A 72,089-nucleotide genomic window follows, 5' to 3' on the forward strand; every position below is an offset into this window, starting at 1 on the left:
ACGCGGGAAATACCTAATAATTTTATTTTTTGCCGTCCCTGAAGGGACTTTGCAGACACTTTCATTTTTTGCTCCAAACACTCTGAAATATAGAGTATAAATTATTAATTTGTATAAAATATCAATATTTTGTTCCTTATTCCAGGTTCTATATTAAATAAAGTTGAATTAAGTTGTTTAATTTACTAGACAGATTAAATTAGAGAGTGCAAATTTTGGACAAAATAAACATTTATTAAACTCACACAGAAGTTAAAGCTTTAAAATACAGACAATATTATTTTTTGCCTTGTATATTGATTTATCTTATTTTTAATTATATCAGTTTCATCACATCTTTAATTGGAGTTTGATCTCTTAGTTTTTTAATCATTACAGTGTGGACCCATGCTATCAGAGCTGGAGAAATAAATCTGGGTTTTAGATGTTATACATACACTTAAAATGTCAGAGAAATACTGAGTTATACAAAAGTAAAGTACCTCAGAATTTAATGATAATAGTTAATGCTTACAATCTGAGCTTTACTTTTTATAGGAATTTTAAGTGAAGCTTTTTTAGAAATAAAAACATTAGACTGTTGTTTTATATTAAGAAATCATTACAGAGATTTTTTATATTATATTTTTATACATTTACCACAATTATGTTATTTAAGAGGTGAAATATAATGTACATATTTGTTTAAGTTTTCTTCTAAAGTTGAGAACATATTATTTTTAGAGAAATATTAAAGCAAACTGACAATTTGGCTGTTTTTTTAATCTGTAGGTTTTTTAAAATAATTAAAACCATGATTAATAACATAATTCTATTGCTTACCATTATATAGATTAGTATCAAGAGATAACATTGATAGTGAGAATATTGTTAAATTTTAAGAATTTATACAATGCTCAAACATACAAAAATTTTAATTTATTTAAATTTAACTAGTAACAAAATAGAACATTCTTTTTAACCATTGAAATATGTCTCATACTTCTTATGCAATAGGTTAAGTTACTTTAGTAACTTAGCACCTTATTTATATAAGGTGAAAGAACAAATTATTTGTAACAGATTTTTCCTCACAGTGAGGAGAATTGTTTTATGAAATAAAGAATGATGTCAGCATAAACATTAATAAGGATATTATTCTGATGTAAAATATTTTAGACTCAGTATTTGGATGAGTAAGAAAAATTGGTTTTTAAAATACTTTATATTAAGAGCATACTAACAATCCATATTAATTGAACACAGAGAAAACTTCAGTTTTGTTAGAATACTCAGCTTAACATAAAAGTTTTTCTTTTTCTGAAATATATGATAAATAGACTCATTAAATTTTGGTTAGAACTGATTATGACAGACAGAATTCACATTCATAAACGCCTTCGTTATAACTCTTTTCAATTGTTCTATGACAAAGTTCATTTTGATTGACTTTTTCTTTATAACTTTTTACAATAATTTAGAAGTTATAATTAAATATGACTATGACAAATAAAATTTATCTCCTCCAATTCTCTATTACTTTCTTTATCTATTCAGGGTTTGTTTTCCACAATGACTATAACAAACAAAATCCAATTTTTAAAATTCTTTATCACCTTCTGTATTCATTTCACCAATAGTTTTTATTTATTTAAATTGCATAGATTAGGAATAAATTTGATAATAAATTTACAAAGCTTTTGAACATGCATATTTTTCTTAATAACAAGATTCATGGAAGGAAGAAGAGATGTAGATATTATAAAATAATAGAAGAATGAAAGAAATTGATGCTTCAGTTTAGATGACCAGCATTTATATACTTTATATTCAGAACACATAAATGATTATTTTATAATATATTTAAAATCTCTCAATTTAACTTAGCAAAAACTTAAATTTTTCTTAACATTACTTTCAGCTGCTAAATAATGCCAAGAATGTGTTAATTTATGGAAGCAAGTTATGTTTTTTTAAAAACTAGTTCAGAGTTTTCTTTCCTTAAATGTTCCTTTATGTAAACGTTTTACACATGTTATTTTTATGAGGACTTCATATGCTATTTTTTGTTTCTTTGGTTTTTAAATTTTGTTAGCATTTTATTTCTTTGTGACCACTGATCTATATAAAGCCTTGATAGGGTATATTTTGACTAGAGTATAAATCCTTAGAAGCTAAGATTTATGTCTTTTTATTTATGACAGACTGGCATTAATAAAGTTATTATAACTTCAAATTCGTATGCATATTGAGATAACAAATGGCAAAGTAAGAAAAGATGGACTTTTTAAAATTCAGGTATTTAAAGTATTAAAAAATCCATTTATATTTTTATTAAACTTAATTGATTTTTAAATAGAATATTTGAAGTATTAGCATATTTTTTAGTTTATTATATTTTATGTGTTATTATTATTAGGTATATTGTTCAGTTTATGCAACCTATTAGCCTACTTTAAGAGGAAATTTGAGAATATATTTATAATATTAGTTTATTTATTAGTAAGTTTATTCAAATTTAAGGAGAGCATTCTTAAACAGAATAAATTTGCATTTGCTCAATTCAAGAATTCATCATTCAATTTATTTTATTGTTTTTACAGTATTTTAAAATTACGAAGAACTTTAAAAGTACATTGACTATTAAGTTCTAGGAAATATACTGAGCTCAATGAATTTGTCGCAAGTTTCAATTTAGGAAAACTTCTTAATTGGTTGCACAAACAGAACGTTATTAAGCTTTTGGGATTTGAAATTTTAAGGTAAGGGTCATGGAATTTTCAGAGTTTTTATGTTTTTCCCTCAACTATTTTTAACTATTAGATTCATTTTATTAAATTTTTTCGGAGGGGCAAGTAAGGGATTGATCCCTTTTCTTGCAGAACATTTTTTTTTTTTTTTTAAAGGAAAGACAGAGAGAAGGAAGGAAGGATAGAAGGAAGGAAGGAAGGAAGAAAGGGAAACATTTTTAAACATTTTCTTGTTTTATTGTATTTTGTTTTTCCGTTTTTTGTTACATGGGCTGGGGCCGGGAATCGAACCGAGGTCCTCCGGCATAGCAGGCAAGCACTTTGCCCGCTGAGCCACCGCGGCCCGCCCTCTTGCAGAACATTTTTAACTGTAATATTTTTAACTTTATAATAGTAGTATCTTTATTTTAAATTATAGTAAGGCCATATTATGTTACAGAAATAAAACCTTTTTATAGGCTCATAACCAAAATTTTTTTTTAATTTTTAATACAGCCTAAAGATTCCTTTTTTAAAGGATTTCTGTAATTAGTTACCAGTTATGCACATTTGATTAATATGAATGTAGTAACATACCAATTAATAATTAGATTGAATACATTAGCTAACAAGCAGACATTAAATATTTAATATGTCAAATATATTAATTAACAACTAAACATATATGACACACTTATGACACCACTTTAGAAGTGATTAGATGGGTAGAAGGCTTAGAAGGTTTTTTATGAAGGAAGCAAAGCAATAGAAAAATAAAGTTAAGTTTGGGAGCAAATTTTAGACCATTTATTAATCGAGTGTGCCCTCTTGTGACCAATGTTTTTGTTTCTTTAAAGGGTACTGGGAAGGAGGTTTACTCATGGGAAGCTTAGGAGTTATTGCCCCCTTGGGGGGTTTTGGAGTTACCCAAGATGTAGTTTTAAGTGAGACTAACTTCCCAGATTTATGGCCCAGTCATAACAACAAAGAAGCCATCGCTGGTTTGTTTTTGGAATAAGAAGAATGCATGAAGTCTTTCACTCAGTGTGTCCCCTATTACTTTTGACTGCCAATGGGGAAAAATGCTCTTGGAGCTGGAGAGTTTTGACTAAGTGCTTAGATTTTTCAGGCTGATAGAAATCACTCAGAGAGCTGGCTGGGACACGGTGTTAATGTGGGCCCAAACACCATGGGACAGCCATTCATAGGACACAAAACTCTCAAGGGGAGGTTCTGGGTAGAAAGACTTCACCTACCTAAGGTCAAATTAGTTGTAGGTGTTTGAGTGCCATGAATGTGAGCTGGTGTGATGTTAAAATGGTCTGAGCTGGGAAACTCAAGCTTTTCAATCACATGGAAACCATGGTGACCATGCCAGTTCAGGAAGCAGAGTAGCTGGAAGGCTGCTCTCATAGACCCAAAGGGCCAGAAATCAAGCCTTTAGTCAGATCTCCATCCTGGGTTTTCAGCACCATTTATGTTAGGCACGGGGTTGTTAAGGATTCCATAGGAGACAGCAATTTAAAGCGTAATAGGTTTATTGCTAGAGATAAAAAAGCAATGAGAGCAAGGGGAGAACAGCAGGTGGGGCCGGCAAAAGGAAAGGAAAAATGGCTCCAACTCTCTTTCTGACAGCCTGTGGCTTTAAAGGAAAAAACACACCAAGTGTGGTGGTTGGTGATGTGTGGTTGCAGGCATCACTGGGAGATATCAGACTTGTACAGATCATGACTTCATGCTCATGGTTACTGGTATGGCCTCTGGTGGGTGGAGCATTGGCACATTCTTGCTCACCGATCTTGCTGGTATATAAGATCCTATTAGAGAAACTAGTGAGGGAGAGAAACTGAAGGAGCCCCCACGCTACAGAATCTATTTTGTATGTTGTTTTATTATCTGAGACCTGATATTTTCATCTATGATTCATCAGGGCTGAGGCTAACTCTATTGGTCCTCTCTAAGGACAGATAAACACACAAATGAAGGACTTAACAGACCTTCATCTATGATTGGTAAAAGACAAATGAATAATTATGATATTAAGGTGTAGAAAACTCACTTTTTAATTGACTGGCTTCTGAGATTAGATTGTAACTCCTAAGTAACCAGCCAATGGCAAACTGGGGGACAGACTCCTTTGCATTAGGGATAAGATAAAAGGAGTCTGCATGCTCCAATGCTTTGCACTCACTTGCTGTTTGTTCCTGTGAGTTCCCTATCTCACAAAAGAGCTCTGCCATACTTTGTGAGCATCTGAAGAACTAACTTGAGCTAGCAACACTGTGCTTGCAACAACACTGAGCTAGTAACAGTGAGCTGGTAATGCTGCTCCATACACCAAGAATCACTGACTTTTTACTTAGGTTGATGTGTATGATGTATGACCTAAAGCTGTTCAAAAATGAACAGAGATATACAAGTGCTGTAGTAAATATGGAGAAAGAAATGCACATATTCACTATAGGTAGGGAAGTATAGAAGTACAGCACCTCTGAAAGGCAGTATCATGGCTCCACAGGAGTCTAGGCATGGGGTTGCCATATGATCCTGCAATCTCATAGTTAGGTGTATACCTGGAGGAAATAAAAGCAAGGACATGAAAAGACCTGATATTCTCAAAATCAATGGGGACTGATTGCTAACTGAATGGGCCAGGCCCTTGATCATGGGGTTTGCCCTTATGAAACTTATTCCTGCAAAGGAGAAGCTAAGCCTACTTATAAATATGCCTGAGTTACCACAGAGAACCTCTTTTTTCCTCTGATGTGGTCTCTCACTCTCCAAGCCAACTCTGCAGGTGAGATCCTTGCCCACCCTTCTACATGGGACATGACTCCCAGGGTTGTATATCTACCTGACAAGGTGGGACCTGACTCCAGGCAATGAGATTGGTCTCGGCATCATGGGAATCAAAAATCCTTATTGACCAACAGGGGGAAGAAAACTGAAGCAAAAAAGCTCCAGTGGCTGATGCTGAGCATGGAGTTGTTAAAGGATTCCACATGAGATAGCAAGTTATGGCTTAAGGTGTTTATTGCTAGAGAGATATGAAATAACAGCAAATGAAGAGCAGGCAGGTGGGAGGCAGTGAACCCTGCTAGCAAAAGAGAAAGGAAAAATGGTTCCAACTCTTTTTTTGGCAGCTTGTGCTTTTAAAGGAAAAACTGCACCAAAAAGGGTGAGGGTGATGTGTGGCTGCATATCATCACTGGTAGATATCAGTCTGGTACAGATCATGACTTCATGCTTGTGGTTAGCTGGTCTGAACTCTGGAGGGTGGGATGTTGGCATGTTTGTGCTCAACATCTTGCTGTCACATCAGGTCTTGTTAGAAAAGCTGCTGAGGGAGAGAAACTGAAGGGGTCCCCATGCCACAGAATCCATTTTGAATGTTAAGTTTTATTTTCTGATACCTGACATTCCTGCCTTTTTATTTTAATAAAATTGACTGAAATTGAGATTAGATTAGGGAGATGCCTTAGCTTATCTCAAAGCAATTTTTGGAGGGAGTAGGGATGTCGTGTTCTCTTTTTGGCTACTTCTTGCTGTCTTTTTATGGTTTATAAGACCTCTAAAAAATCTAAAAAAGTCTAATACATTATTAAATTTGTTTTTCAGAAACTTAAAACCTCCAAATTGTTCCAATGCCAAAGAAGCACTGAAACCCATACATGCTAAACTCTCCAAAAACAACAACTAATTTCATCAACTCTTATCTTTGCCCCTTAAATCTTATTAATAACTCACTCCTCTTTAATTATCCTCTCATTGATTTTCCCCCTAAACCCCTACCTCCTACAATGTCTGTCTTTTAGTTTATTCACAGGTTTAGTTTGACAAACCAGTAAAATTCTAAGAACATACTCCTGCTACAGCAATATTTTGAAAATCTACTCCTGTTGCAACAAAAAGCTTGCTACCAACCAGTACCAATAAAAGAAGCCCTAAACCCAGTTAATAATTCCCCAGTGCAACTTGAAGCATTTTTTCCCCAACTTCACTTGAACACAGCAAGAAGTAGCCAAAAAGAGAACATGACATCCCTACTTCCTCCAAAAATTGCTTCGACCTAAGCTAAGGCATCCCCCCAATCTAATCCCAATTCCAGTCAATTTTATTAAAATAAAAAGGCAGGAATGTCAGGTATCGGAAAATAAAACAGCATTCAAAATGGACTCTGTGGCATGAGGGCCCCTTCAGTTTCTCTCCTTCATCAGCTTTTTTAACAAGACCTGATGTGACAGCAAGATGGTGAGCACAAACATGCCAACATCCCAACCTCCAGAGGTTTTATGAAGACCCAGAAACTTGATGTCAGCAGAAAACTGAAAGAACACAATAAAGGTAAGGTAATTGTCTTTAACAGGAAGGCCAAGGAACCCCAGATATTACTAGCAGCCCAAACCAAAATGGTATAGTCTTTGAGGAGAAAGCAAGTTTTGCAGGTATCTTCATTTTTGGACATCTGGTATTAGAACTGCAAGTGAATAAATGTTTGTAGTTTCAGTAAACCACCATGTGTATTTGTGATAACAACTCAAGCAAGCTAGGACAGAAATTAACAACAACAACAAGAAAGCTTTTCAAAAATTGAGACACTTAAAAAAGCAAAACCATTTCTTTCTCACAGGTGAGCTTTGTCTGATAAAGAAGAAACATGCCATTGCATGTCTTACTGAGAACTTGAGAAACTTCATTCTTTCTTCAACGTATTTATCAATAACCTGTTTTATATGTGTGTGGTGTGTGTGCTTGTGCATATATTAAACCTTGTGTTAACTTGTTTCCTCACTTCACTGATGTCCTTTATTAGTTATGTAGCACAGTCAGCCACAATAATCCCTCTCTCAGGCACACATTCAGCAAGTCCCCCTTTCTTGATTTAATTTAATTCACTCATAAAAGCCAGCACTAGCTGAAGCCAACGTCAAAGACAGAAATTAAAGAAAACAGAAAAGAACTACATTTGTCTTTAATGCTGCCAAGTAATCATTCTACATTTCACTCATCTATTCACTCTTATGTTCTCATCAGTGAAAATTTCCATTGTTTTCTCTTTTCAAACTTCCTTTTTCAAACTATATCTTCATCAAAAGACTATTATATCAAAAATATTGAAATCCTTTGATAGGAATAGTAAACATTTCTGTAAATTCACCCGCCTATCACCATTTGTCCCATTGTGTCCTGTTTCCTGTTTTCCTCTGATTAAACTGCTTGTGACAGGTCTAAAACAAATCCCTCCAGTTGGAGACTTGTTGCTGCACTTCCTGTGTGCTGGAAGATATTGCAGGTATCACATTCTCCTCTCATTCTTCCATATTAGGAATGCCTCCCTCTACTTGATCAATTCCTCAACATGTACATATGTTAATTTTATCTTCCTGTTAAAAAAGATTTAAAAAACTATGAAATATCTTTGTTCTATTCTGCTGTCCAAATACTATCTGCATTTGTCTGTTCACTTTTACATACTCTTTCTATTCTTTAAAGATATTGCCTCCTCCAGGTGGCCTATTACTATTTCCTTCCTTACTAATCTACTGCAATCAGGGTTTATTCTTGCCATATACCAAAAGTGTTTTGCCTTGTTCACATTTTGTCTCCATATATTAATCAGGTATCCATCCTTATTTTCATTGCTATCTTAAACTTAACATGTCCTAAGCTGCTTAATTGGATCTTCCCCATCTTATTAATGGCCACTTCATCATCTCGCTTGTAAGCCCAGAAACCTTGAAATTAACTCTTGTTTTTCTCAAATCCCTCATGCCATCCTCCATGAAAACCTGCTATTTCTAATTTGAAAGTATATCCAGAATCCAGTTGGTGTTTGCCACACTAGCTCTGTTCCACCCTTGGAAAAGTACCATTATCTCTCATCTGGATCATTGCAATGTCTCCTTTCAGGCTTCCACCTGCCCTTCTTTACTAAATAATCAATAAAGCAACAACAGAAAAGCATTTTTTAACAAAAGTAAAACTTTTGAAACACAAAACAGAGCACTATTCCTCTGCTTGAATCACTTAGCAACTCCTTGCCTACCCAGAGAAAGCCAAAGCCTTGACAGTTTATAAGCCCCTATTTGTTCTCTCCTCCAATTGCTTTTCCAAACTTTTCATCTTATGTTCCTCCTTGCCCAGACAGCTCCTTGTCCTGCAGCTTCCTTAGTATTTTTGATACTATACAGAACTTTCCCACCTTTCTACCTAACACTTCCAATTATCTGTAAACATCTAAAAATTTCCAGGTGGCAAAATTCTCATGTCCTACCATTCTTTGCACAAATATCATCTTTCCTTGAATACTCTTCCTAGAATTTACCTTAATTAAAATTAAAACTGGTTTTATGTGTCTTTGAAGGCAGAATATTCTGAAAGTGTTGGATTCTGGCTTGAAACCATTGGAATAAATACTTAAGAGGTGTTGGAACATTTATTTAATGCACATAGATTGATTTTTCAGAAAGAGGGAAATATGATGGTGGATTTCTTGACTCACAGCAAGGTTCAAAATTCTCTGTAAAATGACAATACCATCAAGGAAAATGTTTTTTTATGGCCTTGGCTTTCACTCTTTTTTGTAAGAATAGTACTGTGGTACTCAATTTTTAAACAAACAGTGGATAATACAAACTAATTTAACATGGGGGAAAATGGGGGTCTCTTTTCAGAGAAAACATGGAAAGTAAAAATGCATTGTATTGGCGCCCAGAGCTCGTGGAGTACTTGGGCCACGTACATATTGCACTAGTGGGATCTCCTGCAAGATGATTCAAGTGAGGCCTCAAGCACAAGCAATTGAACCCAGGTCTCCAGCATGGCAGTTGACAAAAGAATATTAAAATATTATTGTTGGCTTTCGGAGAAGATGGTGGCTTAGTAAGACGCGCGGATCTTAGTTTCTCCTGCAGGAAAGCTACTAAGGGAGTAGAAACGATACAGAACAGCTCCCAAAGCCAAGACAGAGATAAAAAAAAGACAGCGTACCCCATCCTGGAATGGCTGGCTGGCTGGGAAAACCCTGCTCTGGTGAGAGTGCCGAGGGGCGCGGGCTTCACCGAGCGAGGCGGCAAGCGGCCGGAGTCACTCCCTTCCCCCTTCCCGGGCCGGCTGGGAGAATTGGACAGGCGGTCCCCTCAAACCATGGTGGCTGGCACCCACACCACACGCGGCCCCCCGGACCAACTGAGAGAATTGGATCAGAAATCCCCAGGCCGTGGAGAACGGTGATGGGGGGCCCCTTCCAAACCCGTGACTCCCCGGGAACGTGCACTCTCCTGGGTGGGCCGCGGCGGCTGGTGCCCTTCCACCATGCTTGGCACCCCGGGCCGACTAGGAAATTCGGACGGGCGCTTTCCCGGGCTGCAGCGGCCAGGGACCCTCCCCGCGTTCGGACCCTGGGCCGGCTGGCACTCTTTCAAGCCGCTTCGGCTAGTGAACCTCCCGGACAGTGAGAGTTTTCCAAAGTTAAAGGACCCACAGCACCTTTTACTGGTGGGAACCGCAGACAAACGTGTGCCACGAGCGCCAACTACTGGGTAGGATAAGAAAAACAGAACCCAGAGATTTCACAGAAAATTCTTACAACCTTGTTGGATCCGACACCCAGGGAAATCTGACTAAATGCCCAGATGCCAACAGCAGAAGATAACTGTCCACGCTCAGAAGATTGAGAATATGGCCCAGTCAAAGGAACAAACCAATAGTTCAAATGAGATACAAGAGCTGAGACAACTAATGCTGAATATACGAACAGAAATGGAAAACCTCTTCAAAAATGAAATCAATAAATTGAGGGAGGAAATGAAGAGGACATGGGCAGAACATAAAGAAGAAATAGAAAAACTGAAAAAACAAATCGCAGAACTTATGGAAGTGAAGGATAAAGTAGAAAAGATGGAAAAAACAATGGATACCTACAATGATAGATTTAAAGAGACAGAAGATAGAATTAGTGATTTGGAGGATGGAACATCTGTATTCCAAAAAGAAACAGAAACTATCGGGAAAAGAATGGAACAATTTGAACAGGGTATCAGGGAACTCAAGAACAATATGAACCGCAAAAATATACGTGTTGTGGGTGTCCCAGAAGGAGAAGAGAAGGGAAAAGGAGGAGAAAAACTAATGGAAGAAATTATCACTGAAAATTTCCCAACTCTTATGAAAGACCTAAAATTACAGATCCAAGAAGTGCAGCACACCCCAAAGAGATTAGACCCAAATAGGCGTTCTCCAAGACACTTACTAGTTAGAATGTCAGAGGTCAAAGAGAAAGAGAGGATCTTGAAAGCAGCAAGAGAAAAACAATCCATCACATATAAGGGAAACCCAATAAGACTATGTGTAGATTTCTCAGCAGAAACCATGGAAGCTAGAAGACAGTGGGATGATATATTTAAATTACTAAAAGAGAAAAACTGCCAACCAAGACTCCTATATCCAGCAAAATTATCTTTCAAAAATGAGGGAGAAATTAAAACATTCTCAGACAAAAAGTCACTGAGAGAATTTGTGACCAAGAGACCAGCTCTGCAAGAAATACTAAAGGGAGCACTAGAGTCAGATACAAAAAGACAGAAGAGAGAGGTATGGAGAACAGTGTAGAAAGAAGGAAAATCAGATATGATATATATAACACAAAAGGCAAAATGTTAGAGGAAAATATTAGCCAAACAGTAATAACATGAAATGTCAATGGACTGAATTCCCCAATCAAAAGACATAGATTGGCAGAATGGATTAAAAAACAGGATCCTTCTATATGCTGTCTACAGGAAACACATCTTAGACCCAAAGATAAACATAGGTTGAAAGTGAAAGGTTGGGAAAAGATATTTCATGCAAATAACAACCAGAAAAGAGCAGGAGTGGCTAACTAATATCCAACAAATTAGACTTCAAATGTAAAGCAGTTAAAAGAGACAAAGGAGGACACTATATACTAATAAAAGGAACAATTAAACAAGAATACATAACAATCATAAATATTTACGCACCGAACCAGAATGCACCAAAATACGTGAGGAATACATTGCAAACACTGAAAAGGGAAATAGACTCATATACCATAATAGTTGGAGACTTCAATTCACCACTCTCATCAATGGACAGAACATCTAGACAGAGGATCAATAAAGAAATAGAGAATCTGAATATTACTATAAATGAGCTAGACGTAACAGACATTTATAGGACATTACATCCCACAACAGCAGTATACACCTTTTTCTCAAGTGCTCATGGATCATTCTCAAAGATAGACCATATGCTGGGTCACAAAGCAAGTCTTAACAAATTTAAAAAGATTGAAATCATACACAACACTTTCTGGGATCATAAAGGAATGAAGTTGGAAATCAATAATAGGCAGAGTGCCAGAAAATTCACAAATACGTGGAGGCTCAACAACACACTCCTAAACAACGAGTGGATCAAAGAAGAAATTGCTAGAGAAATTAGCAAATACCTCGAGGTGAATGAAAATGAAAACACAACATATCAAAACTTATGGGATGCAGCAAAGGCAGTGCTAAGAGGGAAATTTATTGCCCTAAATGTCTATATCAGAAAAGAAGAAAAGGCAAAAATTCAGGAATTAACTATCCATTTGGAAGAACTGGAGAAAGAACAGCAAACTAATCCCAAAGCAAGAAAAAGGAAAGAAATAACAAAGATTAGAGCAGAAATAAATGAAATTGAAAACATGAAAGTAACAGAGAAAATCAATAAGACCAGAAGTTGGTTCTATGAGAAAATCAATAAGATTGATGGGCCTTTAGCAAGATTGACAAAAAGAAGAAGAGAGAGAATGCAAATAAATAAGATCAGAAATGGAAAAGGAGACATAACTACTGACCTCACAGAAATAAAGGAGTTAATAACAGGATATTATGAACAACTTTACGCTAATAAATACAACAATTTAGAGGAAATGGACGGGTTCCTGGAAAGACATGAACAACCAACTTTGACTCAAGAAGACATAGATGACCTCAACAAACCAATCACAAGTAAAGAAAATGAATCAGTCATTCAAAAGCTTCCTAAAAAGAAAAGTCCAGAACCAGACGGCTTCACATGTGAATTCTATCAAACATTCCAGAAAGAATTAGTACCAACTCTCCTCAAAATATTCAAAAAAATCGAAGCAGAGGGAAAACTGCCTAATTCATTCTATGAAGCCAACATCACCCTCATACCAAAACCAGGCAAAGATATTACAAAAAAAAAGAAAACTACAGGCCAATCTCTCTAATGAATATAGATGCAAAAATCCTCAATAAAATTCTAGCAAATCGTATCCAACAACACATTAAAAGAATTATACATCATGACCAAGTAGGATTCATCCCAGGTATGCAAGGATGGTTCAACATAAGAAAATCAATTAATGTAATACACCATATCAACAAATCAAAGCAGAAAAATCACATGATCATCTCAATTGATGCAGAGAAATCATTTGACAAGATTCAACATCCTTTCCTGTTGAAAACACTTCAAAGGATAGGAATACAAGGGAACTTCCTTAAAATGATAGAGGGAATATATGAAAAACCCACAGCTAATATCATCCTCAATGGGAAAAAATTGAAAACTTTCCCCCTAAGATCAGGAACAAGACAAGGATGTCCACTATCACCACTATTATTCAACATTGTGTTGGATGTTCTAGCCAGAGCAATTAGACAAGAAAAAGAAATACAAGGCATCAAAATAGGAAAGCAAGAAGTAAAACTATCACTGTTTGCAGACGATATGATACTATACATCGAAAACCCGGAAAAATCCACAACAAAACTACTAGAGCTAATAAATGAGTACAGCAAAGTAGCAGGTTACAAGATCAACATTCAAAAATCGGTATCATTTCTATACACTAGCAATGAACAAGCAGAGGAGGAAATCAAGAAATGAATCCCATTTACAATTGCAACTAAAAGAATAAAATACCTAGGAATAAATTCAACTAAAGAGACAAAAACCTATATAAAGAAAACTACAAAAAACTGCTAAAAGAAATCACAGAAGACCTAAATAGATGGAAGGGCATACCGTGTTCATGGATTGGAAGACTAAATATAGTTAAGATGTCAATCCTACCTAAATTGATTTACAGATTCAATGCAATACCAATCAAAATCCCAACAACTTATTTTTCAGAAATAGAAAAACCAATAAGCAAATTTATCTGGAAGGGCAGGGTGCCCCGAATTGCTAAAAACATCTTGAGGAAAAAAAACGAAGCTGGAGGTCCAGCACTGCCTGACTTTAAGGCATCTTATGAAGCCACAGTGGTCAAAACAGCATGGTATTGGCATAAAGATGGATATATTGACCAATGGAATCGAATAGAGTGCTCAGATATAGACCCTCTCATCTATGGACATTTGATCTTTGATAAGGCAGTCAAGCCAACTCACCTGGGACAGAACAGTCTCTTCAATAAATGGTGCCTAGAGAACTGGATATCCATATGCAAAAGAATGAAAGAAGACCCATATCTCACACCCTACACAAAAGTTAACTCAAAATGGATCAAAGATCTAAACATTAGGTCTAAGACCATAAAACAGTTAGAGGAAAATGTAGGGAGATATCTTATGAATCTTACAATTGGAGGCAGTTTTATGGACCTTAAACCTAAAGCAAGAGCACTGAAGAAGGAAATAAATTAATGGGAACTCCTCAAAATTAAATACTTTTGTGCATCAAAGAACTTCATCAAGAAAGTAGAAAGACAGCCTACACAATGAGAATCAATATTTGGAAACAACATATCAGATAAAGGTCTAGTATCCAGGATTTATAATGAGATTGTTCAACTCAACAATAAAAAGACAGCCAACCCAATTACAAAATGGGAAAAAGACTTGAATAGACAACTCTCAGAGGAGGAAATACAAATGGTCAAAAGGCACATGAAGAGATGCTCAATGTTCCTGGCCATTAGAGAAATGCAAATCAAAACCACAATGAAATATCATCTCACACCCACCAGAATGGCCATTATCAACAAAACAGAAAATGACAAGTGCTGGAGAGGATGTGGTGAAAGAGGCACACTCATCCACTGTTGGTGGGAATGTCAAATGGTGCAACCACTGTGGAAGGCAGTTTGGCGGTTCCTCAAAAAGCTGAATATAGAATTGCCATACGACCCAGCAATACCATTGCTGGGAATCTACTCAAAGGACTTAAGGGCAAAAACTCAAACGGACATTTGCACACCAATGTTTATAGCAGCGTTATTTACAATTGCAAAGAGATGGAAACAGCCAAAATGTCCATCAACAGACGAGTGGCTAAACAAACTGTGGTATATACATACGATGGAATATTATGCAGCTTTAAGACAGGATAAACTTATGAAGCATGTAATAACATGGATGGACCTAGAGAACATTATGCTGAGTGAGTCTAGCCAAAAACTAAAAGACAAATACTGTATGGTCTCAATGATGTGAATCGATACTCGAGAATAAACTTGGAATATGTCATTGGTAACAGAGTTCAACAGGAGTTAGAAACAGGGTAAGATAATGGGTAATTTGAGCTGATGGGATACAGACTGTGCAATAGGACTAGATACAAAAACTCAAAAATGGACAGCACAATAATACCTAATTGTAAAGTAATCATGTTAAAACACTGAATGAAGCTGCATCCGAGCTGTAGGTTTTTGTTTTGTTTTGTTTTGTTTTGTTCTTACTATTATTACTTTTATTTTTTTCTCTATATTAACATTCTATATCTTTTTCGGTTATATTGCTAGTTCTTCTAAACCGATGCAAATGTGCTAAGAAACGATGATCATGCATCTATGTGATGATGTTAAGAATTACTGATTGCATATGTAGAATGGTATGATTTCTAAAAAAAAAAAATGGACAGCACAATACTACTTAATTGTAATGTAATTATATTAAAACACTGAATGAAGCTGCATCTGAGCTATAGTTTTTTTATATATATTTTTGTATTTTTTATTTTTATTTTTATTTTTTCTCTATGTTATCTTTTTATTTCTTTTTCTGTTGTCTTGCTATTTCTGTTTCTAAATCGATGCATATGTACTAAGAAATGATGATCATACATCTATGTGATGATATTAAGAATTACTGATTGCATATGTAGAATGGAATGATTTCTAAATGTTGTGTTAGTTAATTTTTTTTAATTAATAAAAAATAAAATAAAATAAATGCATTGTATTACAATATAGCAAGCTCCAAGGGCATTTCACTGAATTCCTTTGTCATCCAAAGTCTCTCCAACAAAACATGTTCAAAGGAACAAGTAAATTGAAAGTTTTGATCACCATTCTTTGCTTAAATACTTTCAGTGATGAGGAAATCACCTATTTGAAATACTGATTACTTAAATACTAATTAGGTCCAAGTGGTAGAGTTATTTTAATTGCAATGAGCTAAAACACTTCCAAAATGCTATCTACTTCAGTTACCACTATCTTGCAGCTGATATAATTTCATATCTAATATTGCCACTTTCTTTGATATTATGTGAAAATAAATATAGTGAAGTATGTTATTCTTATTAAATGCAATTTGTCCAGTGGCAACTTAATAAAACTTTGGTTTCTGAAGATCTATTTCTTATTTACTTACAAGTTATTACAGTTATCAATTTTGACAAGATAATTTACCTTGTGCCAAAATAGAGGGGACATATACAAAAGCTAAACTTGCCTTGATAATGAAGAACAATTTCTTGAAGTCAATTTCATTTTAGGATTCAAAAACTACCCACTGCAATCACCAAATGGATGGGACTTATATGACATTTGACAGGGACACACACACGTTGACTTCCTGCTTAAAAAATACTTGCTTATCTGCATTTTTCTCACCTACCTGTTCTCTTTGGCTCAGTCAGCACAGGTGGTAGGCAATGATTTCCCAGAGCCTTAAGGTCACAGCAGGCAGTGCAGGGTCTGCATTGCTCTCCTCTGAGCCAAATAAGATGGCTCATTCTTTGGATGATATGAAATTTGACATCTTCTGCTGATATGAGATAGTAGGTTAAACAGTCATCTCTCAATTATCCCATGTTTCTTGGGGATGTTATCCTTCTGAGAATCCAACTCTCAGATATTCTTCTGTAATTTGCCATTCATGTTACTAAACAAGGAAACCAGTCTTATGAGATTCAACTTGGCACACTGAGGCTGAGTTGTTGATAAAACACTCAGAGGATGGATGTAATTTTGCAATTACCAATTACCAATCTTTTTTCAAGTTAACTCTAAGTGTGTCTGTCAATTTACCAAATAAAAAACAACATCTGAATTAGTTTGAGAAAACAGTCTTAGTGTAAGTTTTGGAATATTAACCAGAAAAGAAAAGGTTCACATCTCATCTGTAAAAAAGCAATATTGGAGAAAAACTCTACATGTATTGAAATTCTCCATAATATAGAAGAATTTATTAATATTTCTGGTTAAATTAAAATGATGTCTTTTGAAGATATTAAACAATTGAATAAATAAATGAATAAAAATAAAACAAGATTTTCACTTAATGTTTGTTTTTAATCATTCATTTATTCAAATTTGTACCAGGTGCTCTAAGATGCTTTCAGATACACCAGTGAATCATGTAAACTTTGGGATATATTAATCACACACACACATGTTGTTTGGATTACATCACTGAATCACACAAAGCCTATAGTCTCATGGGATAGGCTGTTATCATTTATTGCTACTGATGTTTGATATAACTAATATATATTTTTAAATAATATGATTCCTGTGTATGTTTTTTAAGAAACTTGGGGAAGGAAAGAAACTACAGGCACATAGAGTACAATTCAATTATTTCTGTACATAATCTGTACACAGCTACCTTGAGGTAATTGCTCTCAAGTATTTTGTTGCATCAACAAATTTTGAAAAAAAAATTACAGCACCATTTAAAGACTACATAATAGCCTGGTATTAGGAATGGGCTCTTCAGCTGTGATCACAAATCTGTACCTTGTGACTTCTTCCTCCTTACTGAAAAATAGATAAAAGAATGACAGCTCTTGCAAAGCAGATTATGGTGTCACTTTTTCTGCCAGCTGCAGAGGAGAAATAACAATCTTGTATACATCAGCCACACCTGGATAGAAGGAAATGAGAGGGTGTCCAGGTCTCCAAGGGGCATTCCAGCCTACACATGCAGGGGAACAAACCAGAGAGAAAGTGGAGGATAGGCAATATACATAGCCATAACCCAGAGCATGTCATGCTTCACAAGTCAGCAAAGCAGCCAGAATAAGGTGAGCTATGGAAGTGGGAGGATTTTAGGAAGCTCCCTTCCAATTTTCAACCATGTCATGAGAGGAGGGTGAGTCTCTTTTCTACGGCAAGAGGATAATAGAAGACAGATGGATAAATATACCCTGTAAGAATGATGTTCATGGTGATGATTAAAAATATACATGATTAAATGTATAAATTATTATTGAAAGCATACATTATAGGTTTCAAATTGTAATATACATTAGAGGTTCTATTCATAACATAAGCAATCATGCATCCATGATATATATAAGAACTTAATTTCTGAAGGCCTTATTCTGTTTCTTTCAAAATGAAAAAGACTAGGTGATCTTTTCCACATTCCAAAAATCTATATATAACTCTAGTTTTCTTTCTAATAGCCCTTTATTTTTCAAAAGTGTCACATCATCTGGTAATACATTGCATGATACATGTTGAGGGGTGTTCAGCTATGGTCATTTGCTATATATTTTATTTCATAAAGGAATGAGAATCCAGTCACTGGTTTCTTATCCTGAACATGAAATCATTTTTGATCATATTTTCTTAGATGTCAATTATCACATATTGCTGAGTTAAAAATAACCACCCATTTATGTGTACACACTATAACCACAAATCTAGTCACTCTTTTCACTACACAAATTTTCATCCAGAACTTCTATTTTAAAACTCTTTTAGGGTAGACCATGGTGGCTCACTGGCAGAGTTCTCACCTGTCATGCTGGAAACCTGGTGCCTGCCCATGTAAAAGAAAAAAAATATTTTATATTTATCAGAAATTTTTTGTTTTCTTTATAAGTCTATGTTTAATTCCTTTATAAGTTTATAGGAAATTTAAAATTATGCAATTATTTATCGCAGTCATATATTGCATTATGTGAAAATTCTAGATATTTAGAGGTAATTTGAAAGCTAATCAAAATATCACTACATGTCATTCCAATTTAAGAGAGTATTCTGTTTGACCACTTCAGTAATGAGTTTAGAATGTTTTCCTTTTTATTGAAATAAAGCATATATTCTAAGGGTCTCCATCTATTAGAGTATTTCTACTTTAATGATCAAACAAATATTTGTAAAAATCATATATGTTTATCTTCTCTCTGTTTTCTCTAAATCAGATTAAGAATTTCCACTTTCTTTCAAGCTTTTCTCTTGGGACAATTGAAAGGCCTCATTAGATTCTCAAATGGATGCATGCTATCTTATATAGGAGTCTCTTAAAGCACAGCCCTCAGAGAAGGCAGCATGTCTCAGGAAGGCTGCAGATAAAGTAGTTTTGTACTCATGATTACTCTTTTAAAGACAGTCACATCTTGAAGTTAATGGATAATTTATTATTTTAATAAGTCTTCTGGCATAATTAGGTTGAAAGACATTACTCCTGAAGATTTCCATGTCAGCACATAATGGAGATAAGGAAACTTCAGATAATTAACCTACATAGACAATTGAACACAACATATCCCCAAAGGTTAGTCTTTCCATTACTCTCTCCCTGGTGTATTATATGAGAGGGGAGAAAGGGATTTGGACTAACATTCATTGAGTATATATTAGGTGCCAGACACTTTAATATCACACATAAGCCCAATGAGAGGACCCATTTCTCCCATGAAGATGTAGATATAGAAGCTTATGTAGCTCACCAGGGACACACAAGTACTACATCAGAGTAGTGGTGTTTGAATTTAGGCTTTTTTTAAGCTTCAAACCTATTGTCTTTCACAATCACACACTTCTTTAAACCAACTCATAGGAAATGTAGGTGCCATATTAGTGGAATCAAGTTCAAAGACCACCAAAGGGAATGAGGAAGTGCTAATTATTTGTATGACACAAGATTTATGAGTTTGCTAGTGACTTCAGGAGCTAACAAGAAATAAATGACCAAGAGACCTAACACTTGCGTTGAAGAGAACTCATACCAAAAAAGTGATGCAGTAGGATTCAAGAAATGGAGTTGGTTAGGAAAGATTTCCTGGGAGTGTGAATGAGAGCTTTCAGGATATAGCATCTTGGAGGTCTTAAGGGGAACTGAGGGTCACTGATTCCACACCATTCCCTTTTTTTTCATCATTCCCTTTTGTAGTAATACCTTTCTCCACTAAATTTATCAATGAATACATGGTTTCAGAGCAATTTATTATTTTTTGGAAACTCCAACTGTGGCTCTATTACCTTCTTTACCTATAAACCTTGAAAATTTGTCCATTTTTTTTAAAAAGAAAGATTCCTTCCTGATTTGCTCCCCACCCAACTCTACCATCAATAAATACAATAAATATCCCCTTTGTCTTCCTTGAAATCATATAGAAAGAAGAAAAAACTTGTGTTATGTCATTAATTTTTTCTTCATGTAATATATTCCTGTGTTTTTAAAAATCTCTTGAACTCACAGATATTTTTAGCATGGGTATATTATGTAAGTACTAAGAGCAAATACACTATTTTTTTTAAAAAAACTGATATAAATAATAGCACAATATCAAACACTGAATCTCATAGTAGACCATTAGTTGTGATTCTTTGAAACTGGATATACCTGATAAATCCTATGCATTTTAAATAGACTAGAGATAGAATAGGGGGTTCAGATATCTCTGAAAAGTAATCACAGAAATTTTTGAGGCCTTATTTGAAGGAGTAGCCTGAGAAGCCTAGTGAATCTGTTTTTATACTTATCATATGGAATCATGTGAAGTTTTATTTTGACTGGCTATAAAAATTGACAGAAAAGCCTACCCTGCAGTCCCATTTCCTGCCAGTCACTTAGAAAGTCTGCAATGATAGACAAAGCCTCTAATTCACAATAATACATGGGACTTCAATGCCAACAATAATTTGAAAACAGAATAGGGCCTGAATATTATATCCCAGGAAAATAATTGTTGAAAATCATTGCTGGTACCCATTGCCTATGAAAAATATCTTCTCCTTTTTGCATGCTATGCAAAATACACTAATCTAGTGTATTTCATTCACCAGCTAAGCTACAGCCTCATCAAAATACTGGAACTCTAAAACATATCATCTCTTGTCTGCTCCTGAGCTTTGCACAGATATTTATTCTGACTGGGTTCCATTAGAACTGCAGAGGCAGGGCTGGCAATTCCAGGCCATACATGTACACTATTTTCAAATAACATTTCCACTGTGAACTTTCTCAGACCCTTCCTTCCCCATATTCACATGCATTGTTCCTTCTGGAAGTTCCTGATGTACTTGTTTGTGTTTCTAGTAAAGTTTATCCTATTTTTTTATAGGCAGGCCCTGAGAATCAAACCCAGGTCTCCAGCATGTCAGATAGGAACTCTGTCTGCTAAGCTATTATGTCCTGCCCTGTCCCCCCTTTTTATGATTTTGTCCATATGCCAATTCTTCCCCATAGCTGTACTGTGAGATCTAGGCTTTTCCATTTATTTAGCTCTGTATCTTGATCCATTCAAATGATGCCTGGATTTTAAAATGGTCTATTTTATGATGGAATAGACACAAGTGTCAGTGAACACCAGATCTGGCACTATAATAACTGACTTTTTGCTAGCACATTTGGTTGAGTCTCAAGCTTCTCATGTTTGCAATACATATAGGGTTTACACCAACCTTTTTAGAAAGTGATTGTTAATCTCAAATGAGATATTGCATTTATTGCTTTATTCCAGAAACTATAATGAGTTTTTACTCTAAATACCCAAGATGAAGGGAATGTGTGATTAAAACCATTAACAGAATCCATTCTTGTCCTTGAGTAGGATAAGTTATGAAACAAAATATCTTGATATAAATCAATTTTAAATACAAAATTATTATATAAAACACCTTCTTAACATACACAGATACTGATTAGAGTTCATATGCATGGGCTGCAGGCCAAGGGCCAGCATTATTTCTGACAGACTTCTTAGAGCCTTGTGGTTCTCCTGCACAATTACTAGAAACTGTCTCAGCTTTAATATTTCTCTCTGAAAGTCTTCCATTTAAGCACACTCCATTATAAATATAGATATGTGGTCAGATGCAGAAGCTCTTTACCCAGATACAGAAAGAGGAGGCTGAGCCCACAGGGACAATTAAATAACCTCAGTCCAAAGAATCTATCAACATAGTCTCTTGAAAAAAGGGAAAAGGATAAAAATGCATGTTGCTTAAATGAAAATAGAGGCCCTAAGAACCAGAAGCAGGGAGGGAAAATGCTGAGTCAGTGGCTGTTGAATTTCAGGTTTGTTCTGAATACTTTTCCTTCTTTTTTATGGGGTAGGGGGCTATTTTGGCATGGAAGGCTAAGTCATGGGCTAAGAAGGTTGTGAATCCCTGACACTGAGGGAAGAGGTGTGACCACACAGGGCTCGGGTCTTCTGTGAGAAAAGTTCAGGGAAGAAAAGAAAGATTTTCTGTCATGAAGAATTGGTTTCAGGAACTCAAAGGTGCAATGCTCAAGAAGAGAACAAGAGCAAGGAGGAATGGACAGATGTTGGAGAATTCTGGAATTCAGGGAATAGATATTAGGTCAGAGAAGGAAATGTACAAACAAAAGGAATATTAGAGCAGTGGGTACAGTTAGCTAAATGATTAGGAAATATATAACCTATTAGAGGAGTTAAAGGATGGCATTAAGGTAAAGATTAAAATACTGGGTGCATCAAAATGTGGTTATATGAGGACAAAAAGATGTTTTATTTATCCCAGAAGAAAGACCATGAGAAAATGCAAATTTAAGTTGGACCATCCTTATGAAACCAAAAAGTGCATGGAGATTAATTCACTTATTCATTTATAAGTACAATGAAATATATTTTTACACAAGCCCATTATTATCTGCATGGATGTGCTATAGGAAAGTTTGTTTTACAAATTGCAATGGTATAAATCTCTGGCCTACCCTACCAATGCCAGAGACAATAAAAGGGCTTTCACCTCATCAATGCCAGAACCAACAAGAAAAAATGTGCCATTTGATGTCAGCACTCCCACATCAATGTCCCCTTCACCATAAGCCAGTGTGACCTTACCTTAGCTTACTGGGCACTAGGAAATCATGAATCAAGTTATCTGTGTTAGCAAGTCATTCATAAATTTGAACAAATATATTGCCCTATTGTGTCTTGTGCTGGTTTGAAACTGTTATGTACCCCCAAACAGTCATGGTTTTTAATCTTAACCCAATACTGTGGGGGCAGGTTTATTATTAGGGAAGGATCTTTTGATTAGGTTGTTTACATGGTGATGTGACACACCCAGTTGTGGTTGTGACCTTTTGATTAGATTGAGATATGACGTCAATTCAAGGCAGCTCTTAATTAGTTTATTGTAGTACTTACAAGAGTCCACACAAAGAGAGTTCAGATGTTTGGAGAGTTGACAAAGACACAGACATTTGGAGATGCAGAAGATGCCAGTAGCTCCAGAAGAGGCCAGAAGCTGAGTCGTTTGAAACCAGAAGTTGGAAGGGAAGGACAACACATGTCACCATGTGCTTTCCCATATGAAAAGGAAACCCAGGACAGAGAAAATTGGTGTTTCTTCTAAGAAGATATCCTCTTTTTTGGTACCTTAATTTGAACATTTTCACAGGCTTAAAATTGTAGCTTGTAACTTAATGAATCCCTTTTATACAAGCAAATCCAATTCTGGCATATTGCATTCTGGCAGCATTAGAAAACTGACATATTTCTTAAGTTAAATAATTATAAAATAGGAAAAAATTATTCCAGAATCAGCCAGAATCATAGAGAGATAAAGCAAGATCATGTTTTAAACAAGAAAATTCAGATCCTATTATTGAATTGAATTGAATATGGTCTTCTTTAAAATTCTGTCCTCTGTCATCCTCATATGCTAAATTGTACTGATTCCACTCTTCATTTATTACTTCACTTATTCAGCTATTATTTATTGATTGTCTGTATGTGCCAGGTAATATTTAAGGTACTGAAGACACACATTGAATAAAATAGTCAAAATACCCTGTTCTAACACAGCTTACATTCTGTCTCACTATTGTTCTCAGTTTTACTATTTCTTCCATTTTCTTTAATCTATTTACTCACTACAGGCCACGACTTCTCTTAGTTGTGCAACATCTGCTAACTTATTGAATCCTCTCAACATCCCTATAGATGTGGCAGAAACAGTGTTCTTATTGTGTGTCAGAAGAAGTGAGGCACAGAAGGATGAAATTGTCTAAATCTTCTCAGTCGGCAAGTACTGTAACATTCAGCTTGGAACCAAGTTCTGCTTTCCTGTTGTTTAGCCCACTGCCTTTTGCTCTTTTCATGGTTTTAATGCTTTGTTACTACCTGTCTATGTGTGCTCTTAAACAATCTATCAGTTTTAATTTTTTGTCTAACCTTTAGACCTTGCTCTCTGTCAAAACCTTATGCCAAGTCTTTCTCCTTAGAATAAGGATCCCCAAACCTTACATAAGATTCCTGATATAAGTCATGCAGCCCCACTCCTTTCAGAAATTTTATCTGCTCACAATTGTCCAGCACTTCAGCCAGCCTACCTGGCCTTCTCCCAGTATCTGGGTGCACCCTACTCCCTTTTGCCTCATTCCACTCTGCATTCAGTGTCCTCTGGCTGTGCAACCCTGCCAAAGATTCACTTCCTGCTTGCCAGCTCTACTTATCCTTCAGATATTGGTTTAAAGACTTCCAAGACCCTGTCCCTAACCCTGAAGACCAGTGTGAGGTCCCCTTGTATAGTCCCACAATATTGCCATATTTCATTTTTCCCAGTAATTAGTTTGTAATTATGCATTTGTCTCATGAGATGTTGACCTCTCCCTATTAATGCTAAGGCTCCATGAGAAGCACAGCCACATCCATTTTGATCACCATTGTGCCCTCTGTACTTGGTACCACAAAATTTGTGTTGATTGAAGAAGTTAAGGATTGAATGAATTGCTGCAGGTTTGTCCAACCATCAATTTTGAACACATTACTATTGAAATTACATTTTACTCAGATGAAACCTTCGTACTTGTCTGCTTTCTTGATGGCCATCCTGATTCAGTCTGCCATGCAGCAAAGGCATCCTCTCTGCCAAACCATATTCTTCCTTCTATGTCTCTCTCAGCCTCCCCAAATCTATAGGTATAGCAAGGAAATGCCTCTATGTGAATTATTCCTTCTAAAGGGTGCCTTGGCCTAAATATACTTTGCAACAATCACAACACATGTGTATTTGTTTTAGTATCTTTGCCACCTGGACCAAATACTAATTTACATGTACTGAATTATTCCTGGGGCAAATTCTTATCATTATACACATGCATTCTGTCATCCCCCCTTTATGCATTGTCTCATTTCTTTATGATGAAGTAAAGAATTGAATATGGAAAGTGGATATTTTAGAAAAATATTTCAGAAAATGATTTTTATCTGGGATGATGATATCATAACCCATGACAAACCCTGGCATCTGCTCTTAATTACTTGTTAAAGAGTGCTTTGAAAATTATTATACTTTTCTCTCTTTGTTTTGTGTATATGTTTTATTACACAATAAAAAGTTAAAAAGAAAAATTAATTTTGAGTATGAAGAAGGGACATTCCAGGGATGCTTGAGTAAATAATGGAAAAAAAGAGATAAAAATGTTCTCCAAAGTTATTGACAATTGGAAATAGGTGATTATAATTTCCATCAAGGTCCAATAAGAGGAATTCCAATTAGCAATATTCACTTTCTTCTATATTGACAGTTATTAGAATGTTTGCTTTATATTTATGGTTGAGCATATCTAAAATATAATGTTTCACTAGGATGGGCTTATTTGGACTTGAATCTGAGCTGGTGTAAAAAAAAACCATCCTGTGCTTGCATCTCCTGAAACTGTGGATTCCTCCCCTTGTGTGTCAGACTACAGGAGGAGATATTGAAGTAGACAAGGAAAGGCAATGTTGCTCTCAGTGGGGCCAGGTGAGGCTGGGCAAGCCTGGCCTCCAGGCTGCCAAGGGACTGACTGCAGGAAGAGGTCTTCTGCCTGGATTTTCTGCAGGACCCCATCACTACTGACTGCAGCAACAGTTTCTGCCTCAGGTACATCTCTGAGTTCTGAAAGAAGGCAGACAGTGCTCAGAAGTGCAACTATGCCTGTCTGCAGGGCCTTGGCTGCTTCTGCAGGAAGAGTTTTTGACCCAAAATACAGCTGTCCAGCATGGAGGACAGTTTGCTGCAACTGGTGCTGAGTGCTGTGGCCTCTAGAGACAAATTTCTGTGAACTTCATTGGAAGATCTTACCTGCTTCTACAAGGAGGAGCAGGTGGCCAAGGAGGAGCAGGTGGCCACTGTATTGGATCTGTGACACCAGCCCTTAGCACCTGAACCACCACACTGTGCCCCTGAGGGAGGCCACCAGAATCTATCATTTGAGAGCCACTGTGCCCTACACTCCCAGCACGTGGAGAGGACTCATTTGGGATCTGGACATGCTGCTTTGACAGAGGAACAGACTGAGACAGAAATGTTAAGTAACTGCCCCAGAGAAACAGAGGTAAAGAATAGCACACAGTACTCCTGAATGATTCCTACCTCTTGCTCAATTCCTACTTCCCTGTCTGCTGAGAACTCAAACTCAGGTTAGGAACCTCTTGATTTTAGTTATGGTGTTTCCCCTTTGGGATCTCTGCTCAGGCTCTGAATATCGACAACTCTTGGAGTTGCCTAACTCTCCCATGATGCCTTGCCTGGCCATTTTCTTTCATACTGGTCTTGTCCTGTATGTTGAAATGCTTCCACAGCTTGAACACTGCTATTAGGATTTCTTTCTCTAAAAGGTTCTCATTTATGGCACATCATTATTACAAACTCTCTACAATAATGTTCATTCCTGTAAGACCTTGCTATTTACATAATGTTTATAGTTTCACTAATGTTAATTAACATTTTTGACATTGCTTAAACATTGCTTAAATAAACAATAGCACGTGGTTGAGCACACAAGTCTGACCACCTTCAAAACCTAAACATGCATGCATTCCTGAAGCAGGAATGGAGTTGTTAAGCACATAGTCCATTCTTTATAAAACTAGTATTTGTAGGGTTTATTATTTGAAAGCATTCAATAAGGAGCATGGTTGATTATCATCTTTGCATTTATTGCACATAGATGAGCATTTGGTCCCCAAGGGTGGCATCAATGACAGTCTGTGTAGAATTATTCCTAGTGGTGCCCTTCATCAGTCCTTGGGCACATTCTGAATGCATTTAAATTTTCAACATCCAGAATGCTATCAGCATAAAGGAGGTCAAACTCATTCTCAACCCACTGGCATGATGAACCGTATTACTACCTTATTGTAATAAATTGCAAATATTTGTGTTTTATTACTATTAGTTTTAAGTCAAGGTTTGGTGTATTCTCTCCTCAACGTCTCTCTAGATACACCTGGAAATATCTCTCATTAAACTTGTTTTTAATTTCTTTGTCACCTACTTATTTCAGGTTTTGGCTCCTTTCTAGCAAGACTTTTGTGGCAGGTTCCTGCCTTAGTTTTATCCAGAAGTTTCATTTAGAATGTGTGGATAATGTAATCTTTCAAAGAACTTCAATTTATTTTCTGTATTCATTCAATACAACATAAAATGTGTCTACACTATTGAGTCTGTTCATCAAGACTTTCTAGGACCCTGAGTTATATTTCACAACTCTCCAATTAACCCACTGTTAATTTCAACAAAATTAACCCAGTCACTATTGTACCAAAATATTAGAAGTGTTTTTCTCTTGCTTGCTTTGGCTAACATTTTGATTTTGTCTTTCTGAGGGTACTTTACACTACCTACAAGTGTCAATGTGTTTATTTCTTCCTAACAACAAAGCAAATGCTATGTTCTCCACCTTGCAAATGCTTCCATGAATTCTGTTATTTTATGTGCAACATTATCTACAACATTACTTCCATTCTCCTATTAAAAACAATTTGCATATAAGGCTTTTGTATGACTTTGGAAATAAAGTTGTTTTCTATTAAACATGGGTGATGTGTGAATACTTGTGGGTGTCTTATATAAATAAAATAAATATGTTAACCTCTAGCAGGTATTCTAGAGTTGAAAGGAGATTTAATTTTTAGTGTATTCTTTCCTTTTTAAAAATATTTTTATTGAGAAATCATCACACACATACAGTGTGTATACAAGTGTATAAGAGTGTATACGAGTGACTTACAATATCATCACACAGTTGTGTATTCATCACTGTGATCATTTTTAGAACATTTTAAACACTCCAGAAAAAGAAATAAAAGGATAAAAGAAAAGCTCATGCATCCAATACTCCTTACCCCTCCCTCTCACTGACCACTAGTATTTCAATCTCCCCAATTTATTTTATCCTTTGTCTACCCTATTATTTATTTATTATCATTTTTTACTCACTTTTCCATGCCCTGGGTAAAACAAGCATCAGACACAAGGATTTCACAATCACAAAATCACATTGTAAAAGCAATATTGTTATACAATCATCTTCAAGAATCAAGGTTAGTGTAGCACAGGTCAACAGTTTCAGATACTTCCTTATAACCACCCCAGTACACCATAAAACTGAAAAGGGATAGCTATATAATGCATAAAAATAACCTGTGGGATAACCTCTCACCCCTGTTTGAAATGTCTTAGCCAGTGAAACTTTATTTTGTCTCATTTCTCTCTACTCCCTTAGGTCAAGAAGGTTTTCTCAATCTCAGGATGCTGGGTCTCAGATAATCCAGGAGCTCTGTCCCACTTTGCCAGAGAGATTTACACCCCTGGGATTCATCTCTTATGTTGGGGGAAGGCAGTAAGCTCATCTTCCAAGCTTGCCTGGAGATAGAGGCCACATCTGAGCAACAAAAGATGTTCTTTGGGGAATGATTCAGGCTTAATTTTACATAGGCTTAGCTTCTCCTTTGCAGGAATACGTTTTATAGGGTTGAAAACCAAGATCAAGGGCTAAGACCATTGGATGGTGTCATGGGCAGATTCATGTGTCAACTTGGCTAAGTGATGGTGCTTAGTCATCTGATTGGGCAAGTGCTGGCTTGTCTTTTGCTATGAGGACATTTGATGGACTTAAATCATGTTTACGTCGACTATATCCACAACTGATTGCATTTATAATCAGCTAAGGGGAGTGTTTTCTGCAATGAGTGATGCTTAATCTAATCACAGGAAGTTTTCTAAGGATGGTTCAGAAAAGACGGTCACTCTGTTTCAGCTGGTGAGCCTCTCCTGTGGAGTCCATCCAGACCCTTCACTGGAGTCACCAGCTTCACAGACTGCCCTACAGATTTGGATTCTTCCATACCCACAGTTGTCAAGACAGCCTCTCATGAGAGTCCATTAAGGAACTTCATCAGAGTTACCAGCTTCTGTCCTGCTGTACAGACCTTGGACTTTTACATTCCCATAGTATTTCCCATCCAGCCTCTCATATGAGTTCATTGAAGACCTTCATTGGTTACCAATTTGTGGCCTGCCCTAGGGAACTTGGATTATATGTTCCCACAGTTATGTGAGACATTTTTATAAATTTTGTATCTAGGGATATCTCCTGCTGATTCTGTTTTTCTAGAAAACTCTAGCTAAGCTTGGTACCAGGAGTGGGCTGCTGCTGTGGTTTGCAAATACCAAACATATTTGAACAGATTTTTAAAAGAATAAGAGGAAGAATCTGGAGGGGTGTGAGAAACTTTATAGAGAAGATCTAAAATGCTTTTAAGAGACTGTTGGTAGAAATGTGAGCTCTAAAAATATCTCTGATCAGGCTTTAGACAGAAATGAGGTGTGTATTACTGCAGACTGGTAGGAAGGTAATCCTTATTTTAAAATGGCATATAATCTGGCAAAATTGACTAGTGGCTTTGGCTGAAAGGCATATTTTAAAAGCTGTGAACTTGGATATTTAACAAAAGAGATTTCCAAATTAAATATGGAAAGTACAGCCTGGTTTCTGCTCACATATTAGAGTGAAATGTGACAGGAGAGAGAAAAGCTGAAAACCAAACTGTTGGATACAAAGAAACCAGAAAATGATGTTTTGTAAAATTCTGGGCTTCCAGGAATGGAGACCCCAGAGAATGGTGCCCTGTGTGAGGAGTTGGCCAAATGTGGAAACAGTCAGCCATTTTAGAGAAAGCCAGGATTGTATGTAGAGTTATTCAGGAAGGATTTGTAGAAACTCCTTATGTCTGATGGACACTATCTAAGGCTACTGCATAGAAAGCCAATGAGTGTGTTGCAGGATCTGTATAAAGAAAACCATGGTCAGTTGAGTCTGAGAGGGACAGAGAAGGGACACATTGGAGGAAAAATAACTTCAGAGGTAAATCATGGAGACCAGGGTCTGAAGTCAAGAAATCTCAGACCAGGAGGGCAGATCCACTCAAGCATATGGAGAGGGTGACTTTGCCCTGAAGGCAAAGGACAAGCCTTCCACCACATTGCAGTGGAAGAGTCATGCCACCTCAGGCCTTGGAGAGGGTGGAGCACATCCCTTGGGGTTGGGGAGTGCTTGGATGCCACCACATGGAGGGGTTGAGCATGTGCCCCAGAGATGGCATAGAGCCCAGGTACAGCCACAGTTCTTGGAGAGGGTGGAACCAAGAAAACATTGATCTCCCTAATGTCTCCCATGTTGCATTCAGAGAGAGGTAAGCTGCTGTCTAGACCCTTGGATAGGGTGGGATTGCTGCTTTCTAAAGCCCAAAAGATAAATGACTCTCACAGTTTGAAATCTAATGGACTTTGTCCTACAGGTTTGCAAAGCTGCTTGGGTCCTGTAATTCCATGTTCTTTCCAATTTTGCCATATGGAAATGAGTATATGTATCTTATGACTGTTCCTCCTTACATGTTGGCAGCAAAAAACCTGACTTGAATTTTTACAGGTCCAGATCCAGAGGAAAATTTTGCCTTAGGACTTTCCATTCCGATAACTAATCTTGATAAGGCTTTGTAATGATTTCGACCTTGCATTGCACTTGATTGTTATTGAATGTTTTAAAGTTTTCTGACATTGCAATGGAATGAATGGATTTTGTATATGGGGAAAACTTGTCTTGTTTAGGGTCCAGAGGGTAGAATATGCTGGCTCAAAAGGATTTATGCACCCTAATAAAGTCACATTTTAATCCTAATCCCATTTAGTAAAGGCAGTCATTTCTTCTCCTCCCTATTCAATACTATATACTAGAAACTTTAATTAGATTATCTTCATGAAGATGTAACTCAATCAATTTCAGGCATTAAACTTGATTAGATGGAGACATGTCTCCACCCATTCTATGTGGGTCTTGGTTAGTTTACTGGAATCCTATATGAAGAAGTATTTTAGCAAAAGCTTCAGAATGCCACAGAACCATGAATCCTGAGCCCACCAGCCAGTGACTTTTGGAGATGAAGAAAGAAAACACCTCCCAGGGAACTTAATGAAACAAGAGCTTGGAGAGAAAGCTAGCAGATGCTGCCATGCTTGCCATGTGGCCTTCCAGCTGAGAGAGAAACACTGAACATAATCTGCCCTATTGAACCAAACTATCTTTTCCTGGATGCTTTAGATTGGACATTTCTATAGACTTGTTTTAATTGGGATGTTTTCTTGGCCTGATAACTGCAAACTGCAACTTCTTAAATTCCCCTTTTTAAAAGCCATTCCATTTCTGATGTATTGCATTCTGGCATTTAGCAAGCTATAACAGATGGGTTGTCCACACTGCTTGTGAGAATATCAGGAATTCCTCAAATGGGAAAGTTGAATATTTCCTTTTTCTGCAGTCCACAAAGCAGACACTATTCTCTGCCCAAACCACTCTGGGATATATCAGGACATCACACCAACCTGTACAAACACACAAGGTCTCATGCCTTATTCAACATTCCATGCACTTATGTTGTTCAAATAGACTGATCATACAAGTTAAATTAGATAATGTCCTACCAAAAATATAAACTTTGCACCAAATAAACATCTTTCCCTTTGGTCTCACACAGAAGGTGAAGTTTCACAATCGCATTATTTCTTTCCCTTTGAAAGTTTTAACCATGTCCTGTGTTTATTTTTCATTTATGCTGATTTACAAAATTTATTGTAGCCCACTGTTCTAGTTTGCTAGCTGCTAGATTGTGATATACCAGAAATGGAATGGTTTTTTAAAGGTTTTTAATCGTTTTTAATAAATGGTTTATTAAGTTGCAACTTTACAGTTCTAAGGTCAAGAAGCTCCCCTCTTCATCTCCAAAGGTTGATGGCTGGTGTGCTTTGTGTGGTTCTCATGGGTCTCCCCAAAATGCTTCCTATTTTAAAGGGCTCCAATAAACTAATCAAGACCCACCTGTAAGGGATGGAGTCACATCTCCCTCTAATTAAAAGTTAATACCCACAATTGGGTGAGTTACCACTCCATGGAGATAACCTAATCTAAAGATTTCACCCTACGTTACTGAATAGGGATTAAAATAAACTGTTGCTCTCACAAGATTGGATTAAGATCAGGCTATTAATTTTTTAGCAGACATAGATCCTTTCAAACCAGTACACCCACAATAATGACAATTATTTTATATGTGCTTAACTATAATTTAATGTAACTGAGAATTCAAGATTTAATGATGATTATAATTACTGAATCATAATATAGATATTCCCTTTTATTGCTCTGATATATCAGAATAGACAGAGGGATATACTTGATATTTCTGATCTGTAAACCAGCTGCTTTGATCTCCAGTAATGATTGTATAGCCTTTATCTTGTGCTCTTGTGATAGTAAAACCCTTGTGAATGACCCTTATTTGTACTCATTTTATTTGGTTTTTCAACTTTGGAGTTTTGTGATCACTAAAGATGGCCCCTACTGTTTACTAATGAAGGGCCTTGAGCAGTCCACAAGTGACCCATGTCAATTCCAAAGTTATCTTGATAACCAACATGTACTGTAGCTTAAATTTTAATTTAGAAGTGGCCTATACCTCATTATAGTACTGAAACTCATGCCCATCATGATATTAAAGCTGCCACTTTCTTATATATGTTCTGTGACTAAGCAAGCAATCAATTTGTACATACTTAATAATGAGATCACCTCTAATTACATCATCTTGAGCCATTTTTATCATTATTCTAAAACATGCCAATCTCTTGATACTATAAAACTGTCAGGATTACTGCAGATTGGGGAGATAGGTTTCTGGGGATAGGCCATCTGATCTCCTTCTTTGCACCTAGCAGTAAACATTCTCATTTTGAAACCCTGGTGTCTCAGGAATTGGTCATTGAGTGTATCAGGCAGAGAAATTACTGCCTTTGTCTGATAACAATAATGCTAATAAATAATCTTTCTTATTATGAATACATATTTTGATAAATTGAAACATAAAGAGAGATGTAAGATCATCATTCTTCAATTTAGCACTGAGACATTTCATCAATTGTATTCATTCAGCAATTGTTACCTGAATTTTCTATATTCATTACAATTCCTTTTTTCCCAAAACTGGTGTCAAATAACACATAAATTTTAATAACACAATATAACTATTTTAATAGCACAGTATTTCATGCCATAAAATATACTCAAACACCAATCTATTTCTATTTTTTCATTAATTGCCCTTTTAATATTTTGAATAATTCCTCAGTACCATACATTTGATTAATTTGTTGGTTATATGCTTGTATTATCCATTTAAACTATATTTATGTTAGTGGTAAAACACAAAAGCTATACTATTTCAGTACCATTTTAGTTGGTTTTGCATTTCCTGAAATATATAGGTAATATTAGGTCACTGAATGTGGGCATCTGTAAAGATTTCAGCATATCTTCTCAAAAAGGTAAAGCTCCAAATTGCCCTGAGGCTTCTGAGGAAAGAAATTGAGGAAGTTTTGACTCATGAATCCAATGTGGGAAATAAGTCCATCCTTTGGAAGGTAAGGAGATATTGAACCTTCAAGAAGCTCACTCATCCCATTAACTTGCCACATTCCCCACTTTTCCAAGACTCTTGATCTCCACCTGCTGAAGAACAAAATATCTTGGTACCGTCCTGGATCAAACCCATTTTCTCAAGTTATATTGTGCATATGATTCTTCTTTTTATCTTTCTTGTCATGAACACAATCCAATGATTAATAAATAGCTTTACTGGTCTTGATCTTACTTTAAAATTCACTGCTGTATAATTAGCACACAGAACAGAGCCTCATGCTATTTGTTTAAAAACAATATTTTTGAATGAATAAATGATGAATATTTCACAACACTATGAAAGACAATATATAGCTAACTTGACCACCTACATAAAGAAAGATAATCTGAATTTTTAGCTTCTTTTCATGACAATATGTCCTTAGATATATATATCTTCTTTTCTACACCTTCAATTGATTTCCCCCTTACCCACCATTTTCATTTAAGTATGTTTAGTTACAATCAGGGATACACAGTTCTCAATCACATAGATTTTTTGCCTGTATTCAAAAACTTTTATTAGAGAAAATTGATTTCCCAATCTGAATTCTTTTCACTCAAGCATTTATAGACCTAAATATAACATAGTGAATAAGACAAAGATTCTTCCTATTGTAGCTTAGAGCTTGATAAGGAAAACAAATTGTTACACTAGCAATCATTTAAATGTATTTCTAATAGCACTTAAAATGTAAAGTACAAGCTGCATGAGACTATGGAACAAGGCATTCATCTCTGCATGTGCAGAGTCAGGGAAGCTTGGACTTGTTTACTGAAGACCACTTTGGCTGTGGTAGGTAGAATGGTGGGGGGCTAGAGTCAAGTAAGAAGGTCTTGATGAAGCTCTTGGCTAAGCTCTTGACCAAGCAACCAATAATAATGAATTAGACCATGTGGGGGTAGCAGGAAAGGAGAGATAGAAGGATAAAAGTATATTTTCAATGTAAAACTTAGATCTAGTAATTAACTCAATGTGAGGAGAGAAATTTGGGAGAATATAGAGACTAAGTTCTCCATTTCTGGCATGAGCCAGACAGGGATGCTGTGTATATTTATTGAGTTGGGGATTGCTGCAAGTGAAAACAGTTTAGGAAGGATGGTCATGAATTCAGTTTTTAACATGCTAAATTTCCAATGACTGCGAGATATCTGAGTGGGTATGCCAAACAGGCTGTTAGATATGTGGGTCTCCAGCTCAGAAGAAATGTTGCAGGTATAAATCTGAGAATCAATATCCTAGAATATCACAAGCCCACATCTTTATGAGATCATGGAAATATAATGTGAACTGAGGAGGAAATGAACATAAAATCCTCCACATTTAAAAGCTGAATAGGTAAAGAAAGATAAAGCAATTGAAGAGAGTAAGAACAAACTACTAAAACAGTAACAGAGAACCAATAATGCTGCTAAAGATAAAAAAACAATGCCATGATTTTGAGTTTCTCATTGAATAGGAATTCCTGTATATTAGAGATTTAAATTGCAGATTAACAGACCTGGTATTTCCTGTGCCATTTTTACAATATGAAAAAAATATTAATTTCCCTATCATTTGACAATACAATTAAGAAAATATTAAATAATATCTATGTTGCTAAAACTTAAAAAGTTATGTGTAACATATATTTGTATTCAGACTCATAACCATGTGTATTCTTGGATGATACTTACAGAGCTACTCTCAATGTAAAATGTAGCTCCATTTATGGCATTTTAGTATATAATGACTTTTTTTTACTGCTTGTAAATATTGTTAGCATTTATATATGACAGTTTGGTGAAACTTGGTTCCAATTATGGGATTTTACTGGGAGTGAATATGTGGCCTTAGTCCTGGTTTGAAACTAACAGTTTTTTTTTTTTTTTTGCTGTAATCATTGACAAGGAGAAACCAGTCTAAGAAGGCCAATTCATTGTTATTAATATATTGCACAAAGTTTAGAAGAGCAAAAATCACCTAAAAATGTTTCTTTAATCAATAAAGTAGGTATTATTTCTTTCTCTTGCAAATTTTATTTTTCCAAGCAAATTAAGTGCATGATTATAACATTAATTATAAAGCTCCACTAATGAAATCTTAATTCAAGATTTAAAACATTGAATCAAGCTAAGGGACCTCTTTATATTCAAAAGTGCCAAGGAGTTCATATATTCTCTCTAGTGGCTTTATTATAAATGTTCCAGAGGAAAGTTATTGAAGCTTTTTTCAACTGCTAATGTTTTTTTTCTATTTCTGCATGTCAGAAAGTCCAAAACAGATTTATCCCAGCCCTTGACCCTGTTATTTTTTTTAATATTGAAGTTGTGGGGTTACAGAAAGATCATCATAAAATACAGGATTCCCATATACCACACCAGCATCAAGAACTTGCACTGATGTGGAACAATTGTTAGAATTGATAATAGCACATTTTCATAGTTTTACTATTAATTTAAATCCTTGGTTTAATTTAGGGTTCTCAGTTTGTATAGTGTATTCATGGATTTATTTTTTTTCTATTACCATATATAAAATCTGACATTTCCTGTTTTAATCATATTCAGATACATATTTCTGTGCTGTTAATTTCTTTCATCACCATGATCCATTACCAAAGCACTTCCATTCAAAAGGAATCATTTACATTTTAATCCATAACTTTCCATTCCCTATCACTTCCCCCACCACAGGTTTTAGTCCCACAGATACATTTTGAGATGTCTGGAGATGTTTTTGGTTGTAACTGATGTCTAATGCTAAACATCCCATAATGCCTAGGACAACCCCACAAAATAATTATATAACTAAAATATCAGCAATGCTGAGTTTGAGAAGGCATATATTTCTAGAAACTATGGTTCTCTAAGTTTGCAGAATGTGTTATTGAATGTGTAATATATGTTGAGTATGTTATATGGAATATCCCTTTTCTTCTCCAATAACCATTCTTCTCTGCCAATTTTCTAGTTTTTTCTATTTTTCTCTCCTCTCTTTGAAAGTTGTTTCATACTTGGAAATATTCATGAAAATATTTCCAGAAGAATCATTTCTGTTACATTTTTTTGAGAATAAGTTTAACTATGTCTCATTATTATGTGCATTATATAGAAAGTTAAATATTTCTCAATCATTTTTGTTCTTATAATCTAAGCCAAGTGTTTCCAATCTTGACCTCATCACAGGATTATAAAATAAGACTCTAAACATCCTTTTTCATAGAAAATAATTTATTTAATTATTTCAAATTGGTAAGAAAATTAAATGACAGTTTATCTTTGATTTTAATAAAAAAGAGGTTACTGTTTTCCATAATTTTGTTTTAATAATTAATTTCCATAATTTGTATGGGGATTTTTTATGTTGATTTCCCCCAGTGTCATGCTAAGGTCTAACTGACACAAGCTTGTGTTTTCCATTCTCTTTCAGGGTGTGAGAGGAGGCTTGAGCAAGTATGTTTAATTTTAGATTCAGGGAGAAGGTTGAAAGAGGCCAAGGCAGTCAACAGATAACTGAGATGTGTTGATTCTGTGCTCTCTTCAGAATTAATGATGTCACAGGATTGGAACTTGAGACCATCCTCATGGAGCTGAGGACAAGATATCATGTCCCTAGGATGAGGAAAATGTTAAAGAGTTTTCAAGGTAAACATGGAAACTGTCACACCTGGGACATTCCTGTTATTGCAGATTTTTTAGTCTATCAGTCAGGCTGCAGTAAAAAACAGGCTTAGTGACTAAAGTCCACAAAGGTTCATTTTGAGACATTGTTATCTCTTTATTATTGGATTTTGGGAGTCTTCTATTTTATGTCATCTCACTCTGGGGCCCTCACACTGCAGAAATGGATGACTAAGTCTTCACTACTGTGGACTCAGTCACTGTCTCTTAGCAGCAACCATGCTGAAGTGGTGCAAATATCTTCCCTAAAGATTCCAGTTTCCAAACTCAATCATATAACCATGAGAATCTATTAACTGAAATGGCAGCACATGTTCAGAAAGATAAGCAAAAGGATATTTTTGAGCAGTCCTAAAGAATATCATAGACATTGTAATCCACATAAGCTATATTTAGTTAGATCAATTGACTTGAAAGTGTAAAAGTGTAGTTAATCTCTTATCAACCATGATAGGAAAAATAGTAACAAAAATCTATATTTTATCATTTATAAATATGGAAAAATATGGTTGCTTGGAAGATTAAATAGCCCATACTGAAAACATATATAAAAAATGTCATAAATATGCATGACAAAATATCAATTTACATGTGTTTTTGGGTTATTTTGATCATCATTTTGATGACCTGCTTGAATTAGCCAGTTACTAAAGCCAAGAATATTCCATTATTTTAATTTGTATATAGTTTTAGTTTCAAAGACTAGTTGGTTCACTTTGTTTATACTGTTCTTTAAAACATTAAAGATTCCGTATTTTTAATTCAATTCCTTATTCCCATTCAAGCCAATAAATGAAAATAGATTTTTGACTAATAGTGTGGCTATACTCATTACAGGTAGACTGCCTCATTTCAGGGAAATAATTTTATCCTATAATGAGAAGATCCATCTTAGAATTGCTGTTCAATGAAACAACCCATTTCCTGATGGGCATATGAATATATACTAACTAAATGACTTGATGCAAGCAATTAAAACATTTGAATTCAGTGTCTTCATATTTTACATTGTTTTTTACCATGTTATGCAAATAATTTCATATTTTATATTTCATTTTAGCATCTTATACAAATAATTAATTGATTCAACAAATAATTGGTTATTTATTTTTTACAATCCACTCTTCTAAGCCTTGGAATATATCACTGAACCAAAAAATAAATGCACTAATCTACAACTTCATGCTATGTTACACAAAATGTTAGATGATGATACAAAATACAGAAGGGAGAGGACAGGAAAAGTGTTAGGCAAGCTGTGCTGGCTTGGAATATCTGCCCCAGAAAAGCCAGGTTTTAATCTTGATCCAATCATGCGGGATCAGCTGGGTTTTTTTAATCCTGATTCAATGAAGTAGATGGAAAACATTTAATTAGATTATCTCCATTGAGATGTTCATACCTAATTGTAAGAACTAACTTTAATAAGATGGAGATATGACTCCACCCGTTCCAGGTGGGTCTAGATTAGATTTCTGTAGTTCTTTAAAAGAGGAAATATTTTGAAGAGAATTGAAAACAATAGAAATGACAGAGACTAAAGAAACAACAGAAGACTCAGGGCCATCAGAAACTTCACAACAGAGCTGACACAGATGAAGATATATGGAGAACAAGATACAGATGTTTGGAGATGCTTAGAGCCCAGCAGATGCTGCCATTAGATGTTAAGCAAGCCTGAACCTGTAGAGAGCCAAGGGAAACCAAGAGATGAAAGCAAACCCCAGAAAAGCAAAGTAAGAAACCTCCACATGGACAGAGCAGTGAAGTCCAGGAGAAAGGAGCCAACAGATGCCAGACACATGACTTCCCAGCTCAGAGGTGTTCCAAACCAATCAGTCATCCTTAAATGAAGGTAAAATCTTGCTGGTGCCTTAATTTTGACACTTTCACTTCCTTAGAACTGTAAACACATAACTTATTAAATTGTCCTTTTGCAAAAGCCATTCCAGTTCTGCTATATCACATTATGGCATCTAGCAGACTAACACAGGTTTGGTTCCAGATACGTGGGGTGTTGCTATGATTTTCAAATACCAAACATATTGGAACAGTTTTTATGTGGATAAGGGGAAGAGTCTGGAAGAATTGTGGGGGGGTTGATGGAGATGGCCTAGGCTTCTTTGAAGAGACTCTTGGTAGAAATATGGACTTTAAAGTTACCTCTGATGAAGCTTTAGACAGAAATGATGCACATGTTATTCCAAACTGGATGGAGGACATTGTTTGTGGATGGAAGACAGAATTTGAGAGTGGTAGCTTGGATATTTAGCTGAAGAAATTTGTAAAATAAATGTGGAAAATGCAGTATGGCTTCTCCTTGCAGCTTATAGTAAAATTCAGGGGTAAAGAGATAAGTTGAGAATTGAACTCTTGGGTACAAAAAAACCCAAAAATTTATTATCAGGAATTTTCCTGGCTCCCAGAAAGTGAGGCCCCAATGAATAAAGCCCCACATGAGAATATATGCAGACACAGAAGCAATCAGCCCTTTCAGGAAAAGCCAGGATTAGAGATTGAGTTGTCTAGAAAGTATTTAAGGCCTGGATCTGGGAAGCATCATGCCAGGAGAGTGGACTGACCCATACACATGGAGAGGGTGTTTGCACCAGAAGAAAAGGGAGGGCTTTCTGCTTCCTTGTTTAAGAAGGGTTGCATCACCTCAGGATTTGGAGAGGGTGGAGCACATAAGCCAGTATTGGTGCTCCCCATTGCATTGGAGGGATTGAGAGTATGCCTCATAGTTGACAGAGAGCCCAGGTGCAACACCAAGCCTTGAAGAGGGTGGACCCAAAAGAAAGGTAATATCCTCAATGTCCCCCAAGTTTGCAAACTCCACTTCAGCATTTTAGAATGAGCAAGGCCACAGCATAGGCCCTTGGAAATGGTGAGATTGGCACTTTTTAAAGCACTGAAGATAAATGACTCTCAGACTTTGAAATCTAATGGCATATGCCTTGCAGGTTTTTAAAACTGGTATTGGGCTAGTGACCCCTGAGTGCCTTCCAATTTCTCCCTATGGAAACAGGACTGTGCACCTATAACTGTCGCTTCTTTGTATATTGGCAGCAGATAACTTGTACTAAGCTTTACAGGTCCAGATCCAAAAGAGAATTTTTATCTAAGAAGGGAAGATGCCTGTAACAGGTTTTGATGAGATTTTGTACTATTTTAGCTTTGTATTGTAATTGTATTTTTACTGAAATTGTTAAAGACATTTGTGATATCGTTATGGAGTGAATGTATTTTGTATATGGAAAAATGTTATTTGTAGTGTCAAGAGGGTGGAATGTGCCAGTTTGAAAGTATGTATCCCAGAAAACCCATGTTTTAATCTTGATATAATCTTGTGGGTGTAACCATTCTTTAATCCTGATTCAATAATGTAGACAGGAAACTTTTAATTAGATTATCTCTATGGAGATCTGACACACCCAATTTTGTGTATTAACTTTAGATGAAGATGTGACTCCATCCATTCTAGGTGGAATTTGATTATATTACTGGAATCATTTAAAACAGGAAATATTTTAGAGAGAGTCAGAAACCAAATAAATGACATAGCATACAGAAACAACAGAAGACTCAGTGCCAACAGAAACTTCACAGCAGAACTGACACCGTTGCAGTCACATGGAGAATAGAGACATAGATGTTTGGAGATGCTTGGAACTCAACAGGCATTAGATATTAAGCCAGAACCTGGAGAGAGCCAAGGAAGCCAGAAGATGAAAGCAACCTCCAGAAAAATAAAGTGAGGAACCCCCACATGGGCAGACACTGAAAGCAATGGAGCACAGAAGTAAGGAGTGAGCAAATTCCAGTCATCTGACTTGCCAGCTGACAGAGGTTTTTCAGACAAATCAGCATTCCTTGAGTAACCTCTTGTTGGTATCTTAATTTGGACACATTCACTTTCATAGAACAGTAAACTTGTAACTTATTAAATTCTCCTCTATAAAAACCATTCCAGTTCTGGTATATCACATTCTGGCAGCTTGCAAACTAACAACATATAAGCCTTACCAGAAATTCTTGGGTGGGGTATCTAATTTTAAGTTCAATGATGTGGGAAAACCTTATACAGTCAGAAAATATGTTAATTTATCTGGAGGAGAACATTATATTTGGTGGAAAGCAGTGCTAAAATCTGATATGGAAACATGCTGGTTGTGTTTCTGTAATTGTGAGAAGAAGCCACTGCAAGCATTATGCTTTATTTCTGACTAAAATAGGAAATCACTGAAATATTGTAAATGGAGGAAAAGAAGATTGGATTCACATTTTAAGTGGATTGCTCTGTAAGCATGGAAGATAACAAATGACAGATGTCTAAGGAATGAAGTAGGAAAAGCAGTTGTGAGCCTTTGTGATAATTCAGTGAGATATGATTGTGTATTAGACCAGATCAATAAAAATATAAAAAAAATATTTAGATCATTCTATAGTAGGATGTATTGTGATACAGTATGACTCATGTATTAAAAAGAGGGGAGAGTTTGGTGTGATGGTGGCTCTGTGACAGTGACACTGGCAGTACTGGAGCATGTGAGAAATTGATAGAGTCTCAGTATATTTTGAAAGAAGAGCTGGCATGATTTGCTATTGTATTAGATATGAAATGTGTCATGGGTTGAATTGGGCACCCAAAATATTTATTCATCAGTGTTTTCCAGGGAAACAGAACCAAGGGGCTATGTGTATATGCACATCACCCACATATATATTTACATGACATTCACTACCTCAGTTGTCACTTGGTGTTCTCCCTTCTCTCTGTGTCCAAATTTCCCCTTCTTATAAAAAGACCAGGGGTAATGGAATAAGGGCCCATGCTTTGGCTTTATCTCTGTTAATAACATCTTCAAAGATCCTATTTCCAAATATTGTCTTACTCCTGGGAACAATAGTTTGGATTTGATGGGTCTTATTCATAGAAATGAGAGTTAGGTCTTGAACATATCATTACAGATTAAATTGAAACCCCCTGTTCTAGTTTGCTAGCTGCTGGAAAGCAACACACCAGAGATGGATTGGCTTTTAATAAAAGAGGATTTATTTCATTAGTTCTTCAGAGGAAAGGCAGCTAACTTTCATATGAAGTTCTTTCTTACATGGGAAGGCTCAGGGTGATCTCTGCTGTCCTTCTCTCCAGGCATCTAGGTTCCAACAACTTTCCCTGGGGTGTTTTCTTTCTGCATCTCCAAAAGCCTGGGCTGAGCTCTGAGTGCTGAGATGAAGTATGCTGAGCTGCTTGGGCTCTGCTATGTTGACCTCTCTCATTTAAGCACCAGCCAATTGAATCAAACATGATTCATTGCAACAGGCATGCCTCCTAGCTGACTGCAGATGTAATGAGCAACAGATGAGGTTCACATATTGTTGGCTGATGTTCACAGCAACATAAATAGGCATCTTCACCTGGCCAAGTTGACAACTAAATCAAACTACCACACACCCCAAAAGATATTGAAGTCTTCATCCCCAATACCACAGAATATGATCTTATTTGAAAAAAGGGATATTAGAGATGAAATTAAGCAAGTAAAATTAGGTCATTCTTCAGAGTTAGAACTCTGAAGTTATAAAAGGCAGCAGTAACCCATATAGGAACTGTTTAAAATATTGTAAAAATGATCAAACTTTGAGTAGGGGTATGAATGAAACTGATCTTGATAGGACTAAGGTAAATCAGATTGCAGGATAAAAGATGATATCATACATATATTAAATTTTCAACTTCTGTGTGAGACCAAAGGGGGAGATGTTTATTTGATGAAAAATTTATATTTTGGATAGTGTATTTCCTAATTTAACTTGTATGGTCAGTTAAGCTGAAGTACATGGAATCTTGATTAGAGCATGATCTTTTGTTTGCCCAGGCTAGTGTGATGCCCCAATATATCACAGAGTAATTTGGGCAGTGAATAAAGAAGTATTTGCAAAGTTCCCTTGGGGGACTGAGGAGAAAGGAGGAAATAGTCAACTTCCCCATTTGGAGAATTTATGATATTCTTACAAGCAATGGGGACAACCAAATCAATAGGCTGAACCCTTGATCCAAGTTTTCACCACTATGAAATTTACTCCTGAAAAGGACAGGCTAAGCCCATCTAAAATTATGTGAAGTTACCCCCAGAAATCCTCTTTGGTTACTCAGACATGACCTCTCTCTAAACCAACTCAGCAAGTTAACTAACTGTCCTCCACCCAAATGAAACAAATTGAAATGATACAAAATGAAGTTACAATGGCTGCAATATTTCAAACAGAGTCAAGAGGTTATCCCTGTAGGCTATTCATATGCACTGTATAGACATCCATTTTTAGTTTATGGCATATTGGGGAATATTGCTGGAGTTAAGTACCTGAAACTTTTGAGCTGTGTTCCAGTAGCCTTGATTCTTGAAGAGTGTATAAAGACAAAACCTTAAAATGTGACTGTGTGATTGTGAAAAATTTGTACCTGAGGATCCTTTTATCCAGGGTATGGACAGATGAGTAAAAAATATGGATTAAAAAATAAATAAATAATAGGGTGAACAAAGGATAAAATACATTGGGTAGATTGAAATACTAGTGGTCAATGAGAGGAAGGGGTAAGTGATATGGGATGTATAAGTTTTTCTTTTGTCTTTTTGTTTCTTTTTCTAGAATGATGCAGATGTTCCAAAAATTATCATGGTGATGAATACACAACCATGTGATGATATTGTGAGCCATTGGTTGTATACCATGTATGGAACGTATGCATGTGAAGATTTATCAATAAAAATATAAAAAATATTTAGGTCATTCTATAGTAGGATGGATTGTGATACAGTATAACTCATGTATTAAAAGGAGGGGAGAGTTTGGTGTGATGGTGGCTGTGTGACAGAATTCTTGCCCACCATGCTGGAGATCTGGGTTCAATTCCCAGTGTCTGCCCATGTAAAGAAAAAAAAGTGGGGGAGAATTTTTCACAGGTGGAGATAATGGAGAATAACATATGATGATTGATGCAGAGAATGTCATGGGTTTCTGGCAAGGCACCATCAAAATCCAGGAGAGAGGAATGGAATTGATTCTTCCTATAGACTTCAAATGAAGTGTATCCTTGATGATATCTTGATTTTCAACTTCAAGCCTCCAGATCTGTGATATGATAAATGTATGCGTTTTAATTCATCCATTTTGTGGTAGTTTGATACAGAAGCCTTAGGAAACTAAAACAGAGAATCACAGAAAGAGAAAAATCAAGAGTGACTCCAAGATTATGGATTCAATGGACTGGCAAAATGAAGTTTCATTAACATTGCTGGGGAAAGCTGAAGGTGAGGCAGAAGAAGGGAAGCTGAGTTTTGGACATGTTGTTGCTTGTGATGAAGGTTAAATAGCCAATTGTTGATGTCAAGTGAGCAGAAGGATTTATGAACACAGAATTTCAGGAACATTGTGTGCATAATTAAGCATTTTGGAATTAAGAATCACATGGATAGAATTTAATTAAACCTATGAGCCACAGAAACAATTAGATAGTGAAAGAAGAGTTCCATTTCCTGAGATCATTAGTTTCTCCAATATTAATAATAGAGGAGAAAACAGCAAAGACCAAGGGGTAAAGAGTAAAGTGGGAGAGTAAGCATTCATGACTGTTTTCCTGGGAAGAAAGAAGGAAGGTGTGCAAATTTGAATCTGTTTTGTATCCCAGAAAAGCCAAGTTTTTTAATCCTCATTCAGAATTTCTGGGTGGGATCATTTTTATTATTTCCATGAAGAAATGATCCACCCAATTGTTCATGGCAAATTTGATTAGCTGGTTTCTATAAGAGTGTGTCCCCAACCATTCAAGGTGAGATTGTTTACTGGAGCCCTTTAGGAGGGAACTATTTTGAAAAGAGCCATAAGAGCCCACATAGCCAGAGACCTTTGGAGATGAAGAAACAAAATGCACCTGGGGAGCTTTAGGAAACAAGAAGCCTGGAGAGAAGGCTAGCAGACATCCATCTTATTTGCAATGTGCCTTTCCAGTTGAAAGAGAAACCCTGAACATAATCAGCCTTCTTGAACTAAGGTATCTTTTCCTGTTGCCTCAGATTGGCCATTTTTATGGGCTTGCTTTAATTTGGACATTTTCATGGCTGTAGAACTGTAAACTTGCCATTCAAGAAATCCCCCCTTTTAAAAGCTCTTCCATATCTTGTACATTACATTCTGGCAGGTAGCAAAACAGAACAGATTTCAGTACTGAAAGTACTACTGTGGTTTGGAAATACCAAACATGCTGGAATATCTCTCTAAATGGATAAGGGGAAGATGTGGGAGGAGTTGCAATGAACTTCATAAAGTAGGCATAGAATTCTTTGAAGGGACTGTTTGTAGAAATCTGGATGCTAGAGACACCTCTGATGAGGCTCTAGATAGAAATTAGGTGCATGTTATTGCAAACTGGAAGGAAGGTGTCATGATCAGGCTCATGTGCCAACTTGGCCAAACTGTGGTACCTGTTTGTCTGGTTGGGCAAGTGCTGGCCTATCTGTTGTGATGAGGACATTTCATAGAATTAGATAATGATCACATCAGCTGCATCCACAGCTGATTCCATTCATAATCAGCCAAAGGAGACTGTCTTCTGCAATGAGTGATGATTAATCTAATCACCAGAAGCCTTTTAAGGAGAATTCAGAAGAGACAGGTTCTATTCCTGCTTCAGCTGGTGAGCTTCTCCTGTGGAGTTCATGCAGACCCTCCATTGGAGTCATCAGCTTCACAGCCTGCCCTGTGGATTTTGGACTCTGCATCCCCACAGTCACATGAGACACTTTTATTAATTTTATATTTGTGAGTGTTCCCTGTTGATTCTGTTTCTCTAGAGAACCCTAAGTAATACAGAAGATGATCCATATTTAAAAATGGCAGATACTATTGCAAAATTGACTAGCAGCTTTGTCTGGAAGGCATATTTTGAAAGTCATGAACTTCCATATTTAGAGAACAGATTCCAAAATTAGATATGGAGAATGCAGCCTGGTTTCTCCTTGGCGCTTATAGTGAAATGTGACAGGAAAGAGATAAGCTGAGAACTGAAATCCTGGGGTCAAAGAAGCCAGAAATTAATTTACTTAAAAAATTCTGGGCTTCCAGGAAGGGAGACTCCAGAAAATAGTGTCCCACATGTGGATTTAAAAAAATATGGAAATGGTCAGCTATTTCAGAAAAAGCCGGGATTGGAGATGGTGTTATCTAGGAGAGATTTGTGGAAACTTCTGCCTGAATGGCATGATCCAAGCCTACTGCATGGAAAGCCAACAAGAGTGCTGTAGGATCTGAATAAATGCAACTTTTGCCAGTATGGTATAAAAGCCTCAGTAAAGGGGACAAATTAAAGATAAAATAACTTCAGAGGCAGAACTGTGGAATTTAATATCTGAAATCAAGAAACCATGGGCCAAGAGAGCAGACCCATCCAAGCACTTGGAGAGGGTGAGTTTGCCCCAAAGGCAGAAGATGGGTCCTTCACCTTCTCATAGTGGGAGAGATGTGTTGTCTCAGGCCTTGGAGTGGAGTACATTCCTTGGAGATTGAAGAAACCCTGGATGCCATCACACGGAGAGTGTATTAGTTAGGGTTCTCTAGAGAAACAGAATAAACAGGGAACACTCACAAATATAAAATGTATAAAAGTGTCTCACATGACTGTGGGAATGCAGAGCCCAAATCTGCAGGGCAGGCTGTGAAGCTGATGATTCCAATAGAGAGTCTGGAAGAATTCCACAGGAGAGTCTCACCAGCTGAAGCAGGAAAAGAGCCTGTTTCTTTTGAATCTCCCTTAAAAGCCTTCTGGTGATCAGATTAAATATCACTCATTGCAGAAGACACTTCCTTTTGGCTGATTATGAATGGAATTAGCTGTGGATACAGCTTACATGATCATGATTTAATTCTATGAAATGTCCTCATCACAACAGACAGGCAAGCACTTGCACAAACAGACAAACAGGTACCACCGCTTGGCCAAGTTGACACATGAACCTGACCATGATAGAGGGGTTGAGCATGTCCCTGCAGATGGCAGAGAGCCCAGGTGCAACCCTGATGGAGAGGGTGGAGGTAAGTAAAAGGTGACCTCCCCAATGCCCCTTAAGTTTGCATTTTGAGAGAGGTGGGCCACCAAATAGGCCTTTGGTAAAGGTGGAACTGCCAATTTCTAAAGCCCTGAAGATAAATCACTTTCAGACTCTGAAGTCTAGTGGAGTTTGCCCTGAAGACTTTAAAAGCTCCTTGAGTCTTTTGAGCCCTGTGTTCCTTCCAATTTCTCCTTATGGAAATAGGGGCATTTATCCTGACTGTCCCTCCTTTGTACATTGGTAGCAAACAACTTGTTCTCAGTTTTACAGGTCCAGAGCCAGAGAAGAATTTTTCCTTAAGATAGACCATGCCTGTAACTGACTTTGATGAGATGTTTCTAGCATTGCATTGCATTTGTATTGTTACTGAAGTAGTTAAAGCCTTTCTGATATTATGATGGAATTAATGTAGTTTGCATTTGGAAAGTACATGCCTTTTCAGAGTCCAAAGGGTGGAATGTGTCTGTTTGAATCTATTGTGAACTGCAGAAAAGTCAAATTCTTTAATGCTCATTCAGTATTGCTAGGTAGGAGCTTTTTTTATTATTACCATGAAGATGTGACCCACCCAATTGTGGGTGGTAACTTCAGATTAGATGGTTTCTATGAAAGTGTGTACCCATCCAATCAAAATGAAATTGCTTACTTAAGCCACTTAAGAGGGAACATTTTTAAAAATCCACAAGAGCCCTCACAGCCAGAGACCTTTGGAGATGAAAAAGCAAAATACTTCTGAGGGAGCTTCATGAAACAAAAGTCTGAAGAGAAAGGTAGCATACGTCTACCATGTTTGCCATGTGCCTTTCCAGTTGAGAGAGAAACCCTGAACATAATCAGACTTCTTGAAACAAGGTAATTTCACTGATGCTTTAGATTTTATATTTTTGTAGTCTTACTTTAATTTGGACATTTTCTTGGCCTTAGAAATGTAAACCACCAACTTAATAAATTACCCCCTTTAAAAGCTGTTCTATTTCTAGTATATCACATTCTAGCAGCTACTACACTAGAGCAGGAGATTTTCCAGGACAACAGGATTTGCAAATGAATCAAGTGTTGCAGAAAATCTATTTCAGATGAACTCTGATAAAGTTTTCATCATTGTGGAAAGCATGGTAACAAGGACACAAGCAGTTTTGGTTAGGGGTATGATTCTATTAAAAGCAATTGAGTTTAAAAGGGAAGGAGAGTTAAGAGACAGACATTATCAAAAGCCATTTCAAGTATGTTAGTTGTAAAGGTGGTAGAGAAATGTGCTGGAGTAGTAATGATATGTAAAGACAGGTATGTTAAATAGGCCTAACACAATTCCATAGAGACCTATGTTTTGTATCTCTGCTATTTAATACTTCAATAAATTGGGAAAATCATATAAACTCTTTGACTCTGAGACACTTCATGTATAATGCAGGGTTAAAAATGTGCCTCTGGTAGATGGTTTAAGTATTAAAATAGGTTACGTACATGCAACAAGTTGTGTAGCCAACTCATGTTTGTCTATCAATAAAAGATTAATAATTTTGGTTTACAGACACATAAGAATAGTTGTAATAGTAGTAGCACTAGTAAGTAGTAAGAATAATTATGATAGTAGTAGTTTTCATGGTAGCATTTGTGATTATGATATTAAAAACAAACTTTATTAATGGAATTTATATCATTTTTGAATGCTTATAACCAGCAGAAAATATTCTGAATATTTTGCATCTTTTCTTATTAAGGGAGGAAATTTCATATGTAAATGTTTTTATTTATTATGACATGCAAGTAGCAAATCATGTCAATCTTGCTGAAATTTGCACTATGTGTATTAGTTTTATACTGCTCTATAACAAAGAAACATAAATTTAGATGCTTAAAACCACACCTAGGAAAGACTGCTGGGAAGATGGTGTAATAGGATAAATCAAGTTCACCCCTGCTCCAAAGAACAGCTAGAGAAAGGACAGAATAAAATCTTGGAAAGTGGTTCCAGCATGCAGGTGACTTTGGAGGGTATTCTACATGACATACAGAGGCCCTGGTTCAAAATGCAGAAGAACTGAGACTCAGACAACCAGAGACTAGCCATCTAGGACCAATAGCTTTGTGTGTCCATTTCCAGACAGAGGCTTGGAATGGTCAGTAGTGGATGGAGACCTGTGCATATACATGCATCATAACCCATCACCATACTGTTGTGGCCCTCCCCATACACCATGTTCTGCTCCACATCTGTCTCACAAATACAAAGCTTTAGACTACTGAAGGAAATCAACACCCAAAGCAAGACTATCAAGATATTTACATGACATGAAGAAAACATAAGGTCACTAACAGTATGAAGATGCAGATAGATACAGCAAATTTTATGAGCAAATAAAAACACTGGAGGAGACACAGACTTTGGAACAATTTATCAAAGATATACATATAACTTTACCAAATAAAATCAAAATGGTTAATGCCATAAAGGAGATCAAGAAGACACTAGAAGAGCATGAAGAAGAATTTGAAAGAATAAATAGAAAAATAGCAGATATAACAAAGATTAGAAATGCTGTAGACCTAGTCAAAAATATACCAGAAATACACTGCAGGAGATTTAAAGAGGTAGAAGAGAGAATAAGTGAGCTAGAGGGCAGAACAACTGATTTTAACGATATAAAGGAGAAATGACAAAAATGTAGGAAAATTTTGATTTGGACATCAAGGAAATGATGGAAAAAAACAGATTGCAAATATATAAGAATCATCAGTGTCCCAGAAAGAGAAGGGAAGAGTGAAGAGCTAAAAAGACTAGTGGACGATATAATGGGTGAAAACATCCCAACCTTTATAAAAAACATAAATATGCAAATTGAAGAAGCCCAGTGAACTCCAAATAGAATAAATCCAAACAGGCCTACCCTAAGATGCATACTAATCACTCTGTCAAATGTTAAAGTGAAGCAGAAAATCCTGAAAGCAGCAAGGACAGAACAATCTACTACACACAAGGAAAACCACATAAGACAGTTCAGACAACCCAACTGGTATCATTCAGGAGAGAAGACAGGGGTATGATATATTTAAGATCATGAAGACAGAGATATCCAACCAAGAATTCTGTATCCAGCCAAATCATCCTTCAAAAGTGGAGAGACAAGTAGAGAAGTCTTGATATTCTCACAAGCAGTAGGGACAACTAAAGGAATAGGCTGAGCCCCCAATCTTGGGGGTTGTTCATAAGAAACTTAACCCTGAAAAGGATAGGCTAAGTCTACTTAAAATTAGGCCTAAGAGTAACCACCAAGAGAACCTCTTCTGTTGCTCAGGTGTGGCCTCTCTCCAGTGAATACAAGAAGCAAACTCACTGCCCTCCCCCTGTCTATGTGGGACATGACTCCCAGGGGTGTGGACATTCCTGGCAACATGGGACAGAAATCCTAGAATGATCTGGGACTCAGCATCCAGGGACTGAGAAAATCTTCTCCACCAAAAGGTAAAAGAGTGAAATGAAACAAAATAAAGTGTCAACGGCTGAGAGATTCCAAACGGAATTGAGAGGTTATCCTGGAGGTTATTCTTATGCATTGAATAGATATTACCTGTTTAGTTAAGGTGTCATGGAGAGGCTGGAGGGAACTTCCTGAAAATGTAGAGCTGTGTTCCAATAGCCATGCTTCCTGAAGATGATTGTATAATGATATAGCTTTTGCAATGTGACTGTGTGGTTGTGAAAACCTTGTGTCTGATGCTCCTTTTATCTACCTTACCAACAGATGAGTAAGACATATGGATTAAAAATGAATAAATAATAGAGGGAATAAATGTTAAAATAAATTTAGTAGATTGAAATGCTAGTGATCAATGAAAGGGAGGGGTAAAGGATACGGTATGTATGAATTTTTTTGTGTGTTTTCAGTCTATTTATTTTTCCAAATTAATGCAAATGTTCTAAGAGATGATCATGATGATGAATATACAACTATGTGATGGTATTGTGAATTATTGATTATATAACAAGAATCAAATGATCATATGGTAAGAATGTTCATATGGTAAGAATGTTTATGTTTGTATGTGATTATGTTTCATAAATAAATAAATAAAAAGTGAGGGAGGGGGCAGTGCACTGGTGGCTCAGTGGCAGAATTCTCACCTGCTGTGCTAGAGACCCAGGTTTGATTCCCAGAGCCTGCCCATGCCAAAAAAAAATGATGGAGAGATTAAAAGTTTCACAGACAAAAAAAGCTGAGAGATATGTCAACAAGAAACATGTCTACAAGAAATAATAAAGGGGGTTTGGCTGGATGAAAAAAATAACAAGAGAGGGAGGTCTGGAGGAGGGTACAAATTTAAGGAAAACCTGAAGGATTAAAATGAGAGAGAAGGGAAAGAACATATAGATCTGACAAATAAAATCCAAAGAATAAGAAGGTGTATTCAAGAAATACATTTACAGTAATAATTTTAAATGTTAACAGATTAAATTTACTAATCAAAAGATACAGATTGAGAGAATTAATTAAGAAATATAATCCAGCTATATGCTGTTTTCAAGAGACTTATCTCAGACACAAAGATACAGGTAGGATGAAAGTGATAGGATAGAAAAAGATGTTCCATGCAAGCTGTAACCAAAAGAAAGCAGGAGTAGTTATATTAACATCAGACAACATCTTATCAAATCTAAAGACATGATAAGGGACAGAGAAGGACACTATATATATATGAGTAAGAAAGACAGTTAACCAAAAAGAAATCACAATCATAAATGTATATGCTTACAATAAAGTAGCTCCAAAGTATATTAGACAGGGTGCATGGATGGTTCAGAGATTGAATGCTCATTTCCATGCAGGAGACCTGGGTTTGACTCTTGGACCATGCACCCCCCCCCCAAAAAAAAGATTAGCTAAGTACATGAAACAGACATTGGCAAAACTGAAGGGAGTAATAGATATTTCAATAATAATAGTAGGAGACTTTGATACACCACTGTCACCTATTGACAGAACAAATAGACAGAGGACCAACAAGGAAATAGAGAACTTAATTTGATAAATGGATTAGACCTAAAGGACATATATATCCCAGGACACCAGGACATACATTCTTCTCTACTGCTCATGGAACATTCTCCAGGATAGATAATATGCTGGGGCAAAATAACAGGCTTTATAAATTTATAAACATTGAAATTATTCAAAGCAATTTCTCTGAACACAGTGAAGGGAAGCTGGAAATCAATAACCAACAAAGAACAAGGAATTTGACAAATATTTGGAGATTAAATAAAACACCCTTAAACTAGTGGTACTGAGTCAAAGAATAAATTTCTAGAGAAATCAATAGCTGTCTGGACATGAATGAAAACAGGAATACAACATTTCAGAAATTATGTGATGTGGCAAAGGCTGTACTGAGAGGGAAATGTATTGTCCTACATGCCTATATTAAAAAAGAAGAAAGAGCAAAAATTGAGGCTTAACTGCTCACCTTGAGAAACTTGAGAAAGAAGAGCAAAATAACCCCAAAGGAAACAGAAGAAGAGGAATAACAAAGATTAAAGCAGAGTTAAATGAATAGGAGGACAAAAGAACAATAGAATCAATGAAGCCAAAAGTAGTTCTTTGATAAAATGAATAAAAATTGAAGGGCCACCAGCAAGGCTGACAAAGAAAAAAAAAGAGAGAGGATGCAAATAAACAAAATCAGAAATGACAGGGGGGTCATCACCATGACCCTGTAAAAATGAAACCAATCATAAGAGCATCTATGAAGACCTAAACCCCAAGAAACTAGACAACTTAGATGAAATGGATAAATTCCTGTGAACACTGAAGCAGGCTACACTGACTCAAGAAGAAATAGAAGACCTCAAGAAGCCAATCACAAATAAAGAGATTCAGTCTTCAAAAATCTTCCTACAAAGAAAAGTCCAGGACAAGATGGCTTCATAGGGGAATTTCATCAAACATTCCAAAAAGAGCATGAAACCTGCTCAAACTCTTCCAAAATACTGAGGAAAATGGAAGACTACTTTATGCATTTTATGAAGCTAACTTCTCTTCTATACCAAAACCAGGTAAAGATGCTGCATGAAGGAAAACTACAGGAAAATATTCCTGATGAGCATGGATGCAAAGATTTCCAATCAAATAAAAGAATTATACACAAGCAAATGGGGTTTATACCAGGAATACAAGAATGGTTCAACACAAGAGAATGAATTAATGTAATACAGCACATTAACAATTTAAAAGTGAAAAATCACATGAGCATCTTGGTCGATGATGAAAAAGCATTTAACAAAATTCAACATCCTGGAGAGAGTGCCAAGATGGTGGTTTAGCAAGGTATGGGATTTAGTTCATCCTCCAGAACAGCTACTAAATAGCCAGTAACGGTACAGAAAAACTGCTGAGGCCACATCAGTGACCAGACACACAGTGTACCCCTGTCTGGACTAGCTGGACTGACTGTGAGCCTCCACAGAACTGTGAGTTCCCCAAGCTGTGGCAGCTAGTGCCCCTCCCCCACAGTCTGCTTCCCAGAGGGCAAAGGAAAGGGACTTCGCCAGCAGTAAGGGCTGAGTGCAACTGAGCTTCAATTGTGGAATTGATTCACAAATTCTGACTACTAAAAATAGGCTCCTAGCTCAGCTGAATGTAGTCAAGTGGAGGTTGCTAATTTTTGCCCTGGTGTCCATGGAAAAAGGAAAAAGAAACAGAGGTTTTTTATCAGATAGAACATAATACTTAAAAGAGTCTGGGCCCTAAAGGAAAGGAGGGGCACATAGGATCTGAAGGTACACAAAGCAACATACCAACGTATGCTCTTGATTGGCAAAACTTCAATAAATGGTGCCTAGATAACTGGATATCCACATGCAAAAGAATGAAAGAGGATCCATATCTTGCACCCTATACAAAAATTAACTAAAAAATGGATCAAAGACCTAAATATTAGATCTAAAACCATAAAACTTTTATAAGAAAATGCAGGGAACTATCTTATCAATCTTATAATAAGATTCAGTTTCCTAGACCTTACACCTAAAGCGCAAGCATTGAAGAAAGAAAGAAAGAAAGAAAGAAAGAAAGAAAGAAAGAAAGAAAGAAAGAAAGAAAGAAAGAAAGAAAGAAAGAAAGAAAGAAAGAAAGAAAGAAAGAAAGAAAGAAAGAAAGAAAGAAAGAAAGAAAGAAAGAAAGAAAGAAAGAAAGAAAGAAAGAAAAAAAGAAAGAAAGAAAGAAAGGGGCACTTCTCAAAATTAAACACTTTTGTGCAGCAAAGATCTTCATCAAGAAAGTAAAAAGACAGCCTACACAATGGGAGACAATACTTGGAAGTGATATATTAGATAAAGGTCTAGTATCCAGAATATAAAAAGAGATTGTTCAACTCAACAACAAAAAGAAAGCCCAATTATGAAATGGTCAAAAGACATGAAGAGACACTTCTCAGAAGAGGATATACAAATGGCCAAAAGGCACATGAAAAGATGCTCAACTTCCCTGGCTATTAGGGAAATGCAAATCAGCACTTGGATTTAAATTTGGATTTTTTTAAATGTATTATGTATATGTTTACTTGTATATCTGTATGTATGTAAGCATATAGTATATGCATGTATTTCCTGTGAAAACAAAGATGCCCAAAAAAAAGAAATCTGATTCCATTGGAAGTGAAGTGATTAGTAATGACTTACAGCCAGAAGGAAAGAATTCACCTCAGATAAAGAATAGAAAATTATTTTCTCTAGGTATTTGGGTCTATAATATAAATGAGTCCATCATAAGCTCAATATAGATTTATAACAATGAGTTGTCCATATCTTGCCAGTATTGCTCCAGTGAGAAATTAATACTCTAACAAAGGTAATAAAATGGTTACTGAAATTATATTTATGCAAATGAAATTTCAAGAATTTCAACCTTTGCATTATGATGGATAAGCCACTGTTTGAGGTTGCATGGGATATTTTTCTCAGTTCCACTTCTTTGGATAATAGACTCAGTCCCTCCACAATGAACAAATGAGAGTACACATCCTACCCATGAAGGTACAAATATACCATCCCTGGACACATTGCTTCAAGGAAGCAATCACAGTCATTCCATTCCATGAGCCTAACAGACCCCTGTGATTGGTGGATCTGCCTTTTATGTCACGGTATTGGCAGGATGTGATTTGGAGAACACTCAGTGTAAGACTGATTATAGTATGGAGGGAATGTGCGAAGAGAACCTGAGTTGAGAGTTAAAGTTAGAGAGCCTTCATTTAAGACCAGATCCATTTGAGCTTGAAGCCAGTGTTTATATTTAACCTCATTTTATGGGAGAATGATATGCTAGGAACATTTTTGAGTAAGGGGATTTGCTAAGATCTTGGGAACCTTATTCGTCATGTGGCTCAAGATTCTGTGGTGACTTCTACTCTCCCGCTTGTATTCTAACAAGCATTTAGACTTATTTGTTCACTTTGGTATTTTGATGAATTCTTGATTCTGTGTTTAAGACCTGTCAAAACTTTGTTACATTTTAAACACACTATATTTACAAACAGTGAACAACATTGTGTAAATCATTTAATAATTGAGAAACATGTGAATGCTGAACTAGTTATACTTTATTAATGAATATTAGTTAAGGGGCTCTATATAAGAGATGGGAGTTTTAAGGTAAGTAATAAAAGTGTTCTCTGCAACACCAAAAAAATTAATTGGGTTCCTGTGATTAGATTAGACCCACACAGGTAATATTCCTTCTGCCATATAATGTAACAAAATGATTGGAAAAGCACCAGGGTATGGAGGTTGTGGAGGCCATCATAGAATTCTGTCAATCAGGTAGTATAACTTTAAATGCAGTGGATTTCATATTAATGAGATTTTCCAATAAGTTTTATTCTGTCTTAGATAAGAATTTATTGGCTCATGTTTTTGAGACCAGGAGAAGTCCAAAATCGAGTGTCAGCATGGCATTGTTTTCTCTCAAAAGATGGTGGTGTTCGGGGTCTGACTACCCACAATGCTTGTGTTCCTTGGCTTTCTTTTCACATGACAATGCACATGGTTATGTCCTCTCCATTCTCCTCTGGGTTCCATTGATTTCTGACTTCCTGTTCCTCAACATGGCGTTTTTTCCCTGTGGTCTTCCCTATCCAGTAATAAGACTAAGATAAAGAACAAGTTTTTTTTCCTGTGGTACATAACCCAATCTACCACATCTGCCTTACTTTGCTCTTGACTCTTCAATCTTCCCATAAATCTTGAGAAAAAGTACTCTATAATTTTAATTGTACAACACCCCCTCCAGAGTGCACACAGTGCTTTGGGTGTAAGTGAAAGGAATGTTGCACCACGATGATGAGAAATACAGATAGCAGGGGAATAAAGTAGAAGGTAATAAAGAACATGATTAGGAACCAACAAGATAAAATCATTATTTTGTTTTTATAGGAGTAAATGGAGAGAGAGATGAAAGAGTGCATAAGAGACCAATCTCCTCATTGTCATAGCATCCTAAATTTTACATTTTTTTCCCTGTGCTTTAATGTGCCCAACAAAATTCTTTCCACTGTTAGTATAAAGCTGGATCCTACCAAGGCTTATTCTAGCCTCTCCTTGACTGCTAACCTGTACAGTGTTCAGAATGGAGATCTGTTGAGGGATATCCCCCAACAACCTTGAGTGCTTTGAAAAATGGCCCTGTTTCCTGGGTTTCCAGAACTTCTCAGCAGAGAGGCATTACTTGGAAGTCTTGGTGGGAGAGAGAGGAGAGTGAAAGTTAGACATCTGTCAAGATACAGTGTCAAGAAAGGGGGAAACCACACCATATCTCAAGAATGGAGTCTTGTCCAAGTGGCTACTGAAAGGGAATGAATACATGGTTCTTCCCTCACCAGCTGTTCCACCTGGAATGACTTCTTTGCATTGATATTTTCTTGGGCTAAGAAGCTAATGAAATTTCCTTTTACTGTGTCATTCATGGGTCTTTATGTTTAAACATTCAACCAACTCCTCTCTGGTGTTCTCTGACCTTATTTTTCATCTGTGTCATGAGTTGTAATAGCTTGCCATCTATAATGGAAGCAAAGTCAGAGAATTGGGCATCCAGGAGTCCATTAGACCCTACTTCTAATTTTAGAATTCTGTTCTCAAGATGAACTTCATGCCATGGAATGGCTCCCTGGGTAGAGGAGAGGGTACAAATATGCTATGCCTCAAAGGATGCTTCTATTTAGGTTAGTACTATTGTTCATATGACAAGTCCCCCATACAGAGAAGAGAGAAAATATAAATATTTGTACTTGTAGGTGCATTGTGGAGTATAATAATTTTATAAATGGAATAATTTCATTAAATCCTATGTCCACAAATTTTCTTGATGAATCCTTCTTCACTTTGAATAACTTTGTATTAAATAGCATCTTCCATCCATCTATTATAATTTCTCATTCCCTTCAATGTCTTTTCACTTCAAATCTTCTATATGTTAAGAATTAGAAATGACAATTCTTGAATTGGCTTAGAACAATCAAGTATTTATGTTGGTTCCAAATCCCCCCTTTCACCACTACATTGTACCAGCATTAGATCCATAATTCTTATTCTTCTCCCTCATCTTTTCTCCTCATGTCTCCTTTTTCTCTTCCCCATTGTCTTCCCCTCTACTGCTCCTTCTTATCCTTCTCCTTGTCCTCTTTCTCATCCTCCTCCTTCTTCCTCCTCTCTCTCTTGTTCCTCCCCTTCCTCTTCCCTGTCCCTTAGTTTTTTATGCTTTTGAACTTTCCATTTTCTTCTGTATTTCTATATTAAAAATATTTCCTTTGTACATTCAGATTTCCTGTAACTATATTTAACTACTCTTAAATCTCCTTTATTCTGGGATGGACTTCTATAGATTATTAAATTCATCCCTATAAATTTCATATCACTGATTCCCAGACCTTACCTCTCTGTGACTATGACTTTTGCCTTTATATGTGATATATTTTATCTTAGAAATTTCACAGAACTTTGACACAGTATATCTGAGTTCTTTTGATCATAAAATTTGCTAAAATATAACACTCAAACAAAATATCTTTCAGTCTCAGCTACTTGTTACAGTTCCTATATGTTGAAAAATGAAACTAGCCTCACAGTACTGCAAAATGTGTGTTATAATTGATGTGATTGCTTTAATTTCAATTTCACTATTTGAGTACAGTTTTAAAATGATGATAATAAGATTGGATATATTATAAATCTATTCTGCATTTCCCCCCCAAAATTTTTAAAGTCGTTGAAGTCTAACTTTGTATCATTTTTCTCTATTTCCAGCCTAATAAATAATTTAGGACTCCAACTCTTCTACATGTTAAACTAATATTAATTACTGGCAATATTAATCAGTCAACCTTATAATTATTTATCAGGAACTTTATTCTTCTTCCTTAATTTTTTTTTTTTTTTTTTTTTTAAAGAGGGAGGAAGGGAAGGAAAGACAGAGAGAAGGAAGGAAGGGAAACATCTTCTTGTTTTATTGTATTTTGTTTGTTTGTTTGTTTTTTTACATGGGCTGGGGCCGGGAATCGAACCGAGGTCCTCCGGCATGGCAGGCAAGCACCTTGCCCGCTGAGCCACCGCGGCCCGCCCTCTTCTTCCTTAATTTGAACCTTATGTCATGGTTTTCTTTTCCATTCCAGGAAGCATTTTTTTTTTTTTTTTTAAAGAGAGAGGAAGGAAGGGAAGGAAAGACAGAGAGAAGGAAGGAAGGATGGAAGGAAGGAAGTGAGGAAGAAAGGGAAACATTTTCTTGTTTTTATTATATTTTGTTTGTTTGTTTGATTTTTACATGGGCTGGGGCCGGGAATCGAACCGAGGTCCTCCGGCATGGCAGGCAAGCACTCTTGCCCGCTGAGCCACCGCGGCCCGCCCCCAAGGAAGCATTTTTTGATTGGCATCTTTCATTTTACTTCCAAAACATATTGTTAACACAGCTTTTGTTCTAGACATTTTAACTGCCTTATCAAGTAAACAATCCCTCTCTCTGTCTCTTAGTTTGGCCATTTGCAAACAGTGTTTTTTTTATGTATTCTCACATTCCTCTTGTTGGTATTTTACAGCCAATTCATACCTTAGATTTCTTCCATCCTTGATCCAGGTAGGGAAGAGGTTCATGCACTGGAACTCATCTCAAATTTCTCCATCATCAGGGTTAAAACTGGGGCTCATAAATTTGCATTAAAAAACCTGGCTTTGGCAGAAGGTTATGCATGAATCATGACAGAGAACATCAGAGAACAGCCTGAAAGCAATAGTCCCTTCTCTATGAGTTCAGGAGTGAAGCAGCACACTAGGTCTGAGAATATACCTCTTTGATGCTGTACCATTCACCAGAAATAAAGGGAACTTGTTAGACAGGAAGTGGACTAACTTGCACATGTCTTCTATCCTTCACCTGGGGTGAGCAGGAATTTCTCCTTACCACCTAACCTAACAACCTGGTCTCTACTGACTTCCTTGAGTCCCATAATCTCATGCATTTTATCATGATTTATGTCAGTCACTAATCTCTTCCTCCATTCCTTGCACTCTAAGTTTCAAAAAGCTACCCACATCTGTTATTATAACCCCTTCTCCTCCCTCTCCAACTCCTCAAAGAATTTGCACTCTTCTTTAAGGAATTCTTGTTCATTATCAACAAAACTCTCTAAATCCACATGTATTTCTTGACTTTTCATTTTCCTCCTTCATCTAATCTTTCCCTGGAATGTAAGACTTACATATCCAACTGCCCTTGGCATCCAAGAAGATATTTTAAATTCAATACACCTAAAATTTAACTGTAAATTTCTCCCCATCTTCTGTCCCTGCAAAAAGAGTCATTCATATTTCCATCTCAGTGGATGACAACTTCATGTTTTCTATTACTGATTTTACTCATGATTTCACCAGTGTACACCAGTTTCATCAGCAAATCTTGCTGGCTCTACCTTCCACATATAACCAGCATTTAACCAGTCCTAACTACTCTGCTGTTTTAGCACTGGTACAAGCAGCTCCCACTCCCTCTAGATTACTCACTATTTTCCCAATAGTCTTCCTACCTCAACTTTTGCATGTCTGCAGCTTCTCTCAACTTAGCAGTTGAATGGATTCTTTTAACACATAAGTCAGTCATGCTACTTACCTGGGTCACATCCTGCTGTGACCTCTCATTTAACTGAAAGTTAAAGCTGATATATTCATAACCAAGATCTTCATAATGAACTTTAATACTTTAGAGAGGCTCCCAGTTCCTTCTGTGATTCCATCTGCCTCCATTATCTTCTCTTTCCATTCTGCTCCTACCACTTTGGCTTTTAGGCTGAGTCTGCACCATCCAAAGCAGATCCAACACAGGGCTTTTCCTTTAGCAATAACATCCACCTGCGTTTCTCTCTTCCCAGAGGTTCCTTTGACTTTCCCTTTCCTTCATCTCAAAGCCCAGCTGCTCAGTAGGACTATTCATTTAGTACAGTAACAATCCACTCTGCCCTAGAGCCCATCCTCTCAACCTCATTATTGGGTTCAAAGGAGGTTGATTTTTTGTAGAATAATTATCAACTTCTAATATATTATTATCTAATTTTCCCATTTCTTAGTATTTTTTATGCTTTTTCTTGGTAGAATGTAAGCACTATGAGTGCAGGAACACTTGTCTATTTGTTCAATGACATATCAAAAGGCACCTAAAACAATGCTTTGTGCATAGTTGTCACTTAGTGTCTTTTAATAAAATGAATAAATGATTGACTGTCTTTAGGGCAGAATTAAATGATGAACTTGATAATATTTCATGAATTGTAAATACTTCAGAAATGTTGTCATTGTTATTATGTTATTCACAACTGGGAATCCCTAACTAATAAATTTAAATGTGAAATGTTAAATTAATAAAGTGAATTTTAGACATGAACAAAATTTTAACTAAAGGCCTAGCTTGTGGAGATGATGGATTCCAGTGACACAATAATTTGACATGCCCAAGTGTAATCTTATGTGCCTTTCCAATAACATCACAGTGACATTTTTAAATTAAGCATTGCTCCAAGTCCACATTCCACATCTAAAAACATTTTACTCCATTGGGGTTTAGGAAACTTTCAATAAACTTATAGACTCCATAGACTTTTAGTTTTAAAGTGACACTTCTGTGTTTGTGCACCTCCCTCCATCTGACATGTGCAGTAGGGTTGCCTGGTCTATTAATGTATTGTCTTGAATATTTTATCTGCTCTCCTTCATATTACTTGTCCCAGTATTGTAATCTTCTCTCTTGAAAGTCCTTGTCTTTTTTATTATTCATCAGATTTTTTCAGCCCAAATCATGCTGTTCATTTTTTTTCCTCTTTTGGACATATCCTTATGCCAATTGCTAATTAAATTCTTTTCTTTCTAAAATGGATGATTTAACAATCAAGTTCAAGCTTTAGACTCTAGATTATCCTGAAATACAACCTTCTACAACTATGTCTATACTTTAGCAGAAAACTGGAAGATTAATTTAAACAATTAACAGGATGATTTCTTATGTCCCTCTTCCCCAAATCAGGTGACTGATTTGTTGTATAATCAACTAAATGTCTTAATTATTGTGTGTTGTTGAGATAGCCCCTACTGAAGGAAAGTTGGAGGATAGTAATATATGGGGCTAATTGGGAATGGAAGTCAAATAACCTTATTAGCAGGCAGAAGGACCTGAGGAAATTTAGAGTGGTGATTTCAATTCATAGGGTCCCAATGAGAAGAGAAATTGGGAAAAATGGGATTTGTTAAATCCATCTGCTCTCTGAACACAAACACATCTATGAATGTTTCGTGTGTGCTTTGTGGGCCTTTGATGGATCTACTGCTCTTACAACAGAGAGAAGAGCAGGATGTAGGTGATTTTCATGAGTATAGAATGTATATTTTACAAATATGAGTTCACCTATATGGAATACTCACTGAATTTGTGATTATGTCTATCCAAAAGTACCAATAACCATTTTTTTATTAATTAAAGAAAAAAGAAATTAACACAACATTTAGAAATCATTCCATTCTACATATGCAATCAGTAATTCTTAACATCATCACATAGATGCATGATCATCATTTCTTAGTACATTTGCATTGATTTAGGAAAAGAACTAGCAAAAGAACAGAAAAAGATATAGAATGTTAATATAGAGAAAAAAATAAAAATAATAATAATAGTAAAAAAAAGAAAAGGAAAAAGAAAAAAAGACAAACAAACAAACTAGAGCTAATAAATGAGTACAGCAAAGTAGCAGGTTACAAGATCAACATTCAAAAATCTGTAGTGTTTCTATACACTAGTAATGAACAAGCTGAAGGGGAAATCAAGAAATGAATCCCATTTACAATTGCAACTAAAAGAATAAAATACCTAGGAATAAATTTAACTAAAGAGACAAAATACCTATACAAAGAAAACTACAAGAAACTGTTAAAAGAAATCACAGAAGACCTAAATAGATGGAAGGGCATACCGTGTTCATGGATTGGAAGACTAAATATAGTTAAGATGTCAATCCTACCTAAATTGATTTACAGATTCAATGCAATACCAATCAAAATCCCAACAACTTATTTTTCAGAAATAGAAAAACCAATAAGCAAATTTATCTGGAAGGGCAAGGTGCCCCAAATTGCTAAAAACATCTTGAGGAAAAAAAACGAAGCTGGAGGTCTAGCGATGCCGGACTTTAAGGCATATTATGAAGCCACAGTGGTCAAAACAGCATGGTATTGGCATAAAGATAGATGTATCGACCAATGGAATAGAATAGAGTGCTCAGATATAGACCCTCTCATCCATGGACATTTGATCTTTGATAAGGCAGTCAAGCCAACTCACCTGGGACAGAACAGTCTCTTCAATAAATGGTGTCTAGAGAACTGGATATCCATATGCAAAAGAATGAAAGAAGACCCGTATCTCACACCCAATAACCATTTTGATAATATTTTTGTCAAATGACTAAAATTAGTTATTCTAATTTTTCTCTAAAAAGAGCATAGAAAGCATGCTTGCATATATAATCTACTTGATCAGGGAATCATGTTACAGATTGGATATCCTGTTGTTAGTTTTTAATGTTAAAGTATAAATTTATGAATGCAGATGCCTATCTTCCCCCCCCCAAAATGGTTCACCTTGTTGGCTCCAACACTAAACAATAAAACTTTCTATTAGTTGGTGTACCTATGAAATTCTACTACTACCTAGGACAATGGCTTCTTTGCATATCAAACAAAAAATTACTAGCAAAAATACAAGTAAAAGTGTAAATAAAAAAATAAGTAAAAACTCAGAAATGGATAGCACAATATTACCTAACTGTAATACAATTATGTTAGAACACTGAATGAAGCTGAATGTGAGAATGATGGAGGCAGGAGGGCTGGAGACACAAATGAAATCAGAAAGAAAGACAGATGATAAAGACTGAGATGGTATAATCTATGAATGCTTAGAGTGTATAATGATAGTGACTAAATGTACAAATTTAAAAATGTTTTTGCATGAGGATGAACAAAGGAATGCCATTACTGCTGGGTGTTGAAAATAGTGGTAATTAATATTTTAAAATTTTAACTTATGTGTGAGACTAAAACAAAAAATGTTTATTTGGTACAAAATTTGTATTTTGACTAGTGCAGTTCCTAATATAACTTATCTAGGCAGCTTAACTGAACACCATAAGTACACAGAATCTTGAGTAGGGCATAAAATTTTTTAGGCTTGTCCAGAGTGATGTTAACAGTGAGTAGAAAAGTATTTGCAAAGTCCCCTTGTGGGAATTGTGAGAAAGAGGGAAAATTCAACTTCTCCAGGTGGAGTATTCTTGATATTCTGACAAACACTGGGTACAACCAAAGCAATAGGCTGAGCTCTCAATCTTGGGGTTTGTTCATATGAGACTTAACCCCACAAAGGATAGGTCAAGCTTACTTAAAATTAGGCCTAAGATTCATCCCCAAGAGAATCTCTTTTGTTGCTCAGATGTGACCTCTCTCCAGCGAATACAAGAAGTAAACTCACTGCCTTCCCCCTGTCTATGTGGGACATGACTCCCAGGGGTGTGGACCTTCCTAGCAACATGGGACAGAAATCCTTGAATGAGCTGGGACTCAGCATCAAGGGAATGAGAAAAACTTCTCAACCAAAAGGGGAAGAGGAAAATGAGACAAATAAAGTGTCAATGGCTGAGAGATTCCAAACAGAGTTGAGAGGTTACCTTGGAGATCATACTTATGCATTAAATAGATACCACCTTGTTAGTCAAGACGTAATGGAGAGGCTGAAGGGAACTGCCTGAAAATGTAGAGCTGTGTTCCAGTAGCCATGTTTCTTTAAAATGATTGTACAATGATATAGCTTTCACAATGTGACTGTGTGATTGTGAAAACCTTGTGTCTGATGCTCCTTTTATCTACCTTATCAACAGATGAGTAAAACATACAGAATAAAAATAAATAACAGGGGGAACAAATGTTAAATTTAAATTGAAATGCTAGTGATCAATAAAGGGAAGGGCAAGGGGTATGATATGTATGAATGTTTTTCTGTTGTTGTCTTATTCCTTTTTCTGAATTGATGCAAATGTTCTAAGAAATTATCATGATGATGAACATGCAACTATGTGATGATATTGTGAATTACTGATTGTATATGTAGAATGGAAAAAACATATATAAGATTACTTTACCCTATTTTCCATAGATCTGCAGAGTAAAAACAATGTGATCCTGCTCCATTTGGGTAGGACTAACTATGCCTCAGCTGTTTTATAGACATCTGGCATTGCTTAGGAACAGTGGAAGTGAATAATTGTCCATCAGTATTTGTATCCTTAGACTAGCTCACCAACTTTAACTTCATGAAGTAAGAAATCCATTTTATACTAAGACAAATTCTCATGGTCCTCATTTTCTGTCTTGACCTTATTAGCTTTCATAGAGTTTGGAAGGGAAGCATCATTGCCTCATACCTTAAGGCATATGCAAATGATCCCTGTTAGTTCAGAAATTCCCCCAGGGCTGACCTGACAGGGGCTGTCAATGAAGCCAGATCACCATCAGTCTCCCTCCCCAGTATTTCCTCAGTAGAGCTGCATCCATTTGGTCACCACCATAAACCCTTCTGCACAAACACCTTGTTCCTTTGAATTTGTAGAGGAATGGTTCATGATCAGATGATGCCCCACCATTCTCAAGTAGTACCTGGCTGGAACACCTGCATACACCCAGGAAGAGAGAAGACCTACTTTAGCAGATTAAGGTCCTCCCAAAAGATCTTGACCTTTCACCTCTTCACTTTTAATGGTGCCTAGAAATAAGCAAGTGAAAATAATGAGTAGACATCAGGATTTATGGGCTCAACTCCGGGGTCTGCAATTCTCAGTTGGTTTGTGGCTGGTTTGAAACTATCTCATACCCCAGAAAAGCCAAGTTCATTAAACTTCATTCAATATTGCTGGGTAGGATTATTTACATTGTTTCCATGGATATATGACCCACCCAATTGTGGGTGATACCTTTTGAGTAGGTAGCTTTTCTGGGCATCTGTTCTCCACCATTTCAAGGTGGTGTTGTTTACTAGAACTCTTTAAGAAGGAACCATTTTGGAAAAATACTTTATAGTATTTTTACTAGCCCACACAGCCAAAGACCTTTAGAGAGGAAAAAGGAAAGTGCCCCTGGGGGATTGTTATGAAACAAGAAGCTAGGAGAGAAAGCTTATAGACATCCCATGTGTCTTCCTAGCTGAAAGAGAAAGCCAGAATATCATCAACCCTTTTCTTTAGAGATAATGTATCTTTCTCTGCATACCTTAATTTGGACATTTTCATAGACTCACAACTGTAAATTTGCAACTTAATAAATTCCCTTTGAAAAAGATTTTCTGCATCTGATATATTGCATTCTGGCAGCTTTAACTCATTCAAACAGTTTGTTAAATAGCAAAGCCACGTGGAGTGAATCAAAGGAATACACAAACAGAAATTAGGAAACCCTCTTTGTTCTTGGAAGGTTTATAGTTAATAATAGACAAACCAAGACATAAAAGTACACACTAGCATACATATCATAAATGTTATTTGTTTATTTATTCAGATAAAAGAAATATCAGATCAAAGGAATATCTTTACCAATGCAAAATGATATCTAAAAGTTGAAATATAAAGGTGGTGAGGAGACAATATGACCAAAAATAAAAAATATTATACACATATATTTTTATGTTTTATTTTCTGCTTTGTGTTATTTTTTACATTTTCTTTTTTGAAATGGAGAATGAAGAAGATAGATTTATCAGTTGCAAAGGACTGTAAATATGTGAATGCTATGATAAGTGGCCTATATGATACAGTAGTCTGTCAGCAGGTTATGACTAATTCCTTTGTTAGCCATACAATAAATCATTTGACATCCACAACAACCAAATTTAACTTCTCTGAAGCAGTACATTGCAGATTGCTGTGCCTCCAAGACTCCAGCAGCTGGGTCAATTATAAGTTTCAATAATAGAGCCAAATTATAGTCATACCTTATGAACCTAGAACAGTGTTGAACCTTGCAAAAATGTTTAAGCTGGGAATGCAAAATTCACTTCTCCTATGAGAATAAATAGGATGAAAAAGGAAAGTGAGGAATATCTGTAATATGCTGAATGCCATTACAGAAGGGCAGAAATGTCAATAAAAAGTCCATAGAGTACACTGTCATTTTATGAGTAACTTGAAATATATACTACTGAATCAAGGAAAGTATGTTAAAATTTTGGGAAAGAGAATAGCATAAGGGTCACAGAAATGGGAAATGCCTATTACAAAATGGAACAAGAAAAGTCATAGTTTATGTGTGGGACAAAGGATAGGATTATCTCAAAGATGTAATTTTAAGAAATATATTTGATAATGGCCTGAGAACAGGTAAGTTAGATGGTTCATGTTTCTAATACATACTAGACAACTTTTAGAGAACATAAAATGAGATCAGAAATATTCATTTTTAAATCAGCATTGAAGAGAGTGTTATGAAACTCATGGGATTAGAGGGGTTTGCTAACCATCAGCTGGTGACTGGTAAAACTTGTACATTCTTATACTATTTCCTTGCTTTGAAGTCATTGGTTTCATTTCCTAACTACTTGAAAGTGTAGCCACTCTCTTTAACTCACTATTTACAAGTTTAAAGCTCTTTAATATTCAAGACAAAAAATTATCTTGAATATTTGCACATATACTAAATCTCCCCTTTCCAGGAACTGAAAAACAACAGTTAATTGACTTGTGATTTGAGATGGAACTTCATATTTTGGGAAAATTTTATTCATTTTCTTTGATCAGGATCTATAGGGAGAAATACATTGTACCAGTGATCCATTGTAGTCATGTACACATTCACAAATATCTGAGTTAAACAAACAGTTTAAAAATAGTAGCCAAGGGTGTGATAGGGTAGTTTAAGGGGGTGCAAGCATAGTTCAGTGATAGAATTCTCACCTGCCATGCAAGAAACCAGGGTTCAATTCCCAGTCCATGCACTTCCTCCTCCAAAACAAACAAGCAAACAAACAAATTCAACAAATGGTGCTGCAATAACAGAATATTCACATGGAAAAATTAATGAAATGTGACCCTACCATACAGCATACAAAAGCCAAAACTGCAAAAAAAAAGTTCCCTGCTTTATGCAGGGAATATACTCTGCTATCATCTATTCCATAGAATATCATTTTGAAAAACTGTGGTTTATCAGTCATTAGATTTATTTCCTGACCTTTTCTTATGTCATTGTTAACAGTATAAAGACCACTGCTTTAATGTGGGGAGAATATAGGTTTCCCCCAATAGTCATTTGGTTCTGCTACTCCATTTTCTAATTTTGAGTCATGAAGAAAAAATGTTTCCCCTAGATAAAGAAGTCATGAACTGTCATATTATTATAATTGTTAACTAATTAATTACTAATTTGCAGAGCTCCTACTCTGTGCTAAACATAGTAACAGTATAAAAGGTAAAAAGATGACTATTACTCAATCCCTCCTTTCCCAAGTAGAGGAACATGGATGAGTGAGGACAAATTCACAAGAAATGCAGTGCATTTCTATGTAGAAGAAAAATGCATAATTAACAAAAAAAGAAGATATTAATACTGTCTGTAGAAATACTTAAACAGTGCAATCTAGTGAAAAGTATGTAAATACTAAATCAAGATGTTGAGAAGGAACCATATATAGAGGGTAAAATATTGATTATATTCTCTTCAAAGTTTGAATTTATGGGTGAAGATGGATATTGTACCCTCACAAAACCATTCAGAAAAGGAATATCTGTATTCTACATTATGACACCCATTTCTTCCATGAACAGTGTTGTGTGATGACACATAGAGCCCCTTGTAGAGACACAGTGACAAGAGGAGAAAATCACAGAGGCAACTTGGTTAAGAGCTGAGAAGTTGTGATGTCATCATTCATTTTCTCTTTAAATTGCAGCAAGTATGTCAGTGAGGAGATCATACAACCACATCTCAGTTGGAAAAACTAAGATCAGAAGGAAATTTTAACTTAAGTTATCCTGACACCAATCTCATCAGCTTTCACTGCATTCAGACTTGTTTTCAGCTCCTCATTCTCAGGTTTCTCTTATTTCACAGGATACATAAATTGAGAGCCATGAAATTGCACAACAGTTTGTTTTAAGACCCTGGAATTATCATGGTGATTAGTTGCCATCTTTTTTCTTCCTTCTTTTCTTTTCCTGACTTGCTTTCTTCTCTACTTTCTTTTTCCTTTCCTCATATATATATATATGAGGAAAGGAAATTGCTCAGTCCTCATATATATATATATATATATATATATATGAGGACTGAGCAATGGTCACAAAAAATGAAGGATGAATGCCAGAGTCAAATGATATTTTAATCAATTTGGATAAAACAGAAAATCATTCACAAAGTCCTTAAATATTTTGTGTTTGTGGGTGTTTTTAATGCTTTCTTTTAACTTCAAAACTAATGCATGGTTATTGATTATTTTATAAATAAAGGGTAATGTAAAAATGAAAATTTCTCCTAATTCTCATCTCTCTCTCTTTCTCTCTAGAAGTATTTTTAGCAATTAAGTGTGCAAAAAAATGGAATTATACTGCATATAATCTTACTAAATGCAACATTTTGTAGATGCTTGTATGAAATGTATTTTGGATACAATTCAGGAAAAATTATACATATGTACTTATTTAGTAATTACTTATTTCAAGTTCACAGAAGTGTCACCTTTTAGGAAGTCATTCTATAGCTAAAAATATATGCATTGTTTCCAATTATTATCTATTATAAATAATGCCATAATGGAGATATTTCAGCTAGAGAACTTACATATTAGCTTTTTAAAAATGCAAGACATATTTCTATATGCATAAAATGGATAAGAAGTATATGATATTTAAATTTTTATGAAAGATGGATGTTTCTTTTTGTAAAATAATATCTACAATGTCAAAGTATATAAGCATTATAAATACTGGTTTTTATTAAGTGCACTTCAACATACTTTTCCAGTTTTAACTCCAAGATCTCCCAAGAATGTGCTCATTTCTCTACATTTCCTGCTCTGTATACTGCCAAACTTTTCAATATTTACCTGTCTAAAATTTGAATATCTGATATTTATGTTTTAACTTTTATTTCATAAAATTATTAAGAATATTTAAAATAGTTACTATGTCATTTTCTTGTAAGTGGTTTGTTTTCCTGTGAACTATTTCTTCAAATCATTACCTTTATTTTTGATAGGCTTTAGCGTTTATTCAGAAAACCATAAGCCTTTGAATTGTCATGCTCAGTCTTTCTAATAGTCTCATTATTCTTTAGGCTATATTAGCAGCATTTTTTGAATGCAGGTTTCTTAATATGTTGTCACATTTCTTTCATATTTTGCTTTGTAGCACTTGAGAATTGAAACTTGCCTAACAAGGTCTAACTAAATCCAACAAGATTGGGGGAAGAAAACACAAAAACACATCAAATTTTCTTATAGTCAATTTGAAGCTGTTATGTGCCTCAAGAAAGCCATGTCCTTTTTCCTGATCAAGGGTTGTGGAGCAGCCAAGTTTCTTTATTTCTGTTCAGTATTGTGGGATGGAAACTTTGAATTTTTCCCAGAGAGATATAGCATACCAGTTGTGGGTATGGTCTTTTGGTTAGATGGAGATGTTACTCTGTACATCCAAGGTGGAACTTGATTAGTTTATGGGAGCCCTTTAAGAAGGAAACACTTTGGAAGAAACTTCAGAGCCAACACAGTGCAAGATGTTTGGAGATTCAGAAAGAAAATGCCCCAGGGAAGTTTTTTGAAGCCAGAAAGCAGAGAACCAGCAGACAACAGCCACATGCCTTTTCAGCTGATGGAAGTGTTCCTGACTCATTGCACTTTCTTGAGTCAAGGTATCTTTTCCTGGATGACTTAGTTTAGACATTTCTATGGTCTTAAAACTGCAGATTTGTAAGTTAATAAATTCACTTTATAAAAGTCCATCCATTTCTGGTATATTGCATTTCCAACAGCATTAACACAGTATAACACATGATATGGTTTCTTTCTTAGAATTTAAATGTTTGGGTTGTAATCTGATTTTGTGTAAGAAATAAATTGGCATCTAAACATTTTCTTTTCCATGCAGGCCTTGCCAATTATTAGGCTGTGTTTAAATTATTATTAAATATGTGCATTACACATAACACTCTTTTTTGTTAGAGAAGTTGTAAGTTTACAGAAAAATCATGCAGAAAATATAGAGCTCCCATATATTTACTCCCATTGTTTGACCCTTTAAATTAAGTTTGGATAAATGTTATGGATAGTTTCTCATCATTGCACTATTCTTTCATACAGAATTTAGCTGCCTATTTTCATGATCATATTTTCCCATTCCCTATTTGTATGAAATAGTAGCCTTATTTAATTGACATAGAAATTTGTATATTTACCAACATTCTTCTATATTAAAAATAATGTCAAACACACACACCCACACACATACATACACATATGGCAAAGATGATTATCATTTTAGATAGAAAACAATAAAAAGCTAGATTAAATTTCCAAGATCCTACTATCAAGTAGTATTGGACAGGGCTTGTTTCAGGGGATTTGGGGGTACTTTGGAAGAAAATAGTCTTATATTCAATTACTTCATAACAGACCTAATTAAGAGACAAAGTGTGTTGAGAGAGAGAGAGAGATAGAGAGAGAGAGATAGCTTGATATTCTAGTACGTGGTTTATCTACCCAAGTAATTTTAAATTACCTCAAGAATAATAATGAAATGCAATGTGT

At 35.9% G+C, this 72,089-nt stretch overlaps 1 pseudogene; it reads left to right on the plus strand.

The window, feature by feature from the left end:
* The first annotated feature begins 23,352 nt into the window (after positions 1-23,352).
* LOC143669599 (E3 ubiquitin-protein ligase TRIM58-like) lies at positions 23,353-57,864 on the plus strand (annotated as a pseudogene).
* The last annotated feature ends 14,225 nt before the right edge of the window (positions 57,865-72,089 follow it).

The sequence above is a fragment of the Tamandua tetradactyla genome, chromosome 26 (genome assembly GCF_023851605.1).
Source record: "Tamandua tetradactyla isolate mTamTet1 chromosome 26, mTamTet1.pri, whole genome shotgun sequence".
NCBI classification, from domain to species: Eukaryota; Metazoa; Chordata; class Mammalia; order Pilosa; family Myrmecophagidae; genus Tamandua; species Tamandua tetradactyla.